At 44.6% G+C, this 72,089-nt stretch overlaps 1 protein-coding gene and 2 pseudogenes across 2 annotated transcripts; all 3 read right to left on the reverse strand.

The window, feature by feature from the left end:
• Window positions 1-3,968: 3,968 nt before the first annotated feature.
• PPP2R1A (protein phosphatase 2 scaffold subunit Aalpha) lies at window positions 3,969-43,834 on the reverse strand. Of its 2 annotated transcripts, none has more exons than XM_025421397.3 (15): window positions 43,657-43,834; window positions 29,938-30,028; window positions 25,493-25,593; window positions 21,145-21,377; window positions 20,070-20,217; window positions 19,793-19,948; window positions 17,227-17,341; window positions 17,048-17,118; window positions 16,476-16,610; window positions 11,206-11,379; window positions 10,879-10,939; window positions 10,088-10,242; window positions 8,953-9,095; window positions 6,131-6,222; window positions 3,969-4,533 (listed from the first exon to the last, which is right to left on the reverse strand). In XM_025421397.3, exons 1-15 carry the CDS (start codon window positions 43,732-43,734, stop codon window positions 4,514-4,516), a joined length of 1,773 nt encoding a protein of 590 aa, XP_025277182.1. In that variant the 5' UTR covers window positions 43,735-43,834; the 3' UTR covers window positions 3,969-4,513. The 2 variants fall into 2 exon arrangements, with proteins under 2 accessions (XP_025277182.1, XP_025277183.1); XM_025421398.3 differs by lacking the exon at window positions 3,969-4,533 and adding an exon at window positions 5,500-5,974 and having other exon boundaries at window positions 43,657-43,833.
• LOC125754859 (40S ribosomal protein S27-like) lies at window positions 30,313-30,680 on the reverse strand (annotated as a pseudogene).
• An 8,369-nt stretch (window positions 43,835-52,203) lies between the features above and the next one.
• Window positions 52,204-56,105, reverse strand: LOC112643395 (vomeronasal type-1 receptor 4-like; annotated as a pseudogene).
• Window positions 56,106-72,089: the final 15,984 nt, after the last annotated feature.

Genomic DNA, 72,089 nt, shown 5'->3' on the forward strand with positions numbered 1-72,089 from the left:
CTGTCATCATTTATAAATACTGCATTGTTGCAAATAATTTTACTTAATTCAGGTATTAATAGGTAAATATGTGATCTAAAATTAATAATTTAGTTTTTAGCCTATAGCATTGTCATGTATTAGTGTTTTATGTCCCCAAATGTAAGGTATGTGATTATACAACACTTCCTGTGATAGGTACCATTATACTTGTGTTGATACAAAAGCAAGTTTTTGTTGCCACCCTAATATCTAGCCAGCCTTACATCCATTATACACAACTTGTGATGGAGCAGTTTCCTACAGTATTCTGTTGCCAGCAGTGCATCTACATTTATTAAGGTATCTAAAGCTTTATTCGTAATTGATATTGGACTATAAATCTTTACAAATAAATGGAAACTTGCTACATCCAACACTACAATAACAAAAATCTAAAGTCAAATGACAAGGTGTAAAAATCAAAACTAAATATAAGTCTGGGGCAGCCCAGGTGGCTCAGTGGTTTAGCGCCGCCTTCAGCCCAGGGCATGATCCTGGAGACCCGGGATCGAGTCCTGCATCAGGCTTCCTGCATGAAGCCTGTTTCTCCCTCTGCCTGTGCTTCTGCCTTTTTCTCTCATGAATAAAATCACACACACACACACACACACATATATATATATATACACACATATATATATATACACACACACATATATATATACACATATATATATATATATATACACACACACACACACACACAGCTAACTAGCTTTTAGTAGAGGATGGTAGTTAAACGCATTGTTACCAGCTATGAAATTAAATACAAAATGGACACTGGACTTAAAAATTCCCTGATCAGACAGAATCTTTTAAGCCACATAAGAAAAACTTAAAACCTAGCCTATTTCATGAACATAAGCAATATATAGGTTATTTCCTATGAATACCTCTGATAATCAAAATTACTTTTAACCAATCTCTTGTAATCTAGAAAGCCCCATTATAATACCATTCACTGTAATCAGGTTATAAACCATCCTGGAACATCATGCCCCTGATCTTCATGTTTTAAATTTGAAAGCTTCTTGTTCATGAATAGTTCTCATATGCACAATACTTACTATTTGTTGATTTGGGTGTTTTAAGTCTGCTATTTCTGGAATTTTGACACATCCCAATTCATTTCAAGTCCCTGCTCTGTCACAAGCAGATTTTGACAAATACTTAACCTTTCTGTGTCTGTTCTCTCCATCTTTTAGTTACAGCCATAGTGGCGCTGGCTTCGTAAATTTGTGAAGCGTGAAGTTCTCATGAGTGCCTTCACAAAAGTGATTTTACATTAAGAGGGCTCTTTAAAGGTTACACATTCTACCTGTGGAAAACTTAGTTAAGAAGATAAACTCAGTCACTGCGAACTGACAAGATGACTGCTGGGTATCTGGCAATGGGGATGATCTCATCACAGATTATGGCTGGAATACTGGGCAATTTCTCTTCTTTACCATTTTATAATCCTTTACTTTATTGGGTGCAGGCTAAGGTCCAAAGATTTGATCCTCAAGCACCTGATTTCAGCCAACTCCTTGGGCATTCTGCCTAAAGGAGTCCCCACTCAATACCTTTTGGGTTGAGACATTTCCTTTATGGTTTTGGATGCAAACTTTTCTGTACAGTTGTGTCCACAGTATCACCTGCCTCTGGAGTGTCTTCCAGACCATCATCATCAGTCCCAGGAACTCCAGGTAACAGAGCTTATAGTGAAAGCTCCCAAGGACATAAGCACCTCCATAACCCTGTGCTGGATCCTGCATATGCTGGTAAATACCATTTTTCTTATGTATACCACCAGTAAACAGAGCAACAAAAACATCACAATTTTGGAAACTGTTCTTTGTTTCAGCATGACAAAGCCAGAAACTCAAATTGTATGCAGTGTTATCATTCCCTGGATGTGCTATGTTTGGGGCTCATGCTCTGGGCCAGTAGCTGCATGGTCTTCATCCTGTACAGGCACAGGCAGAAGGTCCAACACATTCACAGAACCGATGTCTCCTCCACATCATCACCTGAATGAATCTACAGCCACCAAAACCATCCTTCTCCTGAACATCTTTGTCTACTTTAACATCCTCTCCTCCATCTTTCAAGTCATTTTGTCTCTTTTTGATAATCCCAACTGGATCTCTTGAGCACCATTTCAGTAATCAGTTTCCCAACCGTCAACCCCTTTCTGTTCATAAGCCTGACCACAAGGCATCCATGCTCTGTTTTGCCTACAGAATACAAAGGCCCTCATCTAGGAAGAAAATGTAAACAATGTTTTCACCCAATTTTTTAAAAGATTTTATTTATTCATGACACACACATACACACACACACACACACACACACACACACACACAGAGGCAGAGACAGGCAGAGGGAGAAGCAGGCTCCCTGCACGGAGCCCAATGTGGGACTCAATCCTGGATCCAGGATCACACCCTGAGCCAAAGGCAGAAGCTCAACCGCTGAGCCATCCAGGCATCCCTCACCCAATGTTCATTCATTTATTCACTCATCCCCCTTGGAATCATATGAAATAGTGACAAGAGTGGTGGTAAATACACAAACGTGCACATATCAATCTGATTATGATTACCCATCAGGCAATAATATTGGAAAATTGCATATAAGAATGTAAAATTCAGAATTTAAAATACTTATTTTTATCCTTCTAGTTGATTATCTTGCTTACATGAAATGCATTTATCTACTTCAGTTCTTATGTCCTACATGTACCTCTTGATAAAAATATCCAAATGAATGTGGTCAAATAATTTGACTTTAACAGAATTAGTCTTTCGTGTTTTTTTTTTTTTTAAGATTTATTTATTCATGAGAGACAGAGACACAAGCAGAGGGAGAAGCAGGCTCCCTGCAGAGCCCGATGTGGGACTCGATCCTGGATCCCAGGATCATGCCCTGAGCTGAAGGCAGACGTTCAACCACTGAGCCACCCAGGCATCCCAGTCTTTTGTGTTTAATAATGGGCAAATTTGGAAAGCATTTACCAACTTATTGTATGTGCGCTTCATGGTATCTGTTCTATTTTATGTTGACTTCTGTGTTAATGTAATAATCACATTACTTCTGTTTCCCAATTAAGCCTGGAGGGAAAGCTTTTCAGGTAGAGGTTCATGTCACGTACAAAAGGTTGGAGATGTTAAACCATGTGTGGATTTCCAGGAACCCTCCTTTCCCAGGGAAGAGCAGGTGACTTGAATCCTGGTTCCCAAGATGACTGCATCCTTCCCTTTACTCCCCTATCCAGGTGTCACCAAGTCCCAATCTGTCTTCTTAAGAAGCTTTTGTTTCCTTTTACCTATAACTTCCCCAACTCCACAGTATCTCCCTCCAGCTCAAAACTCCTCTCTTGCTTAGACCACATCCCCCAGATTCTCCCCCCTTCAATTCTGATAGTGTCACTCCTTTACCAAAAACCCCTGTGGCTGCTGTTCCAGGATTAAGTTTAGATCTTCAGCTTGTTCCAAATGCTCTATATACTCTGTAATCACCTCCTCTCCTTATGCTGTTGATGCCTCTACCTATCTGTGGCAGAGCTAAGAACTCATAGTTTCTCTCTGGAACATGTGTTCTTGACTGTCACACTGGCATCCCCAGTGAACCATATCTCTAGATTTTTCACATCTTACGAGGTCCCCTCCTGCACGGATTCTGGGATTAGCCATGTGACTTGGTTCATTCAGCTTGTGATGCAAGGAGAGGTTTTAAAGCACTTGTAAACCGGGACTTGTTCTCTTGGAAACTGCTTTGGAACCATCAGATAAAGAGATCCAGCCACCCTGGAGAGATGTTGTACCAGGCCTCAGCTGAGGCCTTCAACCCAGACATGGGGTTGAAGAAGTCATCTTGAAAATTTCCAGCCCCAGTAGATACCATATGGAGCAGAGGAACCTTCCAACTGAGCTGAGCCCAGACCACAGAATTATGAGGAATAATACATTTTCATTGTTTTAATCACTAAGTTTTGGGCGTGAGTTGTTAGCTAGTAAAATAAAAATGAAACATGATGGAGCATTCATTTGAATGTTCTTTCAGCAATTAGTAGTAGACTGCTGACTGAACTTGAACATTCAGCATGCTAAGAGTGACCATACTGCCCCACTTCCCAACCTCAATTCTTCACTCAATGAGTCCTTCAAATATTTATATCCTAGGGGAGTACAGTACATATGTGTTTAGGTGCAGGGTGGGGGACCAAACTTAAACCACAGGTCCTCCCTTATGAAAATAACATAAGCCAATAATGGGAGGAACAAGGTCTCCTTCACCCTTATCCCCCAGGACTCAGCTGGGCCTAACAAACAGTAGGGACTCAGTAACATGAGAGCTGGGCTGGTGAAATCACTGCCACCCAGTGCCAATTTCCCCTCCACCCTACTGAGCAGAATTTCACTCAGTATTATGTCCTTTGTGAAACCTTACACGTACCACCATCCACTAAGTCTCTTGCTCCTCTCTCCGGAGCTCTTTGGCCCCTGCATCAGTTAGAATTCGGGTGACCTGCAAGTGATGAAACCCCAAATAAACAGTCACTCAAACAGTTTAACTTTCCCAGGTAACTAATACTGGTGTAGGTTTTCACAGCATCAGGGACCCAGGCTCCTCTTATCTGGTTCTGCCACCTTGCTGGGCTTATGCTCATAAAATCACTCCCTGGCCCAAGATGGCTACTCCCACTCCACCCATCTGATCTACAGTCTGAAGTGCAGCAAGAAGGAAAAGCAGGGGGCATATGTCTCCTCCTTTAGGAACATTTCCTAGAAGCAGCACACACCACTTCTGTCCACATGATATTGGCCATGATTTAGTCAACACCACACCGAATGTCAAGAGACCTGGGAAAACGCCTTGAAACCAGGCAAACATGTGCCCAGCTACAAATCAGTGTCTTTATTAGTGAAGAAAAGGGAGAACAGATATTGAAGGACAATGGATTCCATCTTGCCAGTCCCCTTCTCATTCCGTTACACCCTGATTTTCCTGAGACTTCCTCAGGGGCAGGGACTAATCCACGGTGGGGCTCTCCAGCAAGTTACAGCTGACTCGACTGCTTCTCACATGCCATGCAGCAGTTACCCATTTTACATGTATTAACTCATTTAGTCTTTATGCTGTGATCTAGATTCTATCATTATCCCCATGCTACAAAGTACAAAACTGAGTTCAGAGGAACTTGGTAACCTACTCAAGGTCAGGAAGCCATTAACTAAAAGAACTAGGATCTGTACCCAGGCAGTCTGGCTCTGAACCACCACATGCTCAACTAATGTCTGTGAAACTAAGCTCCACCATGGAACTCTGCTGGCCAGAGACCTCATGGACCTTCTACAACATAGGCCACCTACACTTCTGGTGGTTCCCAAAGAAATTCCAAGCCAATAATTAGGTCTTTTTTAGAGAGAGTAGAGACCATGGCCTGGTGTGGCACCCCTCTTCCATGCTATTGACTAAAACCAGAGGACCAGCTATTTCTAGACCTTTATTTCTCTGTGAAAAGGGAAAACAGGAATAAAATAAAAACGGCACAGTTGACACACACATACACACAAAAACCACTGAACGGGAGGGAGAGAGAGGAAGGGAGAAAGGAGGTGGAGAAGTAGATGGGGTACAGGTCCCCATTACAGCAGCAGGAGCCAGTGACCTGGGATGCTCACATCTCTCCCCTGCGGGCAGAAGTGGCCCCTTCCTCCCAGGGTCACTGCCCTGTCCCACCTTGTGCTCCCCAAGCCTCTTAAGGAGGTGGAGAGTGAGCAGTCAGATTCCCAGGCTGGGGAGAGGAAGAACCGTGCTGAGGGAAGGCGCCTGGGGTCAGACCATGCACAGGGAGTGACAGCCAAAGGCCCCCCACCATCTCCCCGAGGAAGGGACTTGGGGGGAGGGAGGGTGGACACCAGAGGCCGGCGTTGGCTCCTCTTCCAGCATCAGGCGAGAGACAGAACTAGGGGAATAGGAACAGGCGGGAGTCAGAACCACGGCTAGCCTTCTGCCCACAAACTGCTTCTGCATATCCCCCATCCCAGGAGCTGCTATTCTCAGGCCTAAGCCCATCCTTGCATACCACCCTCCCATTGGGGTCTCCGAGTTCACGCCTTACCAGTCAGAGCCTCCTGGGCAAAGTACTTGACATCCACATCCTGGTCCTGGGTTAGCTTCTCTAGGATGGGCTTGACCTCGCTCTGCAATGTGCTGGAAGGAGAAAGGGAAGGCAAAGGGTGAGCCACGCTAGGCTGGGTGAGGGCTCCTGGGCAAGGAGGGGGCCACAGATACCGATGGCACGTGAGCCCGGAGATTAAATTACTTTGCAGGCTGAAGTCTAAAACCAGACAGAGATCTCGGGGGTCCAGAATAGGCAAAGGGAGGTCAGACAGTCTGGGAAAGTGGAATACAGAATCATAAAAACCTCAAGTCTCTGAGGCTCAGCAAATGGACATATTTATTTGACATATTTACTGAGGCCTACTCTGCATTAAGTGTGATCAGAGTGGTAAATCCAACATCTGATTCTTGCCTGTGTAGAACTTGGGCTAGGAGGAAGACACGGAGAAAGACACAGACCAAACTGACGATAATTAAGAGAGAAGTATTAAGTGCCAAAGGAGAAGTACCCAGCCTGAGAGCAGCCAAAGGGAGGTATCTACTCCTAAGTGAGGGGCCCTTGAAAATCTACCACCATTGAAAGTCAAGCGTCTGGGGAAATGAAGGCATGTCCCTCTCCAGTTAAGAGGCTGTTCCTCTGCCCCATACAACTACCATTCTTACTTCTACCACCTAGATCTGTTTTGCCTATTTTTGAACATAATATAAATGGAATCAGACTATGCTTTCTTGGGTCTGGCTTCTCGCCAAACATGATGTTGGGGAGAATATCTGTGTTGTTAAGCAGAGCAACAGTCGCACTGAACAGTCTCCCATTGTATGAACAAACCACGATTTATACCACTGTACTGTGGACAAGGACTTGGGCTGTTTTCAGTTCATGGCTAATATAAAGAAAGCTACAACAAACGACCTTTTGCTAGGAAAAAAAGCACTCATTTCTCTTGGATATATGCCCTTGTATGAGGACTCCAGTCATTCTACCAACACCAAATGTTCCTGAGGTTTTTTGTTTTTTGTTTTTAAAGTTAGCCATTCTGGGGTGTCTTTTCATTTATAATTTCCCAATGTCTGATGATGATGAGCATCCTGTCACATGTATATTGGCCATGAGATCTTTTCTTTTTTTTTAATTTTTTTAAAATTTATTTATGATAGTCACAGAGAGAGAGAGGGGCAGAGACACAGGCAGAGGGAGAAGCAGGCTCCATGAACCAGGAGCGCGATGTGGGATTTGATCCCAGGTCTCCAGGATCGCGCCCTGGGCCAAAGGCAGGCGCCAAACCGCTGCGCCACCCAGGGATCCCGGCCATGAGATCTTTTGAAAGTGCTTGTTCAAGTTGGGTTCTGCCCATCTCTTACTTGGGTGTTTGTCTTATTGATTAGCAGAAAAGTACTCTGGATGAGTTAGTCCTCTGTCACAAATATGTCTTACAAGTACATCCTCCCCATCAGTGGCACACCATTTTGCTCTCATAATGTTCTCTTTTAATGAAGTTCTTTTTACTCAAGGTGAAATCACCCTTCTCCCTGGGGAGCTATTTAACAGATCTGAGTAATTTAACAAATCCTTTCAAGTCTTCAAGATGTTGGGATGCCTGGGTGGCTCAGCAGTTGAGCATCTGCCTTTGGCTCAGGGTGTGATCCTGGGATGTGGGTGGGACAAGTCCCCCATCAGGCTCCCTGTGGGGAGCCTGCTTCTCCCTCTACCTCTCTCTGTGTGTCTCTCATGAATAAATAAATAAATCTTTTTAAAAAAATCTTGAAGATGTTGTCCTGTTTTCTTCCAGAATCTTTATTTTTGTTTTTTCTTTTTTTTTTTTCAAAAGATTTTTATTATTTATTTATTCATGAGAGACACAGAGAGAAAGGCAGAGACATAGATAGAGGAAGAAGCAGGGAGCCCGATCCCGGGACCCCAGGATCATGCCCTGGGCCAGGCAGGCGCTAAACCGCTGAATCACCCAGGCATCCCTATTTTTGTATTTTTCTGATTCCAGTCTGTTACCTCTAATTTGCTTATGCATTGAAGTGGGGTTGTTCCCTCCCACCCATAAGCATATCCAACTGACCTGGCGATCTATGAAAATACCTACATTTCCCTCCTGAACTGCAGTGGCATTTACTGTTATATACACACAGGTCTGTTTCTGGGTCCTTGATTCTGTCTCATTAGGCTAGATTATTGTGCCAATGCCTCACTTTTTAATTACTGTGGTATCATAGGTATTGATATGTGGTAGTAGTCTTCAAACGTTTTTCTTTTTAGGACCACCTTTGCTACTCCAGATCTTTTCATTTCCATGTTAATTCCAGAATCAACTTATCAAATTTTCAATAAAGAACACACTGATACTTACTGAAATTAGAGTGAATCTATACGTGAATCTGGGGAACCATCCCAATCATGAATATTAAGTAGATCTTTAATTTCTCAAAGCAATGTTTCATAGTTTTCACTAAAGATGTGGTACATCTTTTATTAAATTCCTTGGTATTTGATAGTTTTGGTGCAATAGCAAATTATACACACATATGTACAAAAATTATTTATATTTGTTAATTTCATTTTCTAACCTGTTGCTACTAGTATATAGAACTGCCACCCTCCCACTCCCTCCCACTGTGAGATAGGCCATGGGAATTCTTATTCCACATTTGAGGAAACTAAGATCTTGGGAAGATGAAGAGCTAGGCCAAGCTCACACAGCAAGCCAAGAGCCATACAGGGTCTCAAACCCCAGGCTCCAACTTCAAAAGTCAAAGATTAAGATGCCTAGAACAAGCCCTGCCCATGATGAGGGACGATCCAGGCCTCACCTGTTGTCGAGGATAGGCCCTATCTTCTGTAGGGACTTGGCCACATTGAACCGGACATTGGCGACAGGGTCCCCAGCCATACGCAGGACTGTAGGGAGCATGTGCTTGGTGGTGATGTCCTGCCCACAGACCTCAGATAGCACCTGGGGGTGGTCAGTGACAGAGATGTGATTATGCAAAGTTCATGACTAATTTCCATTTCCCCCTCCTCTCACCAGGCCACCTCAGTGATTATCAGGCCTGAGGGTGATGCTGAGCAATATGGGGAACTCTGGGCACAGGTTCACCCACCCTGGGGACAGCTGATTCTTCCAAAGCTACCATCTCCACTAATACCCTCCTAATGCCCTAATACCACTGTCTCCCTATTCTGGAAACCCCCAGCCCAGACTGTCCTGGTCTCATTTCTCCATCCTCAGAATTCCTTTTATCCTCTGGGGATGCTTGATTCCTAACCCTCGGGGATGCTTTCCTTAGCGCGATGCTCTCCAAAGTGGGATATGGGAAGAAATCAGAACACTAAGTTCTATTAATATTTTAAAATTCTATCTTTTAATTTCTAGTTATCTATATGATTTACTTAAACGGATAAAAAGGAGCCCTTGCTCCTATTAACATAACTGCTCTAAAACCTTTGCACATATAGCCAGATTAATCTTCACCACTTCGTGAGTAAGGTACTGCAATTACCAGCATGAGTGCTCTGTCCCCCTCCCATCCTGCACTTCCCTAGGATTCTAAACTAAAGCACTGAGCAGTTAAAAAGCATCCCAAGGTCCATGACTAAAACACGGCAGAGGTAGAATTAAAGAGTAGCTCTGATTGTAGAACCTGTACACATAACCAACTATCATAAACAAATATACAAATACACTTTGTGGAGGAGAGGGATGCTCGGAAGGGTATAGACAGTCACTGTTCAGCAGGCCAAGTATCCCCAGTCCTGGGTTTCTCACCATACAGGTCCCCACCCTCTGGCCTGTTGTTCCCCCAGGGAATCATCCTTGCCCCATCCAAACCTCACCATGTCTGTGCTCCTAAGCCAGATATCTTCCTAAAGACTCTTGCCATCCCTCCTCCCCTACATACTCCCAGGTCCCTGGGCACAGGCCAGAGGTCAGGCGGGGGCGCTCACATTGATGCAGAAGAGCGTAGTCATGCGGTGCAGGTAGTTGGGGTCCCCGGACATGGCCAAGACCTTAGGGATGATAGTGGCATGGGCCCACTCCTTCCCAAATTTCTCCACCAGCTTCTTCAGGTTGCTGGTGGCTGCCTCACGGATGGCATACACTGCAAAAGGGCAGGGATTCAGGAGGTAAAGGAATAAGCAGGCAGGGAGTAGCAGTCACCTAGGTACTGGGCTACAGGTGAACCAAAGGGTTTGCTGCGTGCTAAAGATAGGGTTTCTTTTTGTACAGTACCTCCCAATGACTCTAAGACACAGGTTTCACTATTGGCCTCCTTTAGAGATGGGTAAACCGCAGCTCTGAGAAGTGATTTGCTCAAGCAAATCATTCCGTAATTAGTACTTGGAATTGTTCCGATACAGACAAATGTTAACCTTAATTTTTACCTGTCACTGAAAACTGCTCATTAGCACTTCTCACAATGGCCCTGAAAGACTGAGAAGCCCCCTATTTCACAAAGGAGTGTGCTTGAGATTCCATAGCCAGGGATAGGATTCCAGCCCAGGTCATCCACCCAGTAGCCCTCGCACCCTCTCTCCACTGGACCAGGCCACCTCTATGTGATCTGCTCTGTCCCCCTCCCATCCTGCACTTCCCTAGGATTCTAAAAGCAAGGGAATAAGTCCACACAGCAGCAGATAGCCTGGGAAAGTGACTCCACACCCGTCAGCCCCAGCCAATGCCCATCCAGCCTTCCTGGAATACCAATATCCTCCTTTGTCCCACTAGAGAGACTAACCGTGATCCACAAGCCAGGCCATGCACAAGGAGTTGAGCTTCTCATCAAAGAATTCTACCCCCTGCAGGAGAAAAAAAGGTTAAGGAATCAAGTTTCCAATGATACCCTAGGGAAACACCCACCCAAACACATCGGACACTTCTCAGCTTCACCTGGGGAGCTCCTTTCCCTTCTCTTTTTCTAACTAAAGTCTACTCACCTTATAAGCCCCATTTCCCATGCCTCTTCCTCCTTCTCCTCAGATAGCCCTCACGGGCCCCAGGGACACTGTCATAGCCCTAGACACACTGCACACAATGGTGCTTGGTCCCATGCCACCTTACTCACCAGCTGTCCAGCCAGCAGGGGCATGTACTCAATGATGGCCAGCCGCACTCGCCACTTGGCGTCTTCAGCCAGTTCCACAATGGCAGGCAGCAGGGACTGGGACAGCTGCCGGATGCCAATTACCTCATTCACGCAGTCCAGGTTGGAGATAATGTTGAGCCGCACCTCTGGACACTGAGGAGACAAGGGTCTGAGAAGATGTACCTGGCCCAGAAGAGGGCTGAGAGTTGCCCCTCATCAACTCCATAAAAGTCACACTTCCTGAGGGCCTGCTACTGCCCTGCCCAGCTTCTCCTGAGCAAGTAGCATGCATGGGTTATTATGTGAGGCAGCGTTTTTAATCTCACCACAGACCACAAGACATGGGTAGTTGTTCTGAAGAACCTGCAGGAATTACTACAAAAATATGTTGCTCTGGAAAAAAGAGATGTGATAACATTCCCACTCTGCTGCAAGTCAGTTGGGATCCCATCAGCAAGGGGCAATAACTCCCTGGATATTAATCTGTGACAGGGAAGCATACATCTAGCCTTGAGGGTGGTTGAGGCCATCAAAGTGCCTGCTGGCATCTGATCCACAAGATGCTTGATGTGTGGGAGCTCATTAGTATCCGTTCTCTGATTTTTGTTCTCCCTGCTAGTCTTTGAACTCTGTTAAGGAGCACATCTCATTCATCCTTTATGTCTCCAGTAACTGGCATAGTCTCTGGCCCATAGCAGGTGCTCAATACGTTTCTGCTGAAAGAATGCACAATGGGACAAAGAAATACTTTTGAGCTGCCTGCTGACTACCAGTATTACGAGCACTGACTTACTATGTATGTATACACATATGTTACTATACATGTACTCACACATACACAGATGTACGTACCCAACCTACTTCCATAAAGTATGTGAACAACGTGTAAGAAAAAATACATAAACACAGTTAGTTCTTATTAATCAAACAGAAGCCCTACTAGATCCTTGTGTCAAATTACACATTCCTAGATGGCAGACATCACAAGGAATCCTAAATTGAACCAAGTAAGACACAATTCAGTGACTCAAGTGAACAAGTGTGCAGTACAATAAAGGGTTAACTCAGCAGGTCCAGGTTGCTCAAATGAGGCACATTCCTAACAAGGGTTGGGTCCTTGACCAGCTTCTGTGAGATCTCTAAGCCCTTGGAATATCCTGCCTGATGAGAGGTCTTTGTGGTTACCTGGGAGACTTGGGCTGTGCCAGACAGACTACGCTAACAACATGACTCACAGCAAGGATCAAGCAATTAACTTGACCTCTGGAGGGCCTTGGAGACAGAGTAACTGAGGTCAATCATACAGGCAGCTCCATTCCATGGCTATGTGACCAATCCCCAATAAAATCCCTGGAAATCAAGGCACAGTGACCTTCAACCACCTTCTGTGGTTGGCAATACTCTATAGGTGCTGTCACATGTCACCCGTGGGGGATTCAAGAAGAGTCCACAGGACTCCATGTGAGAAGACACTGGGATCCTCATGCTGAGGCTCCCCAGGGCACCTGTTCCCTTGCTGACTTTCATTTGTCCTTTGCCTGTGACTAACAGCAACCACAAGTGTAACAGCTTTTCTGAAAGGGTTTTATAGCAAACCACTGAACCTGAGCATGGTGGTGGGGACACAGATGCAGCAAAAGCAGTGAAAAGTAAGGCAACTGCTGAGAAGACAAGACGGGTTAGGCTGGCACCTCTCAAGTAAACTCCCCAGAGTCCTGCCAACAAGTGCCTCTTTCCTTTACTAAACACAGTAAGGCTCTCATTTAGGAACAGAAGGCAGACAACTTCCTGCTGGCTAGTCCAATGGCTAAAAAAGAATTCTAAGAACCCCATTTCCCCTCCCAAGATGGTATTAGTTCATTTCTTTCTAGAGCCAAGGATACTGAAAGAGGGAGGAAACATCCCAGTACTGACCACTGTGTTGGTTTCCTTTTTCTGTGACAGTTGTTTAAATCTTATAGAGTGGTTTCAGATGTTTGCAAAATACTGATTACATAAATTACATAAACTCATGTAAATAACTAAACATTAACTTTTCTTTCTTTTTTTTTTTTTTTTTTTTTAAAGAAAGAGAGTGTTGGGGGGAGTGGAGGGGCAGAAAGGAGAGAATCTTAAGCAGGCTCCACATCCTGCACAGAGCCCAATGCGAGGCTCAGAGCTTGATTTCATGACCCTGAGATCATGATGTAAGCCAAAATCAAGAGTGAGACACTTAACCAGTGGAGCTCCCAGGCGCCCCTCAGTTGCTTTTCTTAAATTAACATTGTACCTCACATTTATAAAAGCCTGAACTGTCATAATGGTTAGAGATTGTATACCTATTCTTTGTTTTCCTTAGAAAAATTTCTGGAGTGAGAACAGCTCCATCTGCCATGCCACTCTAACCCCAGTCTAGGAAAGCGAGTTAGTCTGGATGTGCATGTGTCAGAATCTACTCCAGCAGAATATAATGAAGATGATCCAAGTCAACTGGGTGGACCAAGATGTGGTCAGAGTCAGGGCTGAGAAGGGCAAGGAGAGAGTCTTTCATACTTTCCTCACTTGGTATGAAGGCGTCTGTAACACCCAATAAAGAGGGAAATTTCTTCTTTGAATATGTTGAAAATTAACTAGATTGAGGTTTCACTGAATAAAAAAACATTTGAAATGCATATAAAACCATCATGATGGCCTTTCTGTACTGTGTGGAGACCCATGTGCTGAGTCTGGCCTATTTTCAAATATGATGATGAATTAAGGGAGTTACAGCACCTATCCAGGGCTGTGAGAGCAATGTCCTGACAGTGAATGGGCCTCTTTCCTTTTTCTGAATGTTACAATTCTAAAGATGGAAAATACTACATGTATTTATGTACATGTAGTACATAAAGACTTATGACCCACATAAGTCTCACCTCTGGAGGCAAAAAGAAATGAGGACCCAACAAAACCTACTTGGGCTTGCCACAGCACAGGAGCCAAATCACGCCTCCTGCGTCAAGAGACTTACTTCCCCCCATTCCCAAGCATCAGAGAGCCCAACTAAGAAGGCCCAGTGGAGGAACTCTGAACCAGAGCTGAAGACCAATCCCTGCTGGGGCATCTGAAAAGGTCAGGTATAATTCTGAGACTGAGTGTCAGCCAGAGACCAGAGACAGGAAAAGCCTTTCTCAGATGAGGGCTTTCCCACAAACCACAACTTACTCTCAGAAAAGGAAAAAAACCACATTTCTTTGTTGAAACTATTCTGGTCATAAAAAACAAACAACAACAACATACAAGGCTCAAAAATGAACCAATAAACCAAGTGAGTGTGTACAGTGAAAGGTTAACTCAGCAGGCCTAGACTGTCCAAAACCTACCCTCCCAAAGACAGGGCTGGCCTTTGCCTCGCTCCTAGATCACCTCTGAGCCCTTGGTATGTAAGGAACAGTGTCCTTAACATAAGAGAAGAGAGGGCGCAAATACAATGATTTACCCCATTTAAAAAAACAAAACAAAAAAACTCCTGTTTAGGCATACCCAGAAAAAGGCCCTTTTTATTTGGGTAAGTTTATAAACCTTATCAAACATAAAATAAAGTTTATCTAAAACTGAAATTTTAAATATAAGCCAAGAAAACCATGATGGGTTTTTCTCTTTCCTTCTTTGCAAGGGAAACTGCCCTGGTGCTGCAGGAGAAGATCACCGTGTAGCACTTGCTAAAGGTGCAGCAGGACCAGAAACTGGCTTTGGCTCTGTTTTTGCCCATGTGGGCTCACCTTCACACTCAGGCTGAATGTGGATCTTTCCTTGATGCCAGAAAGCAAAATGCTCCCCAAAACCCTGGTGAGATGTTAAAAGGACACAGGAGCCAATTCGAGGGACTCTCACCAGCCAAGCTCTTCCCATTTAAGCAGAAGTATATACAAATTATATTTATAACAAGTTATAGCCACAGAAAACATGCCTATAAAAGTAAACGTGTGTGAAGCACTTTACTTGGGTCTTAAAATTTAAGTCATAAAAATTAATTATGGCTTAAACTTTAACAAGTGATACAAATAAATGATCAAAAGTAAGATTACTAAGGTTCTTTTTAAAAGGCGCGTTGTCTTCCACATAATAAACCCTGCTTTGTAATTCTGGGGCTGAGAGATTATCCCGTCATAGGCAGAATTTTAAAATGTGCTATTTTGGGGCAGGGCAGAGGATTCAAAGCTGACATGATTTCCAAGCACTGCGTGGGCTGGAGGTGCTGGTGGAAAGAGACTGAGGCCTTTGGCAGCATGGAAGTCACACACCAGTCAACAGTCTCACCATCTATCTGCCTGATCACCACCAGGACAAAAACCATGGAGCATGCAAACCACCCCCCGCCCCACATGGTCCTGACCACATCTCTGCAACCACACCTCCCCCACAAGTTTGGTCTCCCTGCACCTCTTCTGGCTTCCCCACTGCAATCTTTCTTTTTGACAGTAACCCCAGGGTTCCTTTCTAACACCCAGATCTGTTCCAGTCCCTCTGGCTGCCCACAGTTCAAGTCCAAACTCCCTCCCTGGCTATCACCCCACAACCTGTCTAGCCATCACCTGGCACATGCTCAGATTCCCTGTACTTTGGGCCAACTGAACTGCAAGGTGTGGTCACAGGACTGGCTCTGGCCAATGGGGAATGTAGGATGCAAAGAGATGGATGATGGGTGCTCTCTTCTGAGCCTTGCCCTTATTGAGGACTATACTTCCTGCTGTCTAATCTCTTCTGCCTGTATGCTGGCTGGGGGTGGTGAAAATCAGAGCAGCTGCCTCATACCCAAAGAGTGCAGAGGTCAGCAGGGCTAACTCCCAGTGTAGGCCCACCTAGCTGTGAACTCTTGTGAAAAAATTATCTTATGTAAGCTACTGTATTATGAGGATCTTCATTACAGCATCTTCACCTAAATCCCAAGACCTGAACATATCACAGCACCTATGTAATCATAGAATCATGGGATTGCCCAGCTGCCTCTCTCACCATTAATCTGAAGGTCTCTGAGGAGCAAAACTGTCTTAGTCTTTTCTGATATGCTTGATACCCAGAAGAACTAGCACAGAGAAAAGGCACACAAAACCATTGCCTAATAAAGTGAATGAGTGAACGCACAGCCCAGCGTGCCCACCAGTATTCAACTCATTCTAGACTTGGGTGTCAGTTAAGATTCTAGGAGATTTCTGGCCAATCTGGCAAAGTAGTTGACCTACCTGTCACCTCTGCCAACCCAGATCTCAGAGCCTTCCCAGCACCCTTACCTCATCCTTCAGCTGAGCCAGAAAGAGGGGCAGCAGGTGCTCAATGGTGTTGTCTTTGCCCAGGATGGGGGAGAGGCCCATGATGACTGAGGCCAGGGCTGACTTCACGTGTTGGTTGGCATCTGACACCAGCTCCTGGGAGGGAGAAGGAAGTGGGTGCCACAGGGTCAGAACGACCCCTGCAGCAGCAGGTGACCAAGCAGATTTCCACCTCCTAAGAGGCCTGAGCCCTTCTCCTTCACAGAGCAGGGATGATTTAGGGTACAATGGTATAAGGCAGTTTCTTACCTGTCTCACCTACTTTGAGCTCCATGAGCCCTGCTCCTGAAAGCCTCCCACCCTCATCCCAAAGCTCTTGGAACTTTTGAGGGGAACCATTCTCACCTCCAAGCTCAGCCCCAAACTTCAGATTCTGCCTGCACTCAGGGACCCCAACTGTTTCCAACCCAAGACTGCCCAGTCCTAGAAGGCTGGGGATTGTCTGCCTCTGAATGTCCACAAAGCCCAATGTCCACCCCTTCTCTTCAGCAGGCTAAAATCTCCCCTATTCCTCCTACCAATCTCCCCATTACCTTGATGCAGGGTAAGATCTGGGTCATGATCACATTCTCCCGACAGTCAGCAGAGAGATTTTCACAGAATTCTGTGGGAGGGGGAAGGGAGACAGAGGCAGGTGAGACCTGATGTCCTGGTTCTGCCTCAAACCCCTTGGAAACCCCCCATTTGCTGTGTTCTGGTTGCCAGCACCAACCTTTGACCTTGTGGGAGGCTGCGGCCCTCACCTCAGCCTCACAGTCTTTCATTAGGTTCTGGAAGGCGGGCACCAGGTCTGTCTTGGTGATCTCAGGCCCCACAGCTTTCTGGAGCTGCAGACAGAAAGCAGGGAGAGTGAGAGGGCTGGGCAGGTACTCTGGGTGAATGAGACCAGAATCAAAGTTAAAGGCACCAGAACTGGGGGTAAGAAGAACACAGCCCTTGGAATCACTGCTGAAATATACTCCTAGCACCATGGGGTGAGCTTGAGTGAGACTCCAAGCCGCTCTGAGCCCGTTTCTTCAAAAGCAAAATGAGGGCCATGACAGTACCTACTGCATAGTGGTGCTGTCTGCATTAAAAATAACAATAGGTCTCCTTACTGCTCAAGCTCTTTGGAATAGCGTTTTCTATTATCTGATCCAAAAACGTTCTAGTGATATAATGGCTCTTCCTTTTTTTTTTTGTAATTTATTAATTTTAATATTAAACATTCATTTTAATTTATATTCTTCTATATTTTTCAAATTGGTTACCAAACCACATATTACTCATGTCATATAATTAAACGCATCAAGTTTGATGGGGGAAGGCATGCCAGGGAAGGCACCTGTGTTCTGCTTCAAAGTTGGCTCCTGAAGACTTAGTAGGAAGCAGGACAGCTCATGACTAAGACGACAAGGAACAGAAACCCTGATGGGCCCAACGCTACCTGAGGCAAATGTTGCCCGTTAGACACTCAACAGACATTTACTAAGTGTCTCCTGGGCACCAGACATTGCTTAAATCTAAAATCCTTGCCTTTGTTGAGCTTTTATCTAAAACCCAATGTAGGGCAGCCCGGGTGGCTCAGCGGTTTAGTGCTGCCTTCAGCCCAGGGTGTGATCCTGGGGACCCGGGATCGAGTCCCATGTCGGGCTCCCTGTATGGAGCCTGCTTCTTCCTCTGCCTGTGTCTCTGCCTCTGTCTCTCTCTGTCACTCATAAATATATAAATAAAATCTTTTAAAAAATAAAATAAAATGAAACCCAATGTAATCCCGTTCATGCTGTCCAGAAGCCAAGGATGGAAGAATTGTCTTTAACCATGGTACTGAGCCTCCTGGGAACAGTTTCACAGGAACATCAATGGTCCCAGGAAATGTCATCCTGAGGCTCTGAGTCCTTCCAGCGAACATGATGGAAATAAGCACACTTATGGGAACATGGAGCCACAGGGTGGAGTGGCTCCCATGGCTCAAACCCCGAGCTTCTCTCCAGCTTTCTCTCACACGGGGACCTTAAGAGGAAGCCCTGGTGTGTGCTCTCTCTCACACTGGCTTTGGACTCCCAGGACCCCACACACATGCCGTCCTTTTGCTGGAACACAGTCCTACCCCAGCTCTCACCCATCTGTCTTCTAAAACTAGCTGTAGCACCATCTCCTCTTCTCAATGCCCCATGCAGGTTTGTCAGATTGGCACTGACAGTTTCCATCTAGCTCTGTGGACCTTCCTCTTCAGGCTACCTGCTCTGTGGAGGCTAGGAATGTGCTGAATCCACTGAATCCCCAGCACTCATAAGAGGGCCGGTGATCAATAAACATGATGACAGGATACGCAAACTTGGGTCTCTGTGGAAAGAGCACTGTCTTGGGACCTTGTCCCTGTCCTGTCTGCCTGGTGATGTCACTCTGACCAAAGTTTTGAGCTGTGCAACAGGCTGAACTACTGAGCCTCCAAAATTGGTATATTACAGTCCTAACCCCTCAGTACCTTAGAAAGTGACTGTATTTGAAGACTGGATTTTGAAAGAAGTAATTTAGGTGGCCCTAACCCAAAATAATTGGAATTCTTATAAGAGGGGGAAGGTTAGGACACAGGTGTGGCAGAGGGGAGACCATGTGAAGATGCAGGAAAAGAACATCTACAAGCCAAGGAAATAAGTCTTGGAGGGGCACCTGGGTAGCTCAGTCGGTTAAGTGCTGGAGTACTGGTTTTGGCCCAGGTCATGATCTCAGGGTCCTGGGATTGAGCCCCTTGGTGGGCTCTGTGCTCAGTGTGGAGTCTGCTTGTCCTCTCCCTCTGCTCCCCTGACCCTGCGCTCTCAATAAATAAATAAATTAATTAATTAATTTAAAAGGGAGATCTTGCCTGGAAAAACCATCCCAGCTGACGTTTTAATTTCAAACTTCTAGCCTCCAGAACAGCAAGGGAACAAAGTACCATCCAGTCTGTGGTACTTTGTTATGGCAGCCCCCAAAACTAACACAGGCCAGGTCTTTTCTTTTGTAAAAGGAGCTGTTCGATTATGATGAAAGCACACACATACTACCATTCTCTGCTCCCAGAGCTCTCCACAGAACAACCTGGCCTCAGAATCCTTCCCTACACAGCATTTTAGGTTGCCACTATTACTCAACAAGCATGGGCATTATGAAGTGAGACCCAGCCAGATGATCAGAGATCTTATTGCTCAAACATCTGATAATCTGTTTAACTAAGACCCCAGCTCCTATGTGTGGCACCATCCCTACCCCTCTGAGGGCCTCAGTTTCCCGATTTGTGAGTTGTTAACAATCCTCACTTCTGTGAACTTGTCGGCCACCATGTATCGGACACGCCATGACTTGTCCTCAGCAGCCTGGCGAAGGGTGGGCATCACCAGGGCTTCCAGATCTTCCTGGGGCAGTAGCTGGGCGATGTTCACACATGCCTCCACTGCCAACAGTCGCACTGAGTCCTAGGGAGAGGATCAGAGCAGGGTTAGGACACCAGAGGCCCATTAGCTCTGGGACTCCCTCTTAGATACAGGGTCTACCAGGGGAAGGGGATGGAGTAGGCGGCTGGGGAGCAGAACCCACCTGCTCGTCAGAGGCCAGGTTGGAAAACATGGGGATGATCTCACTCTTGACATTGTCCAGTTCCAGCACCTTGGCAAATTCCCCCAGTTTGGAGGCTGCGGCCCGCCGCACCATGGGGGTGTCATCTGAGCACAGGTTCCGGAAGTACCTAGGAGTTGGAAGTGGGACTCAGGAGGAGGAATGCCTAGGATCCCACAGCAGCATGGAGAGGCAGTGAGGAGAAAGCACAGACTAATCATGCAAGTCTGGCTTTGCCTGAGTGACCATGGTCAAGCAACAAGCTCTCTTAAGTCTTCCCAGGCCTATAAAAAGCTAATGGTGATTGTTCCCACCGCACAAGGTCATGATGAGATTTAAATGAGATAACGTGTATAAAAGCAGATCTATACATTGTTAGGCCCAGTGAATGGCAGGTGCTGACCCTATAAAGTTGTTGAGCTAAGATGTTGGTCAGGAGTCCCTCAAAGGTTTTAATTTTACTTTTCAGGAGTGTGGGGGAATGCATGCATGCACATACGCATGCAGATCTCTAAGCACATGTGGGCAGCTTTAAGCCAATATTCTGTCCTGTGTAAGAGCTCAGGGCCTTGGCTTTCAGCTCAACAGTCTGTGGAGTTGGTGAGTAAAAACAGTGCAGAGTGGGGGAACACGTACTAATGGGAAGTTTTAAACCATTAAGTTTTTTAATTTTCATTCACTGTTCCTGGAGGTGAGCCTTACATACAAGGAATTCTCTGGGGTATCAAGCCTAAGGGCAAGAGGGTGGAGCAAGCAGCCAAACTTCACCAGTGTATCTGTGCAGGTTCTGGACCAGCGGCAGGTCTAAGATGGTAACGTCACAGGGTGGGGTGCTTTTATGGGCCAGAGTCTGTTGTAAGCACTTTATATGTGGTAATTCTTGTAAATCCTCACAATGCCCAAAGGGAGAAAGGAGCTATCATTTCTTCATTTCCTAAATGGACAAGAGGCTGTGTCTGGATCAGCCCTGGGCACACAGGCTCTCTAAGGCACGGGTGTGGGAGTGGGGGCAGAGCCTGAGAGAAGGGGTCCAAGCTGAGGGGAGGCTGAGACTCACTGTCGAAGTTCTGCCTTGACGGCACTGGACACGCGGGGGTAGCAAACAGAGAAGAGGCCACAAGCCGAGGTGCGGGAGGTGAACCAGTCGCCACCCGCCAGCCGCTTCACCAGTGGCACGAAGTGGGCCTCGAGGTCAGAGGGTGAGTGCTCATGCGAGATGGCCCGCAAGGACTCCACTGCCTTGTCCCGCACCACCGTCTCCTCCACCGTGGCCAGCGACTCCAGGGGTGGCTGCAGCACATAGTACAAGGTCACAGCAGGTCTCCTCCCCACTACCCCAGCCTTGACCCCCACCCCATGCCCTTTATAGCTCATCTCTTCTGAGAAACCTTCTGTGACCTCTCCATCCCAGCCTTCACCCAGCAGGCCTTCCTGAAGAGCCCTAACAAAGAACATCACAAAGAGGTCCTTGAAGGAGCTTCACTGGGGGCCATGAACCTCACAATTATACACATCGCTTTCTGAGCAGAAGGCCACAGCTGTCATTAGTTGCTCACAGTGCACAAATTGTGGATACTGACTGGAACATCTCTTTGCGAGATGTTCTAAGCAGGGTCACTGTGTCACACAACTTGGGATGGGGGAGGGGACAACGCTGGCTCTGTGAAGCAGGTCCCATGACAGTCTTCATTTTACAGAAGTGGAAGCTGAGGCAGATAAGTTCAGTAACTTGCCCACGCTAGCGCTAGCTCCAAGCCAGGATCCAAACCAGGCCACCTAGCTCCTGAGCTTGCAAAGGGTTGAAAGCATGGCTGTGGCTTCTGAGAGGTGACTGCCCCCAGGAGCTCACGTGACTTAGGAACCTGGGGCTCGGACTGCAAGGCCTTGAGGAGTTGTGCTCCTATAGGGACATTGGACTGGCTTATCACTACGTCCCCAGAGCCCAGCAGAGCTCCTCAGGCAGGGCGGGAACTCAACCATTAGACTGTAAAAAGAGAGTCTTAAGTGATTCCAGTCTGTTCAAATGAAAGTGTGAAAGTCTGCAGTCTGAAGTCCAGTATGGCCTGACATGTGCAGAAGGCTGGAAATCATACCTGGAAATGGCTCCAGGGCCCAGGCAGGCAACAAAATGGAGCAAGGAGCAAAGGTGGTGGGTGGGGACAATGGAAAGAGGCAGAAACTGTGGCAACTAGCCTCAGGAGGACAGCTGCTTCCCAGCTCCCTCAGCTGCCACCACAGGAAAACACAGCTGGTAAAAGCAAATTGTTTTCCAAAAGCAGCCAAAAGGGCCAGTTGTGTATATGCCAAAAATCTCATTTAACATGTGCTACACCATGAACACTGAAGCCATTATGCTGCTTGAAATAAGGCAGTCAGAAATGGTCACTCGTTGTAGGATTTATTTATATGTAGATCCTAAAGTTACCATATTCATAGACACATAAAGTAGAATGGCAGGCCCCAGGGGCAAGGGAGAAGAAAATATGGGAAATTACTGGTTGATGGGGACAATTTCAGTTTAGGAAGAGGTTAGGTGGCGGTGATGGTTGCACCACAATGTGAATATACCTAATGCCACAAAACTACACTTAAAACTGGCTAAATTTGTATATTTAACCACAATAAAAATAAACCAAAAAAAAAAAAATCTCATTTACAAAAGATTGACAATGATTCAAAAGGAAAATGTTAACACTAGGCCACCAAGTGTGTGGCCTCTGTCATAATACCATGCTATCATAGGGTTCCTGATTCTGGACTGGCTCATGGAGTATGGCCGAAGGTGGTGTCACTAGGCTACCATAGGAACTGTTCCTCCTCATTCTGGGGTTTTCTGCTTCCCAGGCTGGCATATGGGATGTGGGTACTCAATCAGTATGTGATGAGTGATTCTGGGTGGAGCTTAACCTGTTCCATTCAGAGAGAGTAACTGGTCATAATAGAGGCCTGGGGACCAAAGCCAAGCAGTGTTTAGGTCACATGATGGTGTCTGCCCTAGTGGGTTGCTATAGACTATGGTTCTCACAGCGAGGTCTGGACCACAACAGGATCACCCAGAAGACCAGGCTCAGCACAAATAAAAAAAATCAGTGTGGGGCCCAGAAAGATGCAGGTCTAGGAAACTTCAAGTACTGCTTTCCCACAATGAAAAGCTATACTGGGGGGCCTCTCTATGAAGGAGAGAGGGTAGAGTTCTCAAACCCAGAGAAGATACAGGGGAGGGGGGAGGTGTGAACCTCCTAAAATCACTGTACTTTTAGGAGAGGCTCTAGAGTTTTCATCAGATATTCAAAGGGATCCACAATTCCAAAAGGGTTAAAAGTTGTGGATACAGAATCAATCCTTGTGCTGTAGCTACATGGATCCCTATGAAATTAACTCCATTTCACCTCTACTGAGAACAAGGGCTGGGATTGGCTCTGACACACCTCTGGGTTCCCAAGGCCCATAGCTGGTACTCATGTTTGTGGAATGAACAAACTGCACAGTAGCCATTTTCCATTTCTCTTTGTCAAAATCCAGATCCACTGCCACCTCCTCCAGGAAGCCTTCACTGACAGCTCCCCCATCCCATCTGAAACAGGTGAAGGGCTTCCTCCAGGTTCTAAGGTCCCCCAGCTTCTCTCTTATCCAGCTCTAATCAGCCTGTAGAGCAACTGAGAGCCCCATGGGAGGGTAGTAGAAAGGAGCAGCAGTGGTTAAGAGGCAGGGGACTGGGTTCAAATCCTGACGGTCTCTTCTCAGCTCAGTCAATTCTCGTAAACCAGACCTTGAGCCTGTTTCCTCATCTGTGAACTGGGGCTGGTACGAGTATGTATATCACAGGGTCACTGAGGGACATGACAGGTGACTGTGTGGAAGGTACCTACAGGTACCAAGGAGCACTAGCATTCGGACCTGGGACCTGGCCTCTGGGTTTCCAGTGCTCCCTGGACCAGGGCCCTCAGGATGTGTCTGCCAGCTGTTGTGAACATCATGAACACCAGCCCCAGAGGCCTTGTGACTCTCCCTCAAAGTAAGTGTGGGATGACCCTGACCTTGTAAGGGAAGGACTCCAGGGTTCCAGTCCTGCTCCCCAGCAAGCCTGAGTCTTATACCACCTGAGGGCCCAAGGGACCCTTGTTAAAGCTACAGGATCAGCGTTTTCTGTTCCCAAGTCCTTTGAGGTGCTGCTGAAAGCCACAAATTCTCTCAGAAAAACTGATAAATGTTAGGGCTTGCAGAAAGTTTCATGGGACACACAGGACCCTTTTCAGGCTGGTCCCCAGACCTCATCATGTTCCTTGTGTTAAACAGCCCTAATCTGTGTAAAATGTAGGAAATGATCACATTTGCATACAATTGTCTACGTATACATACACATCAATTATACACGCACACACAGATGAAAGCTGACAGACTAGAATTTAATGACAATTATCCAATTTCTTCAGACCTAATACTGCTTGGAAGAAAAGTTACCATATCTGCTCAAACCCCAAATTCCTCCAATTTTAAGAAGTGCCATTATTTCACACAATGCAAGGAGGAAGAAGGCTGCTAATGAAAAGTGTTAAGGCATCATTAAGCGCAGATGTCAAATATAAAGCTGTATCTTTAGAAACCATGACATACAGAATTATTGGGGCAGGGGTGAGGGGAGGGAAGCAGGTTGTAGCAGTGGCCGCTGGCTCTGAGGAACAATGAAAACCAGGGGACTGGGAAAGCCCTGAGGCTTCTCCTTCCCAGATCACAGGACTGGACTCTTTCCCTGGTGACAATGGAATTCTCCTTTCTCTTCTCACAAATAGCAGTTACTATTAATATCTGACCCATCTTTGTGTCCCTAGCCATCACCAAGCACAGGGGTGCATAGGCAGGCACCTAGAATCCCAACTCTGCTACTGACTGTGAGGCCTTGACCAAGACACTTAACCTCTCAGATGCCCAGTGGCTCATCTACAAAATAGAAATGTCTCTACCCCAAAGGGTGAACATGACTTCAAAACATACAGCTTAATGACACTGGCAGCTAACACCTGATGGTACTTGCCATGTGCCAACGGCTTAAATTAATTTTTTGGGGGGGCTTAAATTAATTATAAAGATGTTTTAATGACTCCCATTTTACGGATGAGTAAAGTTTAACAGAGAGGTTAAGTAACTCTTACAAGTCACACAGCAAAGAAGTGGTAGTACTCAGATGGCTTCCACACCCAGAGCCCTATATGTACAGTGCCAGGTAGGGCCTGGCACTGGTCAGGCATACCCAGCTAACAGGAAGGTAAACAAGTACATCTTTGGTATTGCTATATGAATGCCACTACTAATCTGCTGGATTAAAGAGAATGTCCAAGGCTTGCCTGTTCCTTGAAGGTGACCCCCAAACGGGTGGGCAAGGGGACCTCCCTGCCTCCCAGACTCACCAGCAGGCAGTGGACGTACTCGGGGCCTCCCACCAGCGTGGTGAAGGTTCCCAGCTGTTCCGCCAGGGCCAAGAGGACCTCATCCTCATCGTAGATGGTATCTGGGGAACCAAGACAGACTCTGTTATAGCCCCACCCCAAAGCTGACCCAAGATTCTGGGTAACCCAAGCTGGGAGCAAGCAGGCTCCATTCTGTAAGCACTCAGTCTCTCCACCCTCTACTTGAGCTGGTACACAGATCGGAGATGCAGACTTGGGTCAGGAACAGAGCACCAAAGGCCGCCTTCTGCCCTTCACTAGGTGAGGGACACTGGGGGAGTGAAACCAGTCTGCAAACCCACTTCTGCACCTGCACGCACTTCTCTGAGGGAGAATTACAGAGGAGCACACAAAACCATGCATATAGGCACAGAGCCTGGTCAATGGGGGCTTTTCGCTTTGGTTCAGCTTCTTTCTTCAGCACTGCCCTCTATGCCAAGAATTAATTTTTCTCTTTAGCCTGAGAAATTCTCCATCCTTCTAGACTCAGTTCAGATTTCCTGACCAGACCAGAGCACATCCTTTCTCTACACTCCCCTCAACCCCAAGTCACCTTTATGAGAGTCCTTATATTTGGAGTCCAGGACTGGCTCTTCTCTGTACCCCAGTTTCTGCTAGAGATGAGCACAGTAGTTCAGTCCAGGTGTGCTAAAAGAACGGATGACTATGTAAAGACAGAGCTGCTGAGTCCTAATGCTCAACCCAAAGGCCTTTTTCAACTGCTGACCCATATGGCAGAAGATGCTTCCAGTAGGAACTGCTGACTGCTATGGCAGAAGACGCTAGCATCCCTGGCCTCTATGCTGGCATTTCAACTTTCTGAGATTAAGCCAAGCATACAGCAACCCAGCCAGGCATCCCAGGCCCCCCTGCAGCTGGAATGCCAAGTGACCATGCTCTGGTCAATGCTACTTCTATTCACACGTTCAAGCTCTGAGTCGCTTCCTCACCACCACCCTCTAAGCTCTTGGGGCTGTCATCATCTTCCTCATCTTGGGGTGGTTCTCTGCTCTCTCTTGGCTGAGTGTATGGCCATTCACTTCACCTGTGAGTCTGTTTTCTCACCCTACATCCCAACAGAGCTGTGTGAAACCAAAGTGAAGTGATGTTTTCTATGAGGAGCTCAGCATGGGGCCTGGCCCAAGTCAGTGCTTCAGAGAACACAGGCTAGCATGGCTCCAGGGCCACCAGGCCTGGGTCCTTCTTAGCCTCAGTTTCCCTGGCCCTCTCTATACATAGTTAACCTCACCTGGTATTCAACTCAGTATGCGGTCCAGACTCCTTGGTGAAGCCATGTTCCTGGAAAGCCAAATCGGAAGGAACTGCCAGCACTTTGTATTTTCATGGTCCCCACCTCTACAGAACAGCCTTCCCAGTCTCCCTGTTCTAGACTCAAAGGCTTAGGGTCACCTCCTCCCCACTGCTCTAAGGCTGACCTGTTGACCTTCCACTTCAGTATCACTCTGACGACCATCTCTTGCTGGGTCACTGTAACTGCTTCCTAACTGGTTTTTCTGCTTCTACCCTGGCCCCCAAACCACTCAGCCTCCTCCCAGAATCCTGAGTGATTCTTTAAATCATGACATTTCCCTACCCCAATCTTCCAATGGTTTCTGAGAAACATGAATTAAAATCTAGACTCCATATATCATGATCCCACATTATGTGGCCACTGTACTAATCTCCAATTCACATCTTCCCTCTAACACTCTGTCCATCCTGCTCCTGCCTCTCCCCGTACTTGGAACATTCTTCTCCTAAAGTCCTATAAAGTAGGTGCCATTCAGGTCACACCCCCAGGAAGATTTGCCCTGACCACTAGTAGGAATCTCTCTTACCGTTATTCCCACTTTCTCTCTCTAGCCTCAACACTACCTATTTCCCTGAAAAGGAGCTCCATGAAGACAAACTTTGATTTGTTCTCCATCTCACAGCACATAGTGGTGTGCATTAGATATTTATGAAATATGCAACAAATGGCCTACATCAAAGTATTTTTTTAACTGTACCATGTATCAGCTTAAATGAACCCAGATCTTTTAAATAGAAAAAATACTCTTTCTTGAACTTGAAGAAATGCCATGGCCACAACTAAAGGCAGGTATCAAGCCACTCTCCTCTGCCTCAGGGAACCTGCCTTCATATACCTTCCCAACAAAACCACAAGGTGTTTAAGACAAATCCAGGACTTCTGGGGATACTTTTCACCAGTGTTTGCCTAGGTACAGGTCTTTAAATGGCAAGTGACTTTTTAGCCACCAGCACACATAAGTGATTTGACTCACCTTGGAACGCATCCACATCTCACTATGGCCAAAAATTACCAACACTGGTTTCTAACACAGTGAGACATCAGGCAGTAATTTTCCCCTCATAACACTGTGAATGTTCCATAGGCCTGAGCTCAGAGAGGGCTTTCATCTTGTTCTATCTGAAACAGTAGCATCTTTTCTGAAAGATGCAATGTATCTATTGCTATTTTGAATATTTTGCAATGGGTAAAGCCAAAGCAAAGAAAATCTGCCATCACTTAAGGACAGCAGCCCAAAGAAATCTGTCTTGAAAAGTCACTAAATCTTAACAATGGAGGATTCCCATTTCACGTAAGAAATGAAGCACATCATAGCTGGGACAAAACCAGGCAGCCCAACCCCACAGTCTGTGTTCTCAGCCACTGACCCCAAGCTGGCTGCCTCTGCTATTTTTTTGCCCATCTCACCCTGCTGTGTGCACAGGAGGTTATTTTCTACATCTTGGCCACCCACCCTCCAGCAGCTATCTGCCTTCACCTACAGGATTAATCCCAGACTGCTGCCTGGCACTCAGGACTGGCAAACCCACCACCCTACCACCCACCTGTCCCTGTGCCTCTTCCCCATCCAATCACCATGTTCAATGTTGCCTCCATTTGTTGTTTACTCCTGCCAGTTCCCTCCCCAGCTGCCTTCCCCACTACTTCACTATAGAGGGACCAGCAGCACACACTGAGCATTTTCTACAGACCCAGCTCTGTGTGGAACACTTAATCCTCAGCAACCCTATAAACTAGGTCCTCCTCTACTTCTTGACAGATAAGGGACCTGTGAGGCTAGGGGAAATGGAGTAGCTTACACAGCTGTGTCCCACTAACTACTTTACCTACTTTATTACACTTCCTGTGCCCTAGCTATTCCACCTCAGCACTTGAGAGCTCCCACGTCTTGCCCAATTCACCCATGGAAGCCACCCGGTTTGGGTCACCTGCTCAGCGTCCCATGTATCCCCACTCCTCGTGTGGCATGCCCAAGCAGATAAGCCTGTGCTCCTCAGTCATTAGCCGTGTCACTGTGGGCAAGTCCCTGTACCTTTGCAGGCCTTCATGTCTCCACATGTCAAAAGAAGGAACAATAATCTCCGCTCCCTTCCTCCCCAGCATCTCCATTACACCCCAATGACAGGATCAGATAGGAGTCTCACTAGTGACTAAGACTTCAGCTGCAATTTCAACTACTATAAAGTAGTAATAGGAATAGTGGGAGCAGAGGACTTACTACTAACTGGTGGACTGGTGTGCATTAGATACTGTGCCAAGTGCTTTGCACACATCTTCAGTCAGGAGTGCATGGGGTAAGGCAGTCTAAATGCTAACACTTAGGAGCTCTTCCCATATGCTGAGCACCGTGTGAGCACTTTACATAGCATCTTATTTAATCTTCGTATCAGGTTGTTCTATTAAGCCTATCTCACACATGAAGAATCAGAGGCAGGCAGCTGTGAAATACCTCGTCCAAGGTCACAAAGCTAGAAAGTGGTGGAGCCTGGATTAGCCTGGATTTGAACCAAGGTCACCAGGACCCTGAGTCATTAACCAGTGCTGTAAAGTCTGCAGCTAGCATGACTAGAGTCACCTCCTCACTGTAGGCAAATGCACTCCTTCTCCTCTTCATCCTCAGTGTCCTACAACCTTCATCCTCAGTGTCTTCCCCACCTTAAGGAAACGTTGTGAAATTAACACAGGGAACAATGCTGATGTGCACTTACTGAGCACAGTAAGGACCATGAGCTAACCCAATCCTCAGGAGAGGGTTTAGAGCACCTCCTGGCACAAGGCAGGCAGAGGACAAACATCAGCAACTACTACCGTTACTTAATGCTCACATCAATGCTACATAGCACATGCATGTTTATCTGTACTTTATATGTAAACACTGTAAGGAACAGTTAGGTTAAGTAACTCACAAGATACCAGCTTCTGTTAGTGCTGTGATTCAAACCTGGCTCTATCTGCCTGCAGAACCCTTTCATCAATCCTGCCCCCACCCCACCATGCTTGGCACAGGGTGGATACTCACAATCTTAAATCCCCAACAGGAACCACCCTCCAGGTGTCCCCACTCCACTTGGGCCCCAGAAGTCCACCTCCTTACCTGTTAGAAAGGGCAGGAGCTCGCTGCGGGTCCTTTCCACCCCAAGGGCCAGGGCGATGGTGGACAGTTTCTTGATGCTGTTGAGACGAAGCTAATGAGAGAACAAGAAAAGCAGAGGAGTATGTTAGCAAGTCCAGACTTAGGGGTACGTGACAGCTCTGGATCCAGGCAGCTTCTGGAAGCCTCATGTGGGTAAGGATGTGGAAGAGTAACTTGGCACACGCCTACCAAGTGACAAGAGTCAATAAATTACAATGGTAGCAGCAGCCTCAGCAAAAGTACTTACTGAGTCTTACTGAGCAGACAACCACTCAGTGGTGCTTTCCTTTTTTTTTTTTTTTTTTTTTTAATCCAAAATCTGTTTATTGGGATAGTGTCCCACTCATCTTGATTCAGGGAGCTTTTAGTGCTGCTTCCGCCTGAAGGAGCATCCTTCTGTAAGCCTTGCTTTTCCTCCCGTGGGCTGGCAGAGGACAGTAGAACAGCCGACACACCGAACTACCGTCTATGCGTGGCTGAAGACGGTGGTGATTTTGTAGCATCCCCAGTACTTCACATCCATGAAGTAGGAGTTGGGGCTCTGCACCAGGCGCTTCTTCTTGTGCTTCCTCTTCTCCTCTTCCGGGGACAGGTGCAGGAGATCCTTCGCAAGGGGCATGTTCTCGTGGGGAGGTCGTCACCGCCGGAAAGTCAGTGGTGCTTTCCAAGACCACTCTCTAAAACTATATACACTGCACCCCCACACACTTGATCCTCCTCCTCTCTTTGGCCCCCTCTTGCATTCAGCACCACCTGACATACTCCAGTAGGGGCGGCCATGTTCCAGCAAGTTTATTCTGAGCCAGGTCAGAGGCTGGGCACTCACACACATAGGTGCTCTTGACAACCTAGTCGTCAGAATTGTTATAAGCCCCATTCTACTTAGGAGGAAACAGGCTCAGGGAGCAAAGTCCCTTCTAAGGGTCACACGGTACATGGTGTGGGGCAGGGACTGAAACCCAGGACACCAGCTAGCAGTGATAATTGCAGAACAAACAATATTATAACAATGTTGTATATAAACAGGAGTACTATTAGCTGTAGTAATGATAGCACTAGCCTAATGGGTTGACTAGCGACCCCCGGAAGATATGCTCTAGTCCTACCTCCCAGTACTCAAAAATGTGAAAATAGGGACTTTGAGATGTAATTAAAACAGCATCTCATGATGAGATCATCCCAAGTTTAGGGGGAGCCCTTGTGAAACAGAAAAAATGTTTACTGGTATCTGCTCTGCACAGAGCTTCTAAAATCCTCACAATTTCCTAAGTGATAAAAACACTAGGAGTATCTTCTATTCTAATACTTAGTTTATAACCCTGATTCCTAACACAGAGCTCCTTAATCCCTTACAATTTCCCGAGTGATAGCAATGTCTTTCTTTCTAATGAAGCAAATATTGGTGGGCTCCTTGGTGGGGACTGGTCACCAAAAAGACCAAGCCATTTCCAAGTGGCTGGAAATGGAGTTAATAATCAATCCTGCCTCTATGATGACACTTTCATAAAAATCTTCAAAGTACAGGGTTTGAGGAGCTTCCAGATTGGTGAAAACAACCACATACCAGAGAGTAGCACATCCCAACTGTAGAGGAACTGAAGCTCCTGTACTCAGGACCCTTACAGACCTCACCCTATAGCTCCTCATGTGGGTGTTCATTCGAATCCTTTATAATTTTTTTAATTAGATAATAAGCTGAGAGATGTTAAGTTTTTCCCTGAGTTCTGTCAGCTGTTTTGGCAAATATCCAAATCTAAGGACAAGTAAACCTCCAATTTTTAGCCAAATCTGACAGAAGTTGTGGGTAACATGAGGAACCTACTGCCACAGGCATCTGAAGTGGGAGGCAGTCTTGGGAGATACAGCCCTTAATCTGTGGGGTCAGTACTGACTCTGGTTAGTGCTAGAACTGAAACGAATTATAAGACATCCAGCTGGTATTGCAGAGAATTGCTTGGCATGGGAAAAACCTTACATGTGGTGTCAGAAGTGTTGAGTGTGGTAGTGATTTGAGAGTCAAGGAGACACACAGGAGTGCAAGTTTTCTCTACACAGCCAATGATCGTATTTTTATGAGACAGAAAAGAAGACATGGAGACACATGGAGGGGAAGGCCAAGTGAAGATGGAGGGAGAGATCAAGGAGATGCATCCACACAAGCTAAGGAGCATCAAGAATTGCCAGCAGCCACCAAAAGCTAAGAAAGAGGCATGAAACCAATTTTCTTCACAGACTCCAGAACTGTGAGAATAATTTTTGTTACATTAAGCCACCAAATGAGTGGTGATCTGTTTTGGCACCCAGGACTCTAACGCATTTGGCTAACACAGGATAAGTCTCACATGAAGCACTTAGGTGTTAGGACCTCTCTCGATCCTCTCACTCCTAGGGAAGTTAGCATCCAACACCCCCCTTCATGTGGAGACAGGCTCAGAGAGGCAGACACATGCCAAAGTGAGCACTGAGAGAGTTGGGACCCAGATGCTTTGATGTCACAGTCCACTGGCAATGGAAATCCTTACTGGTTTCTCCAGCTCAATGGTGCGGCCTCTCATCCAGGCTCATTGGGCTGCAGCAAAATGAAGTGAAGTTATGCATGTGGGAGTGGAAGGAAACACCCCTGTGAGTAAGCCACATTGCTGGGCAGAGCGGACACCTTCTTCCCGGAAGGAAAGGCACAAGGAGGGATGGGGCTCCCTCAGCCAGTTCTCTTCCTAAAGAGGTCTGTGAGTGACTGGTATCCTACATTAGTTCCTTGGTCCATGGGTTTAAAAATCTGAGATCACAGACAATAATGTGATCTAAGGAAATGCTATGGTGGCCTCTCCTCTCAGAAAAACGCACTCACATTTCTCCTACAATGTCACTGGGTTTTTGGGTTTAACATGGTCCAAACATTCCCCTCTCTGGCAGCAATGAATCAAGAGATTAAGTATTCTGAGGTCCAAATCATACTTAGCCAAAAAATAAAACACATATAGAGACAGACCAATGGAAACATAATAAATGAAATATGATGAACATTAAAAGTTAATGAATAGAGGTGGTAAATATAAACCTTTTCTGTAAATTGCCAAAACTACATATTTTCAGCATGTGGGGCCACACCATCTCTATCCTAACTATTCAACTGTGCCCTGGCACAAAGGCAGCCACAGAGCCAGACAATATGCAAACCAACAGGAAGAGCTGTGTTCCAGCCAAACTGCATTTCCTTTTGGAGGCCATGGGCTGAATCTGGTTCACGGGTTGTAGTCTGCTGGCCCTTGTACAAGTCTTTAAATGTTCTGTAGGTTTGAAGTTTTCCATAATAAAATACTGGGGGGAATACTGACTTAGTTGCCTGTTTCCTCCAAGTTGGATCTTTGGATTCTTCTCTAGCTGAGCTAAGGGGAAATGCACACAAGGGCCAGGGCGACAACAGCTGAGCAGCAACAGTGAGATGCTAGCAAGAAATGAGCCTAAGCATAATGCCAGCAACAATAGCTGCTAACATTTATTGCTTGCTTGCTATGTGCTTGACAGTATCCAAGTACTTGATGGGGAAAAGTAACACATTTGATCCTTAGAACTGAGCTCTGAGAGAGGTATTACCTTTTTAAAAAAATATATTTTATTTATTTATTCATGAGAGAGGCAGAGACATAGGCGGAGGGAGAAGCAGGCTCCCTGCTGGGAGCCTGATGGAGGGACTTGATCCTAGGACCCTGGGATCACAATCTGAGTGAGCCAAAGGCAGACACTCAATCACTGAGCTACCCAGGTGCCCCTGAGGTAGGTTTTGTTTTAAGGGTGAGGATACTGATATACAGAGCAGCTGTCATTTGCCAGAAAGCAGCAGACACCAGACTGGAAGCCAGGCACCCAGACTCTTAATCTCAACACCTCTGTAGTTTAGGAAAGATGCCCAAGGGGTGGGCGCATAAGAATCAGGCCATCCCTGCTATGGTGGAGAAGCCCCTTCCCTCCTGCTGTCCCTGGAGAGTCTGGCTTTGGTGTTGTTGAGAATGTCAGCCTGCTTTCTTCAGCACAGACAGCACCATCAACACTCAAGAAAGGCAGCACAGGATGGTGCTCTGGAGCCACATCACTTTGGGTTCGAGGCTAATAAGCAGCTTTACATATTAGCTATGGGATCTTGGGTCACTCTTTGTACCTTTCTGAGCCTCAACTTCCTCACCTGTGAAATGGGGATTATAACATCACCTATCCTCAGAAGGTTACTGTGAGTAGCAAGTGACATAAATTTGACTAACAAAGACAATAATGACAGCTATGATCTCACCCTGTTGACAGCATCCTGATTTTGTTCAGCTGTCAAGAAGGGCACACGTGGCAGCAGGCTAGCTGTCCACTGACTCCTCCTTTACTTTCTCTCATAGCAAAAGAAAAATAGCAAATATTCTCATGGTGCATATACTGTGTGCCAGACACCGTTTTAGGTGCCTTAATGTCTCGTTTGATCCTTGCAACCTCCTGAGGATTCAGGATCACCCATTACACGGCTGAGAAAACAAAGGCACAGGAAGGTTAAGTAACCTCATACTGCTTATAGGTGGCAGAGCCAGGATTAGAACACCAGTCAGCTGGTTCTTAACTGGTACCATCAATTTGTATTTCTGTGTTTTTAATTGTGTGTGTGTGTGTGGGGGGGGGAGACACGGGATGAGTGCCCTTAGCAAGTCTAATAACCAAATTTTGAAATAGAGAACACATGAAACTCTAGAAGTACCTGCAACAGTTGACATCAGATGTGAACAGTTATGATTTCCACAGGCTTTACTAAAACTATACTTTGCTATTGTGATACTACAATTCGTAATAGGAGGAAAGTTAAATTGGAGCTATAGGTTACTGAAAATGAAGATGTTATTTTTCCCATCCAAATTCATGGACCTGTGTTGGAATTCTAGATGGACCTCAGGTTGAGAGCTCCTGCACTGGGTTATGCTGACGCTTAGAACCCCTAGTTTTCAGCTGTGCACATAACCCCCTGGAAGAGACATTTCTGAACTGCCTTTTCATCCAACGTGACCAGGAAATTAATACCCAGCCAGTGAAATCCAAGTGGGAATGCTGGGTGTGACTTCTAGGAAGTATTCTTAAGGGGATCTGCAGTCACACAGCAATCTTTGACCGGCCATAGGGCAGGTCAAAGAACAGCATACTCTGACCCAATTCTGTGATATAATCCTTAACATTGATATAATCCTTGAGCTGCCAAACTGGTCATGGAAGGAAAAAATGAACCCTTAACTTGAAACAACAACTTGTTCGCTGGGTTCTCTGTGCATTCCTGATGGAGCAGCTATGAATAACATCAATAAGAAATCCTTACTGTTCCTTGATCATGGCACAATGCTGGAAGATTATCCTGTACGGATCCCAAAGCAGGTCCCTGTCAGTCACCTATGACATTCCACAGGCATGGTTTTGCAACAGCCACTGTCACTCTGGACTGAGGCTGCCTTTATACCCAGCAGCCCTCAGCACACAGCCCAGTACATGGAGACACAATATCTAAAATCTCACTTCCCACCTATATTCACTATATGCACCTGCAGAAACACTCCTTTTTAAAGCCCATATTTCCGTTGGATCCACAAAGCTTCCCTGACACAAACACATACAGTGTGACCCCAGGGAGCTTCCCTGTTACAAAGGTGTCCAGTATGAGCTACATGCAGTCCACCTTCTCTTCAGAGAGAAATCTGAAGGCCTTGCTATGGCCTCTGAAGCCCAACATAATCTAGCCCCTTCCCCACCAACTCTTACCACCTACTGTCCCCTTACCCCTGGAAATCCTGCCTTAACAGTTTCCTTGACAGTAACCAACAAACTAACAATGCAACACCACTCTCACCCAGCTCTTTGCACTCACTGATGTACTGTCTCCTCAGCCTGAAACACTGTTCCTCCAGACACCTCAGAGCTCCCCCTACTTTACCCAGGCCTCTGCTGGATCCTCACAACTGTCCAGGGAAACAGCACGCCATCACTCTCCACATATATGAACGCTCGCCACTTTCAACACAGACTTCTTTGTTCAGTTTGTCCTTCCTCACCAGGACGTAAGCTTCACAGGGCAGGGACCCTGTCTTCTTCACCCTGTGCCCCAAGAACCCGGGACAGCACCTGCTCAGAGTTAGAGCCCAATAAATATCTGCTGGTTTTTTTTTTTTTTTTAATAAAGGAAATACAGATGTTAATACAAGCAGAGACAAGCATCTGGAGGATATCTGGAGCAATCTTTTTGTTTGGAAAACCTGGTGGCTAGCAATAGGGTGGTGGGTCTGTAACGTAATGTGTGTGCTTTAACAAGGAGCTGGGAATGCCCAGTGAAAGACAGAGTCTATCTCCTATAAAGTCCTGAAGTTTACATATCTTCTTCCTTATTTCACAAAGAATCACTTTTTAAAATGAATATGTGTGTGGGTGTGAAAAACAAAGCACCCACTTGGTAATCATTTAACACTGCTGAAGAGAGAAAATGGGCATTACAACCTGTATTTCTAGATCATTTGAAATTTTTTTTAATTTATTTTTTAAACAACAAATGAGCACATACTCTGGCTTTACCCACTAGCTAAGGGTCCCTGGACAAGTCTGGGCACCTCAGAGCTTCTGTTTCCTCCCAGTAAAATGGGAAATACAACAGGGCAGACCTCATGGGATTGCTGGGATGATCAAATTAAGGAAAACCTAGAGACAGAGCCTGGCAGGCAGCAAACACCTCAGTGTTAGCTGCTATTCTTTACCATTGTTTCTCATGTATTTGGCATTGGGGGGAGGGGGAGTGGGTGGGTCAGTAATCTCTCCACCTTCAGAAATTGCAGCACTAGAGTGAACAGTTCTCACAGCAGTTTGCCTAGCATAATTATTTATGGATATGCCTGTTTCCCTCATTTGGAAGGTGACTTGTCTCTGGGACAATGGTCAGGACTGTTCAACTATTTCCAGTGGTGATTCCTGAACCTAGTATAGGGCTGGGCAAGCTAAAAAAGCGTGAATAGAAATAATTTCAGTGTTTTAAAACTCAACTACAATTCAGAGTACTTATGTGCCAGGTACACAGCTAGGCACTCTACACAGGTTCTCCCTTGTAATTCTTATGACAATGCAAGAGGCAGACCCCAGCCCCACAGTCATCCTAGAGAGAGGTAAGTAAGGCACAGAGAGGGGAATGCAGGCTACCCAGTGAACTGTGGCAGAACCTGCAACTTGAACCCAGTTCTCTGCCATCCTACACAACTCTTTTTAGTTTAAACTCTCAGAGAACCACCTTATTTCTAACTTCTCATTCACCAATTCCCCATGTGTTCCATAAAAAGTCGGAGCTTGGAACTCCATGTTTCTGAGACATATACATGGAGCAAGCTGCTGCAAGATCTTGGATAGTGGTTAGCAACTGCAGGGGCTTTATGCAGAACATCTCACTAACCCACACAACCCAGCCTGTGTGTCTTCCATTCTTTTTTCATTTAACAAGACAATCAAGGCCAGAAGGGCTGAGTAACTTGGAAAGTAGCCAGGCCAGGATTTGAAATCCCACTCTGCTTCCACCCATGGCTGTGTCTCCCTGTGTCACTTCCAGGCCTAGACTTTTTCTGCACAGGGGACTCAGCTTGGTGGTGAGGAGGGCTGCCCTGAAACCTAGTGCCCTTGGCTAATTCCTTGCATCATTACATTACATCTGATATATAACTATTAAAAAATCTTTTAAAGGAAAGTAAATTAGCACCTATCTCAGATGTCTTTGTGAGGACTTTATTAACACATACAAAGTACACATTATGAGGTTGGGCACATAGTAGGGCTTCTAAACCTCAGCATTACTAACATTCAGACCTGGGTTACCTTTGTGGTGGGGGCGGTCCTGTGCATTGTAGGACACCGGTCATCACTCACCTCTCCCCACGGGACCCCAGATGCACTATACCCACCAGCTGTGACAATCAAAAAGATCTCCAGACATTTGTCTCCTGGGGAAAACAACATCACCCCAAGTTGAGAAACAATACTCTAATCATGAAAAGAACAGTCTTTAAAGGAGTGCCTGGGTGGCATAGTTGGTTGGGTGTCCAACTCTTGATTTCAGCTCAGGCCATGATCTCTGGGTCCTGGGATCAAGCCCCATGTTGGGCTCCACACTCAGCAGGGAGTCTGCTTCTCCTTCTCTCTCTTCCCTCTGCCTCCACCTCTGTGTCTCTCCTTGCTATTGCTCATGCATGCGTGTTCTCTCTTAAATAGTGAGAATAGTCTTTAAAAATACTCAAGCACCACCTCTTGACAGACAAAGCCCCCATTATCTCATCACCAACATAACTACTATAGGCCAACACTACTGAACACCTATAACACACCAAGCACTGTTCTAAGGATTTTCCATGTACCATATTACTTAATCCTCACAACCCCCTTACAAATTCCTAAATTACAAAATCACTCCCATCTTATAGATGAGAAAACAGTCTAACAGAAACCTAGCCTCTCAACCAGTGGACCACAGTCTAAGTAATGTGGGGCCCCAAACACATGTGGATATTATAATCCAGCCTCTGCCTCTTACTGACTGGGAAGCCCTTAGGTAAAGGATGCAATCTCTTTGCACATCACTCTCTTAAGTATAAAACAGTAAGATACCACAACAACTGAACAAGGTCATCATTACTGAATGCCTACTTCTAGGCAGCCACTTAACTTGCCAATTCCACTGCATCTTCAAACCTCCATGGCAGATGTTGCTTCCTCATCATTATTCCCACTCCACAGGTGAGGAATCCCAGCCCAGTGAGGAAAAGGAGTTGGTCCAAGGACACACAGGGAATAAACTAGGATTCAAAGCTCAGACATCCTTGACTCTCCCTTCATCACCCAACACATTACATCCTATCCCCAAAAGGACTCCTCTTAACATACCCAGAATCTAACCTCTTCTCCCTACATACATGCCATCAGTCCTAGGTGCTCTGCAATGACAACCCAACAGGTCTATCTGCTCCTGCCCAGCCCCTACTCAACAGCCAAGAGGATCCTTTAGAATTAAGTCAGAACATGTCATTCCTCCACACAAAGCCTTGCAACAGCTCCCCAATCTTACAGAACCCTTTGCTCTGGTCCACAAGCCTTCACTTGATCTCATTCCAGATGAGTCCTCACCTCTCACCACTTTGCCATTCTTTCTGCTTTAGCAACAAAGACCTACACTAAGCATGCTTCCACCTCAGGACCTTTGTACCAACTGTTTGGATTACTTACCCCCTCCCCCATTAATTCTCCCTCATTTCATTCAAGTCCTTGCTCTCTATCACTTCCTCAGAGAATCTTCTCTAACTACCCTATCTAAAAAGCAGCTCAGGGGGCTCAGTTGGTTAAGCAGCTGACTTTGGCTGAGGTCATGATCTGGGTCCTGGGATTGAGACCCACATCTGGCTCAGTGGGGAGACTGCTTCTCCCTGTCCCTCAAATAAATAAAAACTTTAAAAATAAGTGCAATTAAAAAAAAAAAAAGGGATCCCTGGGTGGCGTAGCGGTTTGGCGCCTGCCTTTGGCCCAGGGCGCGATCCTGGAGACCCGGGATCGAATCCCACATCGGGCTTCTGGTGCGTGGAGCCTGCTTCTCCCTCTGCCTGTGTCTCTGCCTCTCTCTCTTTCTCTCTGTGTGACTATCATAAATAAATAAAAATTTAAAAAAAAAAAAAAAAAAAAAAAAGGCAACCCTGGGCTTGCTCTAGTCCCTGCCTTATTTTCCTAGTAAGCAATTACTGCCACTGACTTCACATTCTTGATCTACTGTCTGCCTCCTCTACTAGAACGTAAGCCCCATGAAGGTGGCAGCTTTGCCATTTTACTCCCTGCTGTATTCTAGCATTTAAAACAGTCTGACACATTGGAGGTGCTGAACAAGTATATGCTGAGCAAATGAATCAAGACTAGAGGATTCTAAATTCCATGTTCTTTCTAGTATCCGAGATTGTCTCATTAAAGACCAATTAAGTTATCTGGCATATGGATATAGTCAGCCAGTTTCTGTCCACCCCAAATTCTATTCTCTCCTCAGGTCTTATACTTCCTCTGGGAACCTTTCCTGGATCCTCCACTTCCCAGCTCCATGAATTTGGCCAAGTTACTAACTATGCTGTGCTTCAGCTTCCTCATCAGGAAAATGCAGGTACCCACAGGACCTACTTCAGAGGGTGGTTGTGAGAATTCAGTAAGCTTGTAAATATACTTCCCTTTGTAGCAGTTAGCTTAGAGCAGGGACCCAACAGATGCCAGTTATTATTTATTCAACCCTTTCTGGGCTCCTCTATTCTGAGGTCTATAGTGAGCCACTAAGTCCTGAGAGATGAATCAGAGCCAAGCCGCATCCTCAGAAAGCCCATACACATGGGCACAGTGTGAGAGTGGGCAGTCTGAGATTTTTGTCTCTGATTCTTATGAAAATATTCAAACTCCTTTTAAACACAGATTTGTATGTACCTGCATGAAAAGATATGGAAGAAATACTAAGTGAAAAGTGCAAGTTGTAAAACAAAATATTTAGTGTTTAAAAAAAATAAAAACCCGCTAGCTTGCTTCTTCGATATATGAATAGAGCATGAGCTAGAGTCAGCATACTCCAATAGAAATAATGAAGGCCAAAAAGAAAAAAAAAAAAAGAAAAAAAAATATAATGCAGACAATAAATGCATGTAAGTGTATATTTTCTGGTAACATTAAAAAAAAACAACAAGCAAGCAAAATTAATCTTTTTCATTCAACCCAATATAACATTTTTATTATTTTAATGGGTAATCAAGATAAAAAGCTTCACTGAAATGTTTAATACCCTCCATAATGTCTCTGAAATCTAGTAATGTATTATACTTATAAGCATATCTCAACTCAAACTAGCCACATTTTATGTGTTCAACAGCCACATATAGAGAGTGGCTAGCACAGTGAACAGCACATACCTACCAGGATTTGTAAGGACCTCATTACATAGGCTACTTTGGGGGTGGAGGTAGGGGGGAAGAGAGGATAGGATTTAATACAGAGGTGGTTCAAGTCGAGTTTTCATATTTTGTTTAATTATCTATTTTTCAGGATCCCTGGGTGTCTCAGCAGTTTAGCGCCGCCTTTGGCCCAGGGCGTGATCCTAGAGTCCTGGGATTGAGTCCCACATCAGGCTCCCTGCATGGAGCCTGCTTCTCTCTCTGCCTGTGTCTCTGCCTCTCTCTCTCTCTCTCTGTCTCTCATGAATAAATAAATAAAATCTTAAAAAAAAAAAAAAAAAGGTTGGCATCCTCTTTCCTGTAAAGAACTAGGTGGTAAATATTTTAGGCGTTAAGGGGCCAAAACTTGTCTCTGTTGCAACTACTCAATTCTACCCTATTGTTTCACAGAGCAGCCATGGATAATATGTAAATGGAAGAGTCTGTGTTTTCAATAACACTCTATTAAAAAAATAAAAAGGCAAAGGGCCACCCTTGGCCATTTGCCAATCCCTGTGATGAGGGATAGAAGCAGAAATATGTTCATTTTTAGCCCAGAAGGCTGACCTAGAGCTGCATAGTTTCAATAAGGACAAAAAACCTGTTTGCTACATTCTTAAAGAGTGCCTCTATATCTCACCAATAGTTAATACCAGAGAAATCTTGTGAAATTAGTTTTACAATTAGAAATTCGAAAACATTTATGATCTAATACTCCCTCCACATCCCTTGCCCCTTGAGCACCATGCATATAACCACTGGCTTCATACAGAAGTACAGCTCTTTCTATCCACAGGTCCTCATGCTACTTAAACTTGTTAAGCTGTACCATAAAACATCTCAAAAACTTTCTTAACCACTGTGCTCAATGATCTGGCAACACCTAGTTTAAGTGACTGCTCACAAGTTCCCTCTGAGTCATAGTCCCTTTTATCTTCATCTCCTGACACCCAACAGCTCATTCCTTTGGCTCCTGTCACACTGGTTTCCTGCAGTTCTCAGAGCATGCATTACATATTCCTGCTGCAGGACTTTTGCGCTTGCTTCCTTTACCTGGAATGCTATTCCCCCAGATATCTATGAGGCCTGCTTCTCATTCACATTTCTGCTAAAATGTCCCCTTCTCAATAAGGCCTTGCCTAGTCATTCTAAACTTGTGTAACATTCTCCCGTCCTCTCCATCCCTGCTTCATTTTTCTCCAAAGCATTTATTGCCATCTTACATGGTATACATTTTAACTTAATTGTCTTATTGTCTGTTTCTCCACAGGCAACATAAAAGTTGTAGGAGTCCAGGAGTTCTTGTCCACCTTGTTCCTTTTTGTATACATGTGCCTAAAACAATGCACTACCTAGAGCTGAGGCCCAATAAATACTGATTCACCATCACAATACCCTGTTTCCTTCCCACATCTCACAACTGTTAATAATCTATTCAGCTGTTTCACATCTGCCTCTTGTATAACAACTGGTGTCACCATTATCACCATAACTGACATGGGGCAGGTGTTTATTGAACAAATGAATTCATACAAGAGCCCTATGAACCAGATAATTACCTCCATCTGAGAGAAGAGGAAAGCCAGGGCCAAGAGGATTAACAAACTTGCCCATGTCAATTAGCAAGAAGTACAGCAGCAGCCTGTCTGACTCCAGAATCAGTGATCTACCTCGAACTTCAGAGGCTGGGCCTAATGCAATCCGCTCAATTTCATAAACAGAAAAATGGAAGCTCCTATAAAGGAATGGGACCTCTTCCATTACTACTCCCAATAATTGCAGCTAACATTTATTGGACCCTTATAACAATTAGGCACCGTTCTATTTTACTTGCAGTATTAACTCGTCCAGGCCATCACAACCACCCAGGGAGGCCGGAACTATTATTAGCCTACATTGCAGAGAAAACAGGCCCAGAGCGATGAAGTAATTTGCACAAGGTCACACGGCGGGTGGGAGGTAGGGCCGGGGTGGGCAAACCGTGGAGTCCTCAGTCTTCTCAGCCCTTCACCAGAAATGTGCTAGGCTGTTTAGTCAACTGCCCACCGCAGCCCGGCAGGGCCCCAGAAGGCGGGAGAATCTCTATCTCGAAATCCGTGCTTAAATTTGGCCAGTTGCTCTCGTGGGAATGGGGTGTTCTCGCCGCACCTCCCCTCGTGGATTCTACACCAAAACTGAAAAGGGAGGGAGAGCAGGAATTGGAAGGGCAGCCGTCACCGCTCAAGCCCCATTCCGAGAGTTTACCCCACGGCGCTGAGGCCCAGCCGCCAGAACACAGTAAGGAGAAAACGTACCCGAGCCCCCACACACCGGGGGCCCCTCCCCCACTCGGAATAGGCCGCGCGCCCCATCCCCAAGAGGCCATTCTGGGGCCGCCGCCAATCACCGAGCCCTTCCCTCCGCCCCACCCAGTGGCCTGACCCCCTCCCCAGTCGCAGCTTCCCAGGACCCGGGCCGCCGCGCGCACTTGGCAGGCCCGGGCGCCTCCAGGCTGGCCTGCCTCCCGCCCTCCAGTGGGCCAACACCCAATCCCGGGCGCCCTCTCATCCAGTCCAGGGACATGGAAACGTGAAAGCCGGACGCTGATTGGCCGCCTCCCCCTTCCGCCACTCCTAGCGAACACTGAGCCTTCTCCGCGAGGGCCGTCCGTGCCCCCATTACCTCTTCCTGTAATTCCCCAAGACCCCCGTAGCCTCCGGACCTGAACATCCTCGTTGCGAAGCTCGTCTATCAACACTGCGATGGGGTAGAGCGAATCGTCGCCGTCGGCGGCCGCCATCTTGGTTCCGTCCCGTTCCTGTCAGACTGCAGCCGGCGCCGTGCTGAAACCGGGGCAGGAAGGGTAGGGCTGGGCAGAGGACGGAAGACGAGCGTGGGGTCGCCTGAGCCACTTTACAGGGGCTGCCCCACGGTCATTGGCCGCGCGACGCCCGCATTTCGTTGGTCCGGATAAATGAAGCCCCGCCCACTGCCCATTTGCCATTGGTTGAAGGGACGAAGTCGGCGGTCTCAGTATAGCAGAGAGGGGAAGGAAACGGAAGTACGCGGTATCTTAGCGACCAAGATTGTACCCGCCTACGTCGCCGCTAACGACGAGGGAGACGAGCAGTTGTACCTAACCAATAAATGGAGGGATTCAGAGGAAGCAAAGACTGCCCTCTGGCCGGTCCAGCACAAAGCTTCTGTGCATGCGTCGCTTGGAGTGCGTGACGTCATGTGAGGACCCGGACAGTCTGCAAGTTTTGGCTTGTGAGGCAGTGGTCCTGGTTCCTGGTGGACGTACTGCCGGCAACTCTGTGAGGGAGGAGATGGGAATGAGCCTTAGGTTTTTGCCTTATTATGCGGAGGCCCCCCGAAGGTTGGTGACTTGCCTTACTCTCTCGATGAAACTCAAGCCCTTCAGGCTGATAGTCAAGGCCCTTGTGAATCTGGTTCCTAAACCGTACTTAGGCGCATCTTCCACTTCTCGTTTTACACTTCAGTGGCCCTGAAAAATTAGAGCCCTCGCAGTACATCATGCTTTTTCACGTCAAACAGCATTTGTCCAAAACATCCCTTTCCTTGGAGAGCAGATCTCTGCATAAATGTCTCCCGTTCACTGCCGTCCAGCCCTCAGAACCACATACGACTACCACTACCACTGATGAAGTTTTGGAATTATAGGTGAGGTCTAGAACCGACCACCAAGAATTCTTGAAACGTCTTTAGTGCAAAATGGTGGTTTTAGTAAAGCACGGGGACAGGACCCGTGGACAGGAAGAGCTGCTGCCCTAGGCCTGTGAGGGGTGGCTGATCATATACCTGGGGGTTGGGAGGGGTTTGAGGATAGCATACTCTAAGGAATTTTGGAAGCAAGGTTTCCAGGACCTTGAGGGGGCTAGCTATTGTTGAGAAAAGGTCACTTATTACCGTCTAATAAAACCTGAGTCATGAGACCCTTCAAATGTATATTGGTGAGCCACGTGCTTGTGGGATGATTGCCAATATGTATCTTGGGGGTTTAGAGATAAAGGGAATTTCTAAAGGAATTTTTATATGTTAAAGTAGACTTACAGGATCCTGGGTGTCTGGCTAATCTTGCCTTTTGCCCTTAGCAAAGTATGAACATCAAGGCAGTTGAGTCTGTAGAGGAACATCACTACCCCTGTTTCAAGGACTTGTCAATGTACTTCCCAGGGCTTGTGCTTTGTCCTTAGCTAGTCTTTTGTTCCCCATGAAAAATACCTCTGCATCAGAAACAGGCTCAATCATCAGCTTGATTCTAGGCAGTCTCTGTGAAGAACAGGCCCTCACCATGGGCATCTAAATGAGTGATCCATGCAAGCATTTCTGCACTGCAATTGGTTTCCACAGTTCACAGCCCAACAAGGCAGTGGATGGAGGGGGTCCTTAATCTGCTGGTCCATACTTTTCCAAGTAACACACTGAACAGCTAGACCCTTGGCAGCAGCCCAGGTTTTTGAGATGTGACCAAAAGGAAGGACCTGCCTCCAATTCGGTTCTGCAGAGCTGGCCCTGAAACTAACGAGGCCCAGGGGACACCATTAGGTTTCAGCTGCCCTAAACCATCAGTGATCAGGGCCATGCATTTAGGGCAGCCTCAGAGGGTTCCTAGCGCCAGTGGCTTTGGCTATAGTGTGGAGCTTAAAATTTCCTCTAAATGGAGAGGTACCACTTATTCCTGTCAAGCTGAGATGCTGCTGGAAAAAGTCTGCCTTGATTCTTGAAAATGCACTTTCCATGGCACATAAGACTTTAAAAAAAGTATTTTATTTATTTATTCCTGAGAGAGAGAGAGAGAGAGAGAGAGGCAGAGGCACAGGCAGAGGGAGAAGCAGGCCCCATGCAGTGAGCCCAACGTGGGACTCAATCCCGAGTCTCCAGGATCAGGCCCTGGGCCAAAGGCGGCACTAAACCGCTGAGCCACCAGGGCTGCCCCACATAGGACTTTGGGGGCTCTTCCTATCCTGTTACAAGTGAGTCCATGTTGACTCATTCCAAAATTGGAATATTAAGCCAGGCAGTTGATGTAGTTTTTCAATGTTGGTAAGGTCTGGAGCCAATGACCAAGAAAGAATTCTTGAAGTGTCTTTAGTGCAAAAAGGTGATTTTATTAAAGCAAGAGAACAGGACCCGTGGGCAGAAGGAGCTGGTGCACCTGGGCTGTGAGAGGTGACTGGTAATATACTTAGGAGTTGAGGGTAAGGACAAACGGAGGTTTTCAAAAGAACTTTCATACACTAAAGAGGACCTAGAAGATAATGGAGGACTTGACATTGTCAAGATTGTTTTTCCACCTAGCACAGCATTAACATTAAGACACTTGAGAGTTTCCTTCTGGAAATTTGGTTATTGTTAAGAATGCTTTTTTCTTGTAAATCATTAAGACATTTTTTTTTTTTTAAGATTTTGTTTATTTATTCATGACAGACCTAGAGAGAGAGAGAGAGGCAGAAACACAGGCAGAGGGAGAAGCAGGCTCCATGCTGGGAGCCCGATGTGGGACTCGATCCTGGGACTCCAGGATCACGCCCTGGGCCAAAGGCAGGCGTTGAACCGCTGAGCCACCCAGGGATCCCCATCACTAAGACATTTGTAAACTGAAGGAGTCTCATGTCTTGCAGAACTATAATCTCTATAAGTTAACCATTTACTTTTCTTTTTAAAAATTTGTTTAGGGATCCCTGGGTGGCGCAGCGGTTTGGCGCCTGCCTTTGGCCCAGGGCGCGATCCTGGAGACCCGGGATCGAATCCCACGTCGGGCTCCCGGTGCATGGAGCCTGCTTCTCCCTCTGCCTGTGTCTCTGCCTCTCTCTCTCTCTCTGTGACTATCATGAATAAATAAATAAAATCTTTAAAAAAAAAATAAAATAAATAAAAATTTGTTTAATTTAAATTCAATTAGCCAACATACAGTACACCATTACCGTCAGATGTGGTGTTCAATAATTTATCAGTTGCATATAACACCCGGTGCCCCTATTACATCACATGCTCTCCTTAACCATTTGTTTTTCCTTTCCTTGGATTTAGGGCAGTCAGGAGTTCCTGAGGAATGTCACACATATCCAAGGGTCAGTTTTTTTGTTTTTTGTTTTTTTTAATTTTTTTTTTAATTTTTATTTATTTATGATAGTCACAGAGAGAGAGAGAGAGAGGCAGAGACATAGGCAGAGGGAGAAGCGGACTCCATGCACCGGGAGCCCGACGTGGGATTCGATCCCGGGTCTCCAGGATCGCGCCCTGGGCCAAAGGCAGGCACTAAACCACTGCGCCACCCAGGGATCCCCCAAGGGTCAGTTTTGAGGAGAGCTCCGTAATAAGCTAATACTCTTTTTTAAAATTAATTTAGTTTGGTTTTTAATTACTGCTATTTTAAAAAAGAGCATCTGTTAGTTATGTCATGGAGGCCACAAATTCATACAGCAAATGTGGCTTCTAAGTGAAGGCTGCTTCCTTTTGCCAGAGGTTCTAAATAATAGATTCATTCCTCACAGACACTTGTACCATCTCCTGTATGCTAGGAGTCCAATAAGGGACCTCCTTTTAGGTGATGGAAGGCAAAGAGACCAGAACTTTTCCTTCACTGCTGGAGGGATTGAGCATTGTACACCTGCCCATAGGGTTCCAGTGAATTTTCACTGGGAAACAGGACTCTGAAATTAGAATTATCAGCCACTCCTACTGGCAAAGAGGTGATAGCAACTGAGACAAGCCTTTAATTTTGCCAACAGAGAATATCATGAACATTCTGAAACCTTGGTACATCAGAGGCAAACCTAAATCCTTAACCCCCCACTAGTGGCAAGTGAAAGGCCCTGTGTCCCGGTATCACTTCTCTACCTATCCCTCACCCTGATTGGGAAAATCCCCTCTTCACTTCTGGGATGCGGAAGCACAAGTCTATAGCACAATAATGCCTGTTACTTCCTGATGTAAAAAGAACTACTAGTGTTGAACTTTTTCCAAAGTGCCCTGGTATGGTCTGTTTGTGTCCCCTCAAAATTCATATATTGCCCCTAAAGTGATGACATTTGGAGGTGATACTTTGGGAAGTGATTGGGAGGTTCTGCCCTCATGAATGGAATTGGGGCCTTTTACAAAGAGGCCTAGATCTATGAGCTCTCTAGCCCCTTTCACCTTGTGAAGATACTAGAAGGCTGCAACCCACAGAAAGGCCCTCATGGACCACATTGGCACCCAAATCTCAGATTTTTCATCCTCCAAAACACCAAGATACAAACTTGGCTATAAGGTAGCCAGGCTGGCATTTTCTTATAGCACTGCACACAGACTGTGAGAGGCCCAAAGGACCATATCAACTTAGCTTCCCTCTGCTACATGGCAACTCACAACTCACAACTCACATGGCTTGTAGGGTTCAATCCCTATCCCATCTTCATTGCCAAGACTGTCAAGATATGTAAAGGCTTGTAAATGTTACCCCATTTGCAAAGTTGCAAGTTGCCAGTTGCATGGATGCTGGGAGAAGACATGAGACTCCATGGAGGGAGACATAAGACAGTATTATTCAGGGATCCCTGGGTGGCGCAGCGGTTTGGCGCCTGCCTTTGGCCCAGGGCGCGATCCTGGAGACCCGGGATCGAATCCCATGTCAGGCTCCCGGTGCGTGGAGCCTGCTTCTCCCTCTGCCTATGTCTCTGCCTCTCTCTCTCTCTCTCTCTCTGTGACTATCATAAATAAATAAAAATTAAAAAAAAAAACAAAAAAAACAAAAGAATCACTTCCATTCCCATCTGCCAGGAAAAAACCCATTAAAAAAAAAAAAGACAGTATTATTCATGCACACAGGGAGTAAGAGCTTTGTAGTTCACATCTGTTCCCTTCAGTTCCACATATAATATCCTATATTCTGAATGAATTGAAATTTGTTAACTTTTCAGAAAAAAATGGAATTTACCATACATGCAACAAGTCAACTCTAGATGGATTGACTGTCTAAATTTTAAAGCTACATAGAGATTTAAAAATAACAAAGAAGAATATAGTCTTAGTATAGGAAAGTATCTCTTGAATAGAATGATAAACATTATCTAAAAAGGAGGAAACTTATATTCACATTAACACTTTCTCCTCATTTGAAAACACACATGAGAGACAGACACAGAGGATGGGAGAAAGACCCCAACAAAGGAAATGTGTCCAGCACATATAAAAAACTATTACAAATTAATAAAGAAAGGATGGGGTGATTGGGGGCTCATTTGATTAAGTGTCTGCCTTTGGCAATGTCATGATCCCTGGGCCTGGGATGGAGCCCCATGTCCAGCTGCCTGCTCAGTGGGGAGTCTGCTTCTCCCCCTCCATCTGCTCCGCCTCCTACTCCTGTGCTCTCTTTCTCTCAAATAAATAAATAAAAATTTTAAAAATGGATAAAATGAATTAACATATACTTCAAAAAAAGGTTGCCCAATGTCAAATACATGAAAGGATACTCAACTTTCCTAGTAATCAAGGAAATGAAATCACTACTTGGTACCATCCCACACCAACCAGAAGTCAAAAACATATTGTGGAAAAAATGACAATTTTGACAAGGATGTGCACAAAACAGAAAATCTCCTACACTGCTGGTGGGTGTGAAACTTCGTACAAACATTTTCCAACCCCCTGGACACCATCTCCTTAAGCTGCCAAGATGTAGACTTGTCATCCACCAAGTGCATTGTTACTTGTACAGCAAACAAATTTGTATGTGTGCCAACAGGACATGATCTAAATTTATATACCAGCACAATTTAATAGTCCCAAAGTGAAAACCACCCATAGGCTAATTAGCAGTGGAATGATCAAATTGTTTTGTATACACAATGGAACCCTAGAGCAATGCCAATGAATGATCAATAACAGCATGCAGCACTAAATTTACAAACATAGAAGGAAGGGCAAAAGTAAAATATAGAAGAATTCAAGCTCTATTACTTCCTTTATATCAAATGTGAAACGGGCTGAAGTGACCTATAGTTGTCTCACATCAGAGCAGTGATGGCTCTGATGAGTAGTGATAGGTAAGGAGCACAAGGGGCTTATGAGGTCTGACAATATGCTATTTAGTGAAAAAGGTGCCACATACAGAAAGGTGATCATTGTGTAAACTGTCAATGAGCTACACACTTACACTCTTATGACCACTGAATGTGCCTTTAAGTTTTTAAAACACATCTCAGCAATCAAATTGAAGGGGTAAAGTAAATGGATTAGTATTGTCCTTAAATTATAAAGGTGGGGTTTCATAGTACGTAAACAAATGACACTGTGATTAGATTTTAAATATATTATGAAATTAACAGGTTAAACTAAGACATAAGGATACAACTCAAAAGTAGAGGTCAATTATTATGTGGGATTATAACGTAAATTATGTTGAAAATTGGCAGACATGTACATACATAAAAAGAGGAAATAAGCTCCACTGATATGTAAATGTCTGAGTTACTCTATTAACTGTAAGTAGACTATTCCTTTATTGTCTTTTGACAAAAAATACACATTTGTTATTAAAGTGTTTCTTTCATGATAAGAGTAGGAAAATAACACTATGATCTACAAAAAAAATTTCTGGCATTCATCTCTGAGGATCAAGGTGAGAGGCTTTTGTGTCACCCTGGGAGCAGACCACCCGGAGGCTCTCTACGCTCAAGTGACAGGTGTGACACAACACATACAGAGAGTATGTGGCTGTGGTCTTTCTGGTAGTCCAGGGATCCTACAGGGTCCACACAAGATGCTCTAACTAGGAGGTTCAAAGAGAACTGGAGGGCAGCGAGAGAATGCTTGTGAGAAGGGCCAGGATGGGACAGCCTTGCCCCTCCTGACGCTGAAGTTAGAGCAGTCTCTTGAACTCTTGGTCCTGCATTAAAAGAGGACGCCCAGTGGCCTCATGCTCACTGTTACCCAAATGCCTATACAGAGGGAAAGCTGTGACCTTTCCCAAGACAATCTGACTCATAAAATCTCACTGGTGTGGCTAAAGGCCTGAAGTATCTGGTCTGAGCCCATGAAGAATGCTGGCTGAAATTTCTGTATTTCAAATCCTGTCTATCCTGGAGAAAACAACCAGGGTGAGCACCTCAATCAGCAGCCCTGAACCACAGAAGAAGAGCAGGATGCTGTTCAGGATGGCTTCCAAGCAGAGCACAGAGGGAGGTCTGCAACAGCAGGCAATAGGAGGACATCATGGCAGATGGAAAGGTCAAGTCCACACTAATGCCAAGTGGCATCTTTCAATGGCAGAGGTTTCCTTTTGTACCAAAAAAGTTGAATTCCTTCATTTCCAAAGTAAAGGACAGGCATCACCACATCCACTACTACCTGGGTTGTTGGAGATGGAGCAGGAGAGCTTTCTACAGAAATATGGGAAGTTCCAGCAGGAACAACATAATACTATTGACTCAGAAAGAACAGGCTTTCCAGAGGAGTGGAGGACAGCCCTTTACCTCTGGAATATCAGCTAGCACTGTCATCTTCACTCTAATTACCCCTCTTAGAATCAAACATGTTTTCCTGTGTTCATTGAGTGCTACTTCAAGAGATACGGCAAAATAAATGAATTAAAGTAGGGATGAAAAACACATTTCATAGAACTTTAACAATGAAACAACTAGCACTCCAATATATATATCATATAACATATGCCTTGGTTTGGTCATTATTATAATTAGTACTATTGAAAAATGTCCCTAGTGACAACGCTCTAATACATTGATTGGTGGATAAAAAACATGATTAACTCTACATCTAAGTGTGTATTTTCCCACACAGAATGGGAGCAGTGTTGCCTCCGACTACTCTGTTCCACGCCTCACTCAACACAGATCCCCACTCATCTCTCAGGACCACCTTAACAGAGGAATTTGGGGGATGGGAAGCGAAGGACTCAGATGCTTCTTCCACCTTCGTTGCACCCCTTGAAGGGCAAGGCTGAGCTAGGACTCCTGGACACATCTGAAGAGCCCAAGTTTCTTTTCCAAAGACTTCTCCCCACTCCACCTAGGAAACTTCTCCCCATAAAAAGGGAATGGTGGTGGGGTTACATATTTCAATCCTTGTACTCCACGTACCCAATACCGCCCCACCACGCCACCAGTTCCCTAAGATTTGGGTCTTCTTAGCTAAGGCTGCATGTTAAATATTTTTTCAATTTTATTTGTCATGTGTACCACAATAAAGCCAGGTATGAGGAGTTACAACTATGCCATACAAAGATACCTCCATGTCACAAACAGGCTCAATTAGCAGCTTGTTTCTGGGCAGTCTCTATGAAGAACAGACCCTCACCAGTGAGTGTTAAGTGAGTGACCCACATAAATCTTTCTGCACTGCAACTGGAAGGGCGGGGTGGGGAGGAATGGTCCTTCAGCTGCCAGTTCATAGCTGTCCAAATGGCACACTGAAGAGCTACACCAATGGCAGCAGCCCAGGTTTCTGAGAACAATGAAGGAAGGACCTTCCTCTGATTCAGTTCAGTGGAGCTGGCCCTGAGACTAATCAGAGCCAGGGGCCCAGGGGACACATCAGGTTTCAGCTGACCTAAACCATCAGTAATCAAGGCCATGCATTTAGGGCACTCTCAGAGGATTAAGGGTTTCCAGCGCCTTTTGATTTGGCTACGTGGAGGTTAAAATTTCCTCTCAAGGGATAGGTACCCCTTATTGCTGTCAAACTGATAGGAATATCAGCTATTCCTATCAAACTACAGCAGAGTCTGCCTTCTTTCTTAATATACACCTTCCATGACACACGACAGGGCCTTTGTGGCCCTTCCTACCTTGTTAAAAGTGAGTCTATATTGACTCATTCCATAATTGGAATATAAAGCCACATAGATACGATACATCTAAAGGTCGATTTTGAGGAGAGCTTACCATAAGCTAAACACTGCTTTTCAAAAAAAATTTAGTTTAGCTTTTAATCACTGCTATTTTATAGGAGCACAACTGTCATTTGTCTCACAAAGGCTCCAAAATTCATACACCAAGTTGGGGCTTCCAGGTGGAGGCTGCCTCCCTTTGTCAGAGGTCTGCAGCATCGGGCAATTGGAGGACATTAAGGCAGGTGGGAAGTTCAAGTCCATGTTAATACCAAGTGGCGTCTTTCAATGGCAGAGGTTTCCCTTTGCACCAAAACAGAGTGAAATTCCTTCAGTTCCAAGGCACAGGAGAAGCATCACCACATCCACTACTAGATTGGCTGTTGGAGATGACAGCAGGAGAGCTTTCTATAGAAATATGAAGAATTTCAGCAGGAACAGGTAACACAATAACAACCACTCAGAAAGAACAGGATTTCCAGGGGAGTGGAAGTCAGCCCTTTGCCTCCAGAATATCACCTCCTAAGGCCAACTTCAGTCTAATTACCCCCTTTAAAATCAAACATGTTTTCCTATGCTCACTGGGTAGCATTTCGAAAGATGTGGCAAAATAATAGAATCAATGTTGAAATGAAAAATACATTTCATGGAACTTTAACAAACATCTAGCACGACAAGGATGTATACATCAGATCACATACACCTTAGGACTGGTCATTATTATAATTGGTACTATTGAAAACTGTCCTAATGCACAGATTTCCAAATCACTGATTGGTGGATAACAGACATGATTAACTCTACATCTATATGTATATACAGATGCCCATAGATTACACAGATATAGATACAGATATAGATCCCTAAACGTACAGTATTGGGTATGTATGCATTGATATTTCATTTTTTCTGTTTCTTGTGTTGGATTCCATTTTGTGGTACAAGGTTCTATATATAATTTGTAAATATATATATTCATTCAATCAAATACTACTTTTTTCTCAAATTACTGATATCTCAACTTTGCCTCTGCTTCAGAATGTAAATTCAGAGAAAACTATGTAAAAATCTCTCCTAAAATTGAGGGAAAATTAAAATCATGGAGCCACATCCTCACATGAACAGAATGGATTCATGTCTCTCCCTTTCAAATGGGTCTCCCTTCAGGACCCAAATTCAGTGAAAGTCTACCATAAACTAATCTCTACACCTCGGAGACCCGAGGATTCTCCAAACTTCTTTCTTGCCAACAGGCTCAAAGGAGAGAAAGATCTGTCTTCTCTAGATACTAGTTTCTATTATACCTATTTCTTTTTTTAAATTTGTATTTATTTATTTATTCATGAAAGACACAGAGACAAGAGAGAGAGAGGCAGAGACACAGGCAGAGGGAGAAGCAGGCTCCATGCGGGGAGTCAGAAGTGGGAGTCGATCCCAGGTTTCCAGGGTCACACCCCGGGCTGAAGGCGGCGCTAAACCGCTAAGCCACCCGGGCTGCCCATTATACCTATTTCTTTAAATTGTCACAATCACCTGCTGTTGTTTAAGAATCAGCTATAATGGGGGCCCCTGGGTGACTCCATTTGTTAAGAGTATGCCTTTGACTCCAGTCATGATCCCAGGGTTCTGGGATCTAGTTGGATCTAGTTGGGCTTCGTGCTCCCTGCTCAGGGGGCAGTCTGCCTCTATCTCTTCCTCTCTCCCCACCGCTCATGCTATCTCTCTCCCAAATAAATAAATAAAATATATTTTTTAAAAGCATCAACTAAAATGTAATTCTATGCTCTCTACTACCCATTCCAATACAATCTGTTCATTTCTACCTGAAAATATTTATGCATGCTTATCTCCAATGCTTCCATGACATTATATTTCACATGACTGACTACTGCATCTCTAGTATAAAATGTATGAAGTTGCAACTGGCTCCCCAAAGCTTTGCTCACTGACTGAATTTTTCACTCCATCACTACTGCCTTCAGTTTCAGTGATGACCTGCCACATGCTGATCCATTTTCATGCTCCTTCATAATACAAAGCCTACTTCACTTCTGGGAAATTTACTATGATAAATTTACATGACACACTCAAAGACTTCTCCAAGTATCCAGATTATTTCAGGTTTGGTGTTTATACTTGCATAATTTCTAACTCCTCCTGCAAGCACTAGCAACTTCAATCACATGATTATTTAAAGATAATCCTATTTCACGGCCATTAGTATTATAACTTAGGTTCACTTTGAAGAAGATGATCAACATGTTCTATTTACCATTCTTCTCCAGTTAGCCTCTCATAATTGTAGTGGAGGGCATGCATGAATTACCAAAAAAAATAGTACAGAAATACTTAAAATGTACATACTATTCATAGGATGGAGGTACTTTATGTTCTTTGCACTGACAAAGCAGACCATGGATACTCTGCTCACGGGCCATGAGCAAAAAGGGGCTGATAGATGGAAAACAGAGAGTGAGTCCTGAAGTAATGTTCAAGAGCAACTTATTGGGATTATCAAAAAGAGACAAAACAATATGAAAGGTAGTGGAAAGGGTGTTACAGCAGACAAAGGTGCTCACCAGAAGAAGGATGGTTTTGGTGGCTCTGGACTCAGGTGATGATGTGGAAGAGACATTGGTCCTAAGAATGTGTTGCATTCTCTGCTTGTGCCTGTATAGGATGAAGACCATGCAGCCACTTGTCCAGAGCATGAACGCCAAAAATAGCACATCAGGGAATGACAACAATGCTGCATACAATGAGTCTCTGGTTTTGTCATGACGTTCAGCTGAACAGTAACTGAAACTTTTTCTGTTTGTGATGTTTTTGTTGCTTAAAGAGCTAGTAAGAAACATAGGATATATGATATTTACCAGTATCTGCAAGACCCAGCACAGGACAATAGAAGGGATAATGCACTTGGCAGCTTTCCCTTTAAGCACTGCCCACCTGGAGTTCCTGGGGCTGATTGTGATGGCTTGGAAGACACTCAAGAGGCAGGTGGTGCCAATGGACACTCCCCTGCCCACCCCACGAGCATAGGGAAAAATTTTACATCCAAAATCACTGATGATATGATACAACCCAAAATACATCATTGTGTTGTGTATTCCAGTAGAGAACAGGACCAAAATGTTGGCTATAATCAGATTCTTAACAATCAAATCTGTGGACCTTGGCCTACACCCAGTGAAATAAAGGAAGAAATAATGGTAAAGAAGAGAGAAGTTCCCCAAGATTCCAACCACAGTCTGTATTAAGAAGACCACTCCTACTGCCAGATCCCTGGTGGCCATCCTGTCAGGTCTCAGTGACTGATATTTGTCTCTTGGGCTAGAGGATCCTGTGCGGGAACATGAGGAAGGGGCCACACGAATCATGTCAACTGAAATCCAATATCCTACACTAATCAACACTTCCTACTTTGAAATTATACTTACAGCTCTTTTATCATTTAGGGCCTTTCAAGGGTTGCATACACAAATATTACCAAATACTTGAAATGTTGACTCACTGGTATAATGGCTACCCATGTTGTAACTTCTTATTTCCCACAAATTCACGAGGCACCAAGTAATTCACTCCTCATAAAGATGAAGACAACATAGGCACAGAGAGGCAAAGTGCTTTGCCTGAATTCATTCACTCTTTAGGGGCAGAGTGGAGATTGGAACCTATCCAGGCTGGTAACAAAATTAGTGTGTTTAATACATAATATACAAAAATACTAGTTAGCTGTGTTCTTTTAAATAAACCAGATCTCAATTTAGTTTTATGTTTGCATTTTGTCATTTCAATTTAGATTAGTGGTATTTTATTTCAAATTTTTGCTAATGACAAGTTCCCACTTATTTACGAAGCCTGTTTCTATAGCCAAATAGGAGCTTGAATAAAGCTTTAGAGATCTTAATAAACTGTAGATGCACTGATTGCAGTACTATAGAGTTTCAGGTACCTGCCCCATGACAAGCTGGATTTCATGATTGCAAGAATGGCTCAATATTAGGATGGCAACAAAAGTATAATACTGCAGGACATAGGAACCCAAAACAGAAAGTACTGGTGCCCGATTAAATTGTGCGCATTAGAAACAATATTACTAGTGTCTTCAGATCATATTTATATCAATTAATTAATACCTGAGTTAAATAAAATTAATAGCAATAAAGCAATATTTGTAAAAGATAATGAAATACAGGGGCGCCTGAGTGGCTCAGTCAGATGAGCATCTGACTCTTGATTGTGGTCAGGTCAGGATCTCACGGTCTTAAGGTTGGCACTGCTCTGGGCTCAATGCTCAGCAAGATGACGGCTTGATATTCCTTCCTCTCACTCTGCCTCTCCTCCTGCTCATGCACTCGCTTGTGCTCCTGCTTTCTCTCTCTTAAAAATAAATACATGAAATCTTTTTCAAAAAGATATTAAAATATAAGACATACACAAAATGGAATGTTAAGGCACAAACCTTGTATATTGTATAACTGACGTAACTTTTAGGATTGGTATTATAATATTGAAGAGCAGCAGAAATATCACAAGATATGTTTGAGGTTAAAAATCAGTGAAACTTCAGAACATTTTTCTTAAAAGCTGTTTCCCTAACTTTACTTGGAAACATCTCTCCATAATCTATTGAGACACAATTTTTTAATCTGCTAAGCATTTCACAGACCCAGAGTTACAGAAAACATGTCCATTCCAGCAACTGTGAACAGACACACTGTTTCTGCATAGGATCCAATGATTACTATAGATTCAATTGACTCTTTATTACAAGCATGGAAGTGTTATGAGTGCACCTTATATCCAACTATTATCTCTGTGGTTCATGCAAAGCAGGCTGTACAGGACACTTACTCCAGAACCACCATCCTTAAGGACATTAAAAATGAGATATGCTAACCACATATAGATGAAACTACATCACTGTCAGTGAGTATTATACTATATTGACTTAGGAGCCATCAGAGATGGCTGAAGGGCTAGAAGACCCACCTCTTTACCATCTTAGTTCCTGCCTCAGGATGTATTTCACCTTCATGCCTGGCTTTGGCACTGGACCAGATTCATATGCAGAAATCTCCCTTGTCTAATACATTCCCTTACCTGGACTCCTGATACCACTCCTTCCCTTACAGATTCTACTGCTCAGATAGAAATGCAAAGAAAATGCACCAACTTGATCTTGTTGCCCACATGGCGGGCTCAGTGGATGGGCAGAGCAAGCAGTATGTGTGCAAGAGGGGCAGCTGGGGTCTGAGATATGTGTTTATAGCTCAGGGAGCTCCCCTGCCCTCACAACTGCAATTATAATTTCACCTGAAGCAGCATTGGCACTGACAGGCTTGGGAGCTGAGAATATTTTTGATAAACTTTTCTCCCAGTTGCCAATTACCAAGAACAACTACAAGTTTCTAGCGCGTACCTCTTAAGACATTCTTGGCCTGCGGGACAAGGACACAAAGCCTGGGGGAAAAAGAAGCAGGGGAGGAACCAGAGGCATATAACAGAGATCCCTGGAGAGGAGAGTGGGTGTGAGTGAGCCAAGGAACCCAGGGAAAAGGGCCAGTGTGACAGGCTTGAGAGAGAGAAGGAAAGGTTTTCAAGGTATAAACTGATGGCCTCTCAGGAGGATGGAAGGATACAGGGTCTCACCTGGAACTCACTCTTGTCTCAGAAAAACATCTTTCCTTTGCTCTCCAGATCTCCAGGCCTCTTTCTCATTATCTGGAAAAACCATATTTTGCAAATATGCCTTTTATGGCCTCAACACCAGCCCTTTTGTTATGGGTTCCAATGAGTCCCATCAAAATTAATATGTTGATGGAACACCTGGGTGGCTCAGTAGTTGAGCATCTGCCTTTGGCTCAGGGCATGGTCTTGTGGTCCTGGGATCAAGTCCCACGTCAGGTTCCCTGTGGGGAGCCTGCTTCTCCCTCTGCCTATCTCTGCCTCTCTCTCGGTATCTACCATGAATAAATAAATAAAATCTTAAAAAATTAATATGCTGATGTCTTAACACCCAGAACTTCAGAATGTGCCCTTTTAAGGAAATAGGGTGATTGCAGATGAAATTAGTTAATTTAATAAGAGGTCATATGGAGTAGGTGGCCCCTAATCTAACATGACCGGTATCCTTGCAGAAACAGGAAATTTGGAGGAAGACATTCATATGGGGAGAATATCAAATGAAGACGGGAGTTATACTGTCAAAAGCCAAGGATGTAGAGCTGGGAGGGTGGCCCAGAGCAGATTCTCCCCCAGGACCTTCAGAGAAATACATGGCTCTGAGGACACTTTCATCTTAGACTGTAGCCTCCAGAACTCCCATATAATAAATTTCTATTGCTTCCAACACTCAGTTCATGGTCCTGGCAACCCCATCAAACTGATACGCTTTCCCTTGCCCCCGTCTCCCCACAGGTGGAAAGAACTTGAAATACAGAATAGCATGCCCTTCCATGTCCTTTGCCACAGGAGGGATTCAAAGACAGACAGCTCTGATCTCAAGGTCATAACATGAGTTTCTTCCCCCCGTTTTCAGAGGCATTGCCCTCCAGAAACACCCTAAATCCTGCTACAGCACTGGGGATGTGCCTGTACTGAATCTTCCTACAAAACCACGCAGAGCAGACAGTTGTTATTTCCCTATTGGCAGAACTTCAGCTCCATTCTCAGATGTGTCCTGAGGACACAACAACTGACATAAAAAGGGGGGAGTGAGTAGAGCACAAGTGATGGTTTTCGAAACTCCTTCCAAGTGATCCTAAATGTGAAACTAGCACGCAGGACCATTTAGCTCCACACTACTTCTCAAATTGTAATGAGCCTGGGAATATCTGGCATCTTCCTGAAAGACATTCTTTGGGATATTCCACTCTAGTAATTGGCTTCCAGTCAACCTACATCTGAGAGCTGACTGGGATCCTCCAGGAGCCTGAATGTCTGTGGGCACACCGTTTCTCCCCAGCTCACTGCAACAAACCACATCTCCTGCTCCTCCCTGCAAGAAGCTCATCCACACATCTAGTGCACTGACATTTCCTCATAACCTTTGCTTCTGAGCAGATGCCCCCAGGAGGACCCACCATCACTTGTGTGTAGAAGTTCTGCTCCAATGTGGTGCCTGAGATTCAGGATGACAGACACAATCTAAGAAACCCATACTGAGATACATTCTGCAAAACAATGACAACCATCCCAAAACTTTCCCTATCTCTGAAGACAGAGAAAAGAAAGAGTGGCAACTGATCCGATTTAAAAAATTAAGAGATGAAGACAATAAAATAAATCCCTGACATGCCTGGATCCTAGATTTCTGAAGAGGCAAAAATGACATCATTGTATCATTGTGAGAAATTTGTATGTGGATAGTTCCATTCCTAAGAGCTACCCCATTATCCTCCAACTCCTTACTTTACTTATCCCTCTATCTCGCTTGGACATTTCTACTACCTCCATCCTTCACCCATTTAGGATTTCTTCCCTCTGTCAAATCTCTCCCTCATATCATTACTGTGACCTCAGCCAAACACTGCTTCTGCAATCCCCCAGGTATATATTTCCCCCATTCCAGTGAACTCAGCCCAATTCCAAACACTTCTCACACCTCCATCAAAATCCCAGCTTTCATATATTCAGTGCCATCACCTCCCTGTGTTCCCCATTCACCTGCCTACTACATCTGCTGTTTTCCTTTGGGTTCCTTAGTCTACTCAAATCCACTACACTCCACCACTGATTTCATCATGCACAGTCCTCTTATCTCCACAACTATGAGCCTCCTGTAAGACTCCTACTCCTCGTCCCTTGTCTGGCTCTATCGTGGACTTTAGCTATCCTCAGGACATTCATATCCCAAAATACCCTGTAGTATAGTCTTGAATTTCCTGTTTTATGTTGCCTCAATCCAGTTTGGAGTCCCAGGCTAGGGCAAAGTAGGCTGCCCTTCTTTAGCAACTTATCAAATCCATACACCACCACTCTCTTTATGGACTCTCCTACTTCTGGTCATCATGCACCAGGTTTTTGTTTCGCTTTGTTTTTTGTTTGTTTTTGTTTTGTTTTGGTCATGCACCAGTTCTAATTGTTCTGGAGCCAATGACCACTGGAAGAGGAACCTCCATATGCCCTGGCACATAGGGAATTATCCCAAACTGCCAATGCTCAGGGAGCTTTGAAACTCAACTACCGGGATCCCTGGGTGGCGCAGCGGTTTGGCGCCTGCCTTTGGCCCAGGGCGCGATCCTGGAGACCCGGGATCGAATCCCACGTCGGGCTCCCGGTGCATGGAGCCTGCTTCTCCCTCTGCCTGTGTCTCTGCCTCTCTCTCTCTCTGTATGACTATCATAAATAAACAAAAATAAATTAAAAAAAAAAAAAGAAACTCAACTACCCCGACTCTATTTCTCATATATTGGCTGCCCCATCCACTTCCAGACTTCTGTTACTCTTCCCAAGAGGGGGCACTGTGGCCCCCCTCTGGTGTGAACCCCTTCTGGTTCTCTGGTGTGAAGCTGCTAGTAATACGGTTCTGCCTTTCATCTCTCATTGTGTTGTGTCCAACCACCAAAAGAATCTTTCAGACTTGAAGTGAATAGGATTGTGACATCTGTCACAGCATTGATGGCCAGGACTGATTCTTCTGATCTAGCAGGCTAGGCAGGGGGGTCCCCTTTCTTCCTCTCAGCTCCATGTGCATCCTTCCCAAAGCTGTATACTCGGCAGAAGAGGACAAACTTTCCTAATAAGGGAGGACCTTTCTTTGGTCAAGGATATGTAAGTAGCTGTGCTCCCCTGCTGGAACCTCAAGATTAGCTCTCAAGGTCCATTTGTAGGAGACTGGGGGTCAAGGTTCTGAGACTCCTGCTACATCCAACTGATGTGCTAATGTGTAGTCTGCCTTTCTTATGAAGTGAAATGAAATAAAAAATAAAATAAAATAATGTAAAACAAAATGCAATAAAATAAAGTAAAAAAAAATGAAATCAATCTTATAAAAGACACACTGTCATTCTGCTGTGCTCATTAACCTACCATGGACATAGATTTTCCTGTGCCTCTTACACAGTCCTACCCCTCACTTACTTGTGCACACTCTCTCATCTCTGTCATATCTTTGATTTCTTGATCTCTGTACCCCTTATCCCCCACAGAGCCCAGTATGTGCTACATCCTTAATTTCTCCGCACATCTTGTCCACTTGTGCATGCAGACCCACAGTACCATTAACACATTCCCTACACTTTACCCCTTGTACAGTTTCACCTCCTGACTCATGACCACACCCCATGCTCTCTGCACCCCCTTCTACTATACCCCATTTACTAGTGCTCTATTTCTTACCCAATTCAGTCAGACCCCACAGACTCAGAGTTTCTCACCACACCCTGCAACTTCAAGTGGCAAAGCCCAGAGCACTTTTTCAACGTTGTACACTTCAAATGTTGCCATTGTTGCTGTGGTGGGTGAGGGGTGTAAAGGGCAATTAGGATCCTCTTGTCATGGGATCCCTGGGTGGCGCAGCGGTTTGGCGCCTGCCTTTGGCCCAGGGCGCGATCCTGGAGACCCGGGATCGAATCCCACATCGGGCTCCCGGTGCATGGAGCCTGCTTCTCCCTCTGCCTGTGTCTCTGCCTCTCTCTCTCTCTGTGACTATCATAAATAAATAAAAATTAAAAAAAAAAAAAAAAAAAAAAAAAAAAAAAAAAAAAAGGATCCTCTTGTCTTGTTTCCCAGATTTGGAGATCTGCATGAAACTTTCACCTACAAACATATTACTGAGATACATATCCACCTGGTGACTGTGTGAGTGACTGTGGGAAGGTGAGTGGGACAGTGACATCTGTGTGGGTGTACTGTGTGTCTGCATGTGGTGAGTGAGCATGTGATTGAGAGAGTATGAGGTGACTTAAGTACATATTTCAGTGTGTCTGGGTCCTGAGTGTGCATATGTGCATTTACACATATGCCTCAGTAACCACTGTGTGTGGATTTGTGTGTGAAGAATGTTTGTCATTCATATGGCTTTGTTGTGGGATATGGCAACTAAATAAGAGAGAGAAGAATTTGCCTCCCCAAAGTTAGATCTGTAGATCAAGAAGGAAAATAAGTAATTCAATTAGTACAAAATTATGAAAATCTATGTAATGATACAGAAGATGGATTAGCTGTTTCTTTATTTTTTTAAAGATTTCATTTATTTATTTCAAAGAGAGCCAAGTAAAAAAAAATAAATAAATAAAAAATAAAGAGAGCCAAGTACACAAAGAGGAAGAGGGACAGAAGTAAAAGGAGAAGTAGGCTTCCCGCTGATCAAGGAGCCTGATATGGGATGGGGCTCAATTCTAGGACCCCAGTTTCATGACCTGAGCCAAAGACAGATGTTCAAGACCCTGAGCCACCCAAGTGCCTTCATTAGTTTTTACTTTAAATATATTCCTCCAACTGCTTCTTCCAAATGTGAGGCCTATTCGTACTCATACTTGCCCTATTCGTACTCATACTTGCCAACTGTCCTATAACCACTTTACCATTGGTAGAGATCCAGACAAGCATGTATACTTTGCTGTGAGACAGCCCTGCGCAGCCACCAGGAGGTGAACAATCTAGAAAAGAATTAGCCTCCCACAAAGGGAAATCTGCCCTTTGCCCTTTGATCCTGGAAGGTGATCTCTAGATCTTTCCAAGGCCATGCCTAATAGGAATGTTTGTGTTTGCTTGGAGGCTTGGTGACCAGACTGTCTAACAACAATGTGCTTTAGGATGAGTCTTTGAGCCCAAAATATCATCAGGTCAGCCTCTGGGAGGGCTGGAGATGAAAGGCATCAGCTCACCTGGAGACAGAATGAAGACTAAGGTCACCCATCCAGAAGGTAAGTGGCAGAATTGTAGTAAAAACTCTGGTCACCAAGGCTTGGGTGAGTCTCCCTCCTTGGCAACACTCCATGAGTGTTAGCCCATATCAACCCCAGACAGTAACACTCCATGACTCCACAGAGAGAGAACAACCAGAAGATCTACAGTGGGTTCTTTTCCCGAAATTTAATCCTATGAACCTCACCATGTTTATTGTTAATCTGTATCCTTTGTAACAAAACAAAACAAAACAAACCCAGAAAACCATGACAATGACAATGAGTAGAATATCTCTGAGCGAGTTCTGTGAATACTTTTAGAGAACTATTGAAGTTGAGCCAGGTTTTGGCAAGTTCTCAACTTGCTACTGCCGTCAGCTGCAAGTGTGGTCTTGTGTTCATCATGGTCCTTCTAATATCTCAGTTGGAATACAACTCTCACAGGGAGAATGGATGGTAGACATAGACCAAATGGTGGATATTTGTTCAGAAAACCCGAGGAATCTGATCTGGCTCTTAAATTTTATATTTCTTCACTAATTACATAATTAACATTTGTTTCTTGAGGAAATTTCAGTATAGTATAAAGAAATTCTAGAGTACTCTGCTAGCTATTCAATGCAGTTGAACTAAGAAAGGAGTTTGGTTTCTCTGATACTTCAAAGAATGAGGGAATCTCCCTCTTAATCATTTGACACTGGTGCTTTTACTAATGATGGACATTTCTTCAACATCTATTTCTATGGATTGTATGTACACCTACTACCACAGGTGGGACTGATATTTGTAGTTATCTTCCTAGAAAATTTCTGTATCATCATTTCCAAATAAATCTGCATTTACTTCTTTTTAAATTTTTTGTTGGGGGCGGGGCAAGATGGCGGAAGAATAGGGTCCCCAAGTCACCTGTCCCCACCAACTGACCTAGATAACTTTCAAATCATTCTGAAAACCTACAAATTTGGCATGGGGTTTAAAGAGAAAACTGGAAGAATGTGGGGTTTAAAGAGAAAACTGTAGTTGGAACGCTACAGAGAGAAGAGTTCCCACTTCTAATAAGGTAGGAAGACAGAAAAGAAATAAATAAAAAAGAATACAGTGGGGGAAAGGCCCCACGAGGAGCTGGGCTAAGGCTGGCAGCAAAAGCCTCCAAGACAGGAAAGCCCAGTCCCGGAGAAGCAGGATCTTTAACAATCTTCCTGGACGGAAAGGCACTCCCAGGGAACTTGGGCAGGATCCCAGAAGGGGCAGTGGAGCCTCCAGGTTCCCGGGGTCACTAACAGAGGAAGTGCACCTCAGGGGAGAGCGCCACACACCACGGGCGGACTGTGGTAAAGGGCTGGAGCACGCGACCTGCAGGGCCTCGGGAGCAGCTAAGGCAGTGGCTCCGGGTGGAGGGGGCTGTGCGGTCCCAGGAGCGTGATTCCAGTGGCACAGACCCGATCCCAGGGCCCCAGGGGACACAGCCCAAGATCCTGTGCTCCCCCCGGGACAGGCGGAGGCTGGGAGGGCACAGGACAGCGAGGACGCTCCTGCCACTGTGGGCGCCCAGAGCTGTGCAGATCAGCGCCCACCGCCCCCGGAGCATCCAGGCCAGTGCAGACTGGGAGACTGTGGTAGTTACTGCAGGAGCTGACTCCAGGGCTGGAAGGCTGGCTGCTGCCAGTCTTGTTGTTCCTCCTTGTGTCACCCTGTGCCTGGGAGAGTCTGGTCGTCAGGGAACAGGATAAACAGCTCCCACTGAGCCATGCACCTGGCAGAGGGCGGGACAGCTCCCCAAGGTCCACACACGGGAATCAGCACAGCAGGCCCCACCCCCAGAAGACCAGCTGGAAGGACAGGGGAAGAGCAAGTTCTTGGCTGAGCAGCGCTGGAAAGCTCCAGGGGAAGTCAAGGGATTTACAGTATATAGAACCAGAGGATACCCCTCCTTGTTTTTTTTTTTTTTTCTGTTGTTGTTCTTTGTTTTTTTATTTGTTTGTTGTTGTTTTTTCCCTTTTTTCTCTTTTTTTCCTTCCTTTTTCCAGTACAACTTGTTTTTAGCCACTCTGCACTGAGCAAAATGACTAGAAAGAACTCACTACAAAAGAAAGAATCAGAAATAGTTCTCTCTCCCACAGAGTTACAGAATTAGGATTACAATTTGATGTCAGAAAGCCAATTCAGAAGCACAATTATAAAGCTACTGGTGGCTCTGGAAAAAAGCACAAAGGAATCAAGAGAATTCATGACTGCAGAATTTAGATAGAATCAGACTGAAATTAAAAATCAATTAAATGTGATGCAATCCAAACTGGAGGTCCAAACGATGAGGGTTAAAGAGGTAGAAGAATGAGTGAGTGACATAGAAGACAAGTTGATGGCAAGGAAGGAAGCTGAAGAAAAAAGAGAAAAACAAGAGACCATGAGGAAAGGTTAAGGGAAATAAATGACAGACTCAGGAGGAAAAATCTACGTTTAATTGGGGTTTCAGAGGGTGCCAAAAGGGACAAAGGACCAGAAAGAATATTTGACAAATCATAGCTGAGAACTTCCCTAACTTGAGGAGGAAAACAGTCATTCAGATCCAGGAGATAGAGAGATTCCCCCCCAAATCAATAAAAACTGTTCAACACCCTGACATTTAATAGTGAAACTTGCAAATTCCAAAGATAAAGAGAAGATCCTTAAAGCAGCAAGAGACAAGAGATCCCTAACTTATATGGGGAGAAGTATTAGATTAATAGCAGACCTCTCCACAGAGACTTGGCAGGCCAGAAAGGACTGGCAGGATATATTCAGGTCCTAAATGAGAAGAACCTGCAGCCAAGAATACTTTATCCAGCAAGACTCTCATTCAGAATAGAAGGAGAGATAAAGAGCTTCCAAGATAGGCAGAAACTGAAAGAATATGTGACCACCAAACCAGCTCTGCAAGAAATATTAAGGGGGACTCTGTAAAAAAAAGAGGATGCCCAAAGAAATAATCCACAAAAACAGGACTGGGTGGGTATCATGATGACACTAAATTCATATCTTTTAATAGTAACTCTGAACGTGAATGGGCTTAATGATCCCATCAAAAGACGTAGGGTTTCAGACTGGATAAAAAAGCAAGACCCATCTATTTGCTGTCTACAAGAGACTCATTTTAGACCTATGGACACCTCCAGCCTGAAAATGAAAGACTGGAGAACGATTTAACCATTCAAATGGTCCTCAAAAGAAAGCAGGAGTAGCAATCCTCATATCAGATAAATTAAAGTTTATCTCAATGACTGTATAGTAAGAGATTAAGAGGGACACTATATCATACTTAAAATGTCTATGCAACAAGAGGACTTAATAATCATGAATATTTAGGCCTCTAATGTGGGAGCTACTACCAATAACCAAAGTAAAGACATAATTAGATAATAATACACTAATAGTAGGAGACTTCAACACGGCAATTTCTGCAGATCACAGGTATTCGAAGAACAACATCTCCAAAGAAGCAAGGGTTGATACACTGGGCCAGATGGATTTCACAGATATATACAGAACTTTGCATCCAAACACAACTGAATACACGTTCTTCTCAAGTGCACATGGAACTTTCTCCAGAATATACCACATACTAGGTTACAAATCAGGTCTCAACCAATACCAAAAGATTGGGATTGTCCCCTGCATATTTTCGACCACAATGCTTTGAAACTTGAACTCAATCACAAAGAAACTTGGAAGAAACTCAAACACATGGAGGTTAAATAGCATCCTGCTAAAAGATGAACGGGACAATCAAGAAAGTAGAGAAGAATTAAAAAGATTCATGGAAACTAATGAAAATTAAGATATAACCATTCAAAATCTTTGGGACAGCAAAAGCAGTCCTAAGAGGGAAATACATCGCAATACATGCATCCCTCAAAAAATTGGAAAAAAACAAGTACACAAGCTAAGCTCACATCTAAAGGAACCGGAGAAAGAACAGCAAATAAAACCTACACCAAGCAGAAGAAGAGTATTAATGAAGATTTGGGCAGAACTCAATGAAATAGAGACTAGAAGAACTATAGAACAGATCAACAAAACCAGAAGTTAGTTCTTTGAAAGAATAAATAAGATAGATAAACCATTAGCCAGCCTTACTAAAAAGAAAAAAAGATTCAAATTAATAAAATCATGAATGAAAGGGTAGAGATCACAACCAATACCAAGAATCTGTAGTTATGAAATCCATCTGCCATTCACATTACTTTACAGGAGAGATCAACACCAATACCAAGGAAATACAAATTATTTTAAAAACATATTATGAGCAGTTCTAGGCCAATAAATTAGGCAATCAAAAAAAATGGATCCATTTCTGGAAAACCACAAACTACCAAAACTGGAACAGGAAGAAATAGAAAACCTGAACAGACTGATAACCAGGGAGAAAATTGAAGCAGTCATCAAAAATCTCCCAAGACACAAAAGTCCAGGGCCAGATGGCTTCCAAGGGGGAATTCTACCAAACGTTTAAAGAAACCATACCTATTCTACTAAAGCTTCTCTGAAAGATACAAAGTGACAGAATACTTCCAAACTCATTCTATAAGACCAGCATCACCTTAATTCCAAAACCAGACAGAGACCCCACCAAAAGGGAGAATTATAGACCAATATCCCTGATGAACAGAAAAAATTCTCAACAAGATACTAGTCAATAGGATCCAACAGTACATTAAGAAGATTATTCACCATGACCAAGTGGGATTTATCCCCAGGATGCAAGGCTGGTTCAACACTTGTTTTTTTTTTTTTAAGATTTATTTATTTATTCATTCAGAGAGAGCAAGAGAGAGAGGCAGAGACTCAGGCAGAAGGAGAAGCAGGCTCCATGCAGGAAGCCTGATGTGGGACTCGATCCTGGGTCTCCAGGATCACTCCCCAGGCTGCAGGCGGTGCTAAACCGCTGTGCCACCGGGCTGCCTTGGTTCAACACTTGTAAAGCAATCAATGTGATTGATCATATCTACAAGAGAAAAAACAAGAATCATATGATCCTTTCAATAGATGCAAAGAAAGCATTTGACAAAATACAGCATCCATTCCTGATCAAAACTCTTCAGACTGTAGGGATAGAGGGAACATTCCTCAGCATCTTAAAAGTCATCTATGAAAAGCCCACAGCAAATATCATTCTCAATGGGGAAACACTGGGAGCCTTTCCCCTAAGATCAGGAACACGACAGGATGTGCACTCTCACCACTGCTATTCAACATAGTACTAGAAGTCCTAGCCTCAGCAATCAGGCAACAAAAGAAATAAAAGACATTCAGATTGGCAAAGAAGTCAAACTCTCCCTCTTCACAGATGACATGATACTCTATATAGAAAACCCAAAAGCCTCCACCCCAAGATTGCTAGAACTCATACAGCAATTTGGCAGTGTGGCAGGATACAAAATCAATGCCCAGAAATCAGTGGCATTTCTATACACTAACAATGAGACTGAAGAAAGAGAAATTAAGGAGTCAATCCCATTTACAATTGCACCCAGAAGCATAAGATACCTAGGAATAAACCTAACCAAAGAGGTAAAGGATCTATACCCTACAAACAACAGAACACTTCTGAAAGAAATGGAGGAAGACACAAAGAGATGGAAAAATATTCCATGCTCATGGATTGGAAGAATTAATATTGTGAAAATGTCCATGCTACCCAGGGCAATTTACACGTTTAATGCAATCCCTATCAAAATACTATGCACTTTCTTCAGAGAGTTGGAACAAATCATCTTAAGATTTGTGTGGAATCAGAAAATACCCCAAACAGCCAGGGGAATATTAAAAAAGAAAACCAGAGCTGAGGACATCATAATGCTGGATTTCAGGTTGTACTACAAAGCTGTGATCACCAAGACAGTGTGGTACTGGCACACACACAAAAAAAAGCCCTGATCACCAAGACAGTGTGGTACTGGCACCAAGACACTGTGGTACTGGCACACACACACACACACACACAAAGACACATAGATCAATGGAACAGAATAGAGAACCCAGAAATGGCCCCTCAACTCTATGGTCAACTAATACTCGACAAAGCAGGAAACACTATCCACTGGAGAAAGGACAGTCTCTTCAATAAATGGTTCTGAGAAAATTGGACAGCCATTTGAAGAATAATGAAACTGGACCATTCTCTTACACCATACACAAAGATAAACTCAAAATGGTTGAAAGATCTAAATGTGAGACAAGATTGCATCAAAATCATAGAGGAAAACACAGGCAACACCCTTTTTGAACTTGGCCACAGCAACATCTTGCAAGATACATCTATGAAGGCAAGGGAAACAAATGCAATAAATGGACTATTGGGACTTCATCAAGATAAGAAGCTTCTGCACAGCCAAAGAAACAGGCAACAAAACTAAAAGACAACCTACAGAATGGGAAAAGATGTTTGCAAATGTCATATCAGATAAAGGGCTAGTATCCAAGATCTATAAATAGCTTATTAAACTAAATAGCAAGGAAACAAACAATCCAATCATGAAATGGGCTAAAGACATGAACAGAAATCTCACAGAGGAAGACATAGACATGGCCAACAAGCACATGAGAAAATGCTCCACATCACTTGCCATCAGGGAAATACAAATCAAAACCACAATGAGATACCACTTCACACCAGTGAGAATGGTGAAAATTAACAAGGCAGGAAACAACAAATGTTGGAGAGGATGTGCACTGTTGGTGGGAATGTGAACTGGTGCAGCCACTCTGGAAAGCTGTGTAGGGGTTCCTCAAAGAGTTAAAAATAGATCTACCCTATGTCCCAGCAATTGCACTGTTGGGGATTTACCCCAAAGATACAGATGCAGTGAGAGACGGGGACACCTGTACCCCAATGTTCATAGCAGCAATGTCCCTAGTATCCAAACTGTGGAAGGAGCCTCAGTGTCCATCGACCGATGAATGGATAAAGAAGAAGTGGTATGGAATGCCATTCAGCCATTAGAAACGATGAATAGCCACCATTTGCTTCAACGTGGATGGAACTGGAGGATATTATACAGAGTGAAGTAATTCAAACAGCAAAGGACAATCATCAGATGTTTTTACTCATACAGGGAATATAAAAAAAATAGTGAAAGGGATCATAGGGGAAAAGAGAGAAAATGAGTGGGAAAAATCAGAGAGGTATCAAAACATGAGAGACTCCTAACTCTGGGAAACTAACAAGAAGTAGTGGAAGGGGAAGTGGGTGAGGGGATGGGATGACTGGGTTTCTGGCACTGAGAGGGGCATTTGACAGGTTGAGCACTGGGTATTATGCTATATGTTGGCAAACCGAACTCCAATAAAAAACATGCAAAAAATTAATAAATTAAAAATGCAAAAAAATAAAAATAAAATCAAGTACATTGAAAGGATACAATGTTACTGTTAAGTTGAAAATTTTAAAAAAGGTGGAAGGGGAGGAGGGTGGGGGGTGGGGGTGAGTGGGTGATGGGCACTGAGGGGGGCACTTGACGATGAACACTGGGTGTTATTCTGTATGTTGGCAAATTGAACACCAATAAGAAATAAATTTATTATTAAAAAATAATAAATAAAATGTTTTGAAACAGAAAAAAATAAAAAATAAAAAAAATAGAAAAAGAGTGTAACAAAACAGAAAAAAAAAACCCAAAAACAAAGAGGAATAAATGAAAGAAAAGCAAATATGATCATACAGGTGAATAGAAAAGAGCCATATAGTAGATTTGGTGTGTATTTTGGTTTGTTAGAAAAAACTGCATCCCAAAGTTGTGATAAAGGAAAACTTAGATATATATATATATATAAAATAAAATTAAATATACTGAAAAAGTAGAATGTAATTCTAGAGATATAATTTAAAAACTATTTAAAAATATGAGTTGATAAAATAAGAAATTGGTTGAAAAAGAAAGAGAAAAATATTAAAACGAAAGTCTAAAGAATTATAGAGAAAAAAAACCCTGTTGGTTTCTATATGCTGTATTTGCCTAGCACTGGAGTTTCGCGGTTCTCAGTGATCTGTAAACGTGGACTTGCCTGGATGTTCTTTCTGATCTTGGGGAGAGGCCTGTTGAGGTGATTCTCAAGCGTCTTAGCCGTGGGTGGTATTGCACCACACTTAGCAAGGGACCAGGCTAAGTAATCTGCTCAGGATTGCTCTATGTGGCTTTGTTTCCTGAAGGCTTTCCACAGTGCTTTACAGGATGACAGTGAAAATGGCAGCCCTCTCAGCCTCCGAATGTCCTTTTTCAGCTCTGGGCCCTACTCCTCAATGCACCCTCAGGGAGCAGTACCCAATCACTCTTGTCTCCCCAGTCCATCTGCACTCCATGCTCACCCAGCCTATGACTGAACATTCGTATCAAAAATACACCACCTGGTTTGAGTCCCAAACTCTAGACGCTGGCAGCGCACTCTTGCCCTGCTCTTCCTAGGGAAGGAAGT

This window comes from Canis lupus, chromosome 1, assembly GCF_003254725.2.
Source record: "Canis lupus dingo isolate Sandy chromosome 1, ASM325472v2, whole genome shotgun sequence".
Lineage (NCBI taxonomy): Eukaryota > Metazoa > Chordata > Mammalia > Carnivora > Canidae > Canis > Canis lupus.

Coding starts and splice junctions, on each gene's coding strand:
- PPP2R1A (XM_025421397.3), bottom strand. CDS start 43,734: ATGGCGGCCGCCGACGGCGACGATTCGCTCTACCCCATCGCAGTGTTG. Junction 20,218..21,144: donor GTCAAGGCAGAACTTCGACA/GTGAGTCTCAGC, acceptor TCCAACTCCTAG/GTACTTCCGGAACCTGTGCT. Junction 17,119..17,226: donor AGCCTCCCACAAGGTCAAAG/GTTGGTGCTGGC, acceptor CCCCTCCCACAG/AATTCTGTGAAAATCTCTCT.